This window comes from Tasmannia lanceolata, unplaced genomic scaffold (genome assembly GCF_043159265.1).
Source record: "Tasmannia lanceolata isolate RefF3 unplaced genomic scaffold, GAP_Taslan_0.1 ptg000002l, whole genome shotgun sequence".
Classification (NCBI taxonomy): Eukaryota; Viridiplantae; Streptophyta; class Magnoliopsida; order Canellales; family Winteraceae; genus Tasmannia; species Tasmannia lanceolata.
The window spans coordinates 2,101,466-2,173,554 of record NW_027518679.1 but is presented as its reverse complement, the minus strand read 5'-3'; positions in this window follow the sequence as shown (position 1 = coordinate 2,173,554).

Here is a 72,089-nt window from a genome sequence, read left to right as displayed (position 1 = left end):
ACGTGATCTTGCGCACTTCAGCTTTTGACCAGCATGTCGTCGACATAGAGTTCCATGTTGCGGCCGATCTGGTTCTGGAAGAGCTTGTTAACGAGCCTTTGATACGTGGCCCTGACGTTTTTCAGGCCGAAGGGCATGACACGGTAGCAGTAGGTTCCTTGGTCTGTTACAAAGGAAGTCTTCGGTATGTCTGACTCATACATTATGATCTGATTGTATCCGAAGAAGGCATCCATGAAGCTCAGTAGCTCATGACCTGCAGTGGCATCAATGAGCTGATCGATCTTTGGGAGCGGATAGCTGTCCTTGGGGCAGGCTTTGTTCAGATCAGTGAAATCAACGCAGGTCCTCCATTTCCCATTTGTCTTTTTTACCAGGACTACGTTTGCCAACCAGTCCGGGTATTGGATTTCTCGAATGAAGTCAGCTCTCAAGAGCCTCTCCACTTCTTCTTTAATCTCCTGCAGCCTTTCAAGGGCAAAGTGTCTCCTTTTCTGCTTCACCGGCCAGCAGGTTGGGTCAACCCCAAGTCTGTGCGTGCTGACCACTGGGTCGATGCCAGGCATGTCAATAGGAGCCCATGCAAAGACGTCTGCATTGTCCTGAAGAAACTGGGTGAGGCTGTGCCGGGTGCCACTGTCTAGTGAGGAGCCGATCTGAATGACCTTCTCATCATCATTCTTGCACAAGGGGATGGAGATGAGGTCCTCAGCGGGCTGAGTTCCCTGAGCTTCATCCCTCAGATCGAGTAACTCAATCGGCAGCGACTCTACCGTGTTCTTGCCCCTGAGTGCCATTGCATAGCACTCCCTGGATTGCGGCTGGTCCCCCCGAACTTCTCCCACGCCGTTTGGCGTAATAAACTTCATCTTCTGGTGATAAGCTGACGCGATGGCGCGGATCAGGTTCTGGACAGGCCGTCCCAAGATAGCGTTATAGACCGAAGTGGCCCTTACTACCAGGAAGTTGACCATGGTGAAAGCTTGGCAGGGTGGCTCTCCGACGAGGACGGGGATTTCGATCTGTCCCTCCACCTTGACGACCTCTCCTGAGAAACCGAACAGATCTGAATTCGCCGACCTTAAACGGTCGTCGCCTATCATCATTCTCTCGAAAGCGTGATAGTACAAAATGTCTGTCGTGCTCCCATTGTCGACCAGGATTTTCTTCAATTCCCAGTTTGCGACGAGCATGGTTAAGACCAATGTGTCGTCGTGTGGCAGTATCAGATTGTCAAGATCCGCATCTGAAAAGAAGATCTCATTCTCCGTCCTCGCCTTCTTGCTGCATGTGTGCACGGCATTGACTTGGCGTGCATATGCTTTTCTGGCAGCTGATGATGTGCCCCCCGCGGCGGGTCTGCCTATAATTGTGCCAATAACCCCCCTTAGCTGGGGGCGGTGTGTATTTGGTTGTGGACTGGATGGCGGAGGAGACTGACCCCGGGCAGGGGGCGGTGGTGACCGCCGAGGGCTCCGGCCCTGGGGACTTTTCCCTTTGCGCTCACTTCTGTGGCCGTCACTTCGGATGTATTTTTTCAGATAGCCCCGTCCATTCAACTTCTCGATTTCTTCCTTGAGCTGCCAGCATTCGTCCGTGTCGTGACCGTGGTCCTTGTGGAACCGACAGTACTTCGACTTGTCTCTCTTGTTTCCCTTGGAGAGCATTTTGGCCGGCCACCTCACGAACTCTTCTCCACTGATAGCGGCCAGTATGTGTCTCCGGGAGGTGTTGAGAGGGGTGAAGTTCTCCTCCCTCCTCTGGGGAGACTTTCCTCTTCTGACGGCCTTGTCCTCCCTACGCTGTTTAGTAGGTGTAGATACCCCATTTTGATCGTCCCCTAATCCCTCCATTTTTGTGCAAAAACCTATCAAATCAGTGCGCTAGAGTCTCAAATTTCACCCCAAACTAGCTTAGGATCCCATCTAGGTCCCTACAAAATTTCGTCAAAATCCGAGCGCGTTTGCCTGGCGAACAAGATGGGAGAGTGTCCGTAGTGTAAACCTCAGGAGGGGGATGAATCACCTAAAATAGGCTGTTCATGGAAGATATAAAGGGGAAGATTATATGTCATTTCTTTTTGGAACCCCTGTTCTTGCTCAGACTACCTTAAGAGAAAAATTGACTACCAAATACATTACAAGGTGGCTGTCCAGAGGGAAAAGTGAAGTGAAAATTTTCATTTTCTATAAAAAGGGGGGAGAATCTCTCGTTGAAAAATCAGGGGAGTGCATTGTTGAGTGGGAGGTGTGACCATACCAATAACAAGGCAAAAATCCATCTAAAAGGAAAAAATAGCAAGGGGTGCAATTACCAAGCTCAAGGGTTGTTTATATCATCCTCGTTTTCACCTATAAAAGGCAGAGAGGGAGAGATCGAAAAAAAAAAAAAAAAAAATATTCGTTGGAGAGGCAGAGAGGAGGAAATCCCTTTTGCAGAAACCCTAACCTACCGGTCTTCTTCTCCGGCAATTCCACCTCCTCCGGTGAGTTTGAGCTCCTGTCGATCATCTTTTCCCTCAAGTTTACTAGATCATTGTGTATTCTCCTCAAGATATGCGATTTGATTCGATCTTCCCTCATAGTAAGAGAGAATTTTCCGATCACGTTCTTCGAAGGATCTCACCGGAATCCTGAGCGTCGGCCGGCCAAGTTTCATTTCCTTTAACCTAAAGCTTGTTGTTAAGCTCCAGATTTGAAGAATTCTTCCACCGAAACCCTATTCTCCTCCATAAACCCTAAATATTAGATCTAAACCTCCGAACCCTAGATCTGCATTGTCAAAACCCTAGATCCAGATCTATTGCCACTTGATATAGTTATTTCGGTTTCAATCAAACTCCAGCCGGTGGAAATCTCATTTTCTGATCATCTTCATCTTCTTCGGTAGCCTCACCGAAGTTCCGGCTGCACATCCTAACAGAGAGAGAAATAGGGAGAGAAAGATTTCAGAGAGAAGATCTGAGAGAGAGATCTGAGAGAGAAATGATCCAAACCCTAACTCTCATCTCCACTTCTTCTTCTCCGGCGAGCTCGCTTGAGCTCTGCCTCCGGTAAAACTCTGTCGTTTACATTCTCTGGCAAGAACAAGCCATGATCGGTATGTTTTTTTTTTCATTTTTTTCATTTCGAAATTCTTCTATTTCCTTGTTCCTTTGTGTAAAACCCTACCCCGAGGTTCTTGTTCTCCGGCAAAGCTCCGGTCAGCTCTGATCAATTCTGGCTGGGCTTTATCTTTCTGTGATCTCAAATGAAGCAAGTGTAAGCATTTCCTCTGCAATTTTAAAGCAATTTTCAGAGAAGAAGAAAGGAATTGCCTATATTTTGCATCTTGTGCAAGCAATTACTTCAATTACAAGTAAGTATCTTTGATTCATGATATTCTCATTATAAAATTCTAATTAATGTGTGAAATTAGCTTGTTCATATTGATTTGTCAGATGATGACATTTGAAAGAGACAATAATTTTGAGGCTTATCCTTCTAATATATTGGATCTTCTTTTGTATTTCTGTTATTTGGTGTATTTCTTACGCTTTTATCTGACTGTTGGTTTGAGAAGTTCATATATGTCTGGATTTTTATTTTATTTTTTTGAATGCTTTTGTTAACTAAAATTTTCATAATTTTCGTATGATATGTGTACAAATATTCATAGAAATTGTATAGTTATAGTCAGGGATTTGTGTTCTATAATATTCCATTTAAAAAAAAACATTTAGAAATTTTGATTGTTCTTGTGATAATCCGTGAAAATGATGAAATATTGCTTGAAGTTTTGTTATATCAGGAAGCTTTTATAGAATATGTATATATATTAGAATTTAGTGCTTTATTAATACAATTTATAAAGGTATTTATTCTTGTCTCTACTATGAATTTGTATTTGATCATCATGATATGAGATAGTTTCATTCTGAGTTTACAAGTTGAGTCATTCATTTCCATAAAAATATTAGTCTTGGGAGCTAATTAATGGAGTAAGGAAGGGAAGTATTCCTTTCATGTATGCAATTCCAGCTGATTTTTAGTGTTAATGCCTTGTGCCTGCAAGTTGAATTTTTTTAGGGACATCTGTCTCAACTAAGATTTCACGTATGTTTAGCGATGGTTTATCCTTATTACAGGTTAAATAGTTTTTAGCTTATTTTTGTATTCCCTTTAGACATGTATGTAGGTGTAAATACGTGTGTGTGTGTGTGTGTGTGTGTGTGTGTGTGTGTGTGTGTGTGTGCACATATGAATGTGAATGTTGAGTAAGTAAAAAAGGAGATTTCATAATGATTGATGAGTTGGGCATCATATGATGTTAATGCTGTCGTGAGCTCTCATTTTCGTGATGACAATAGTCCTCAGGGTAATGACCATAACAATCCCTCATTTTCAAAACCCTTCTTCCCTCTTCCTCTTCTTTAGATAGAGGCTTGCCAGTTCTTTAGGCATATACCCTTGCACATCAGTAGCCTATTCATTGCAAGGGCGATAAAGGCGTTAGCCTAAGCCCATCCTTTAGAGAAATCTACCTAGACATGGTAGTGTTATTTTCCCTTCTTCTTTTCTTTAGATAAAGACCCTTTTATCCTCTTAAATGCCTCAGATTATAAGAGCCCAGTCATCGCAAGGGTAATGATAGTGCTAGCTGGAGCCTACCCCTTTTAGGGAGACAAGATATGTCCCAACATGAATGTCAAACCGGTTTAGAGACAGGCTTTGTCTCATTAGAGCGCCAACCCTTTTAGGGAGACAAGCTATGTCTCACGAAAATATAATCAAATCATTTGGAGACAAACTTTGTCTCATTAGCGAGTCATACATAGGAGACTATCCAAGTCTCAAATAGAACACCTCCTTTAGGTTAAGGACCGACTTGGTCAGTTAAAAACCGTACCCTTCTTATCATTGCAAGGGCAACGGAGCTCATCTCTGTGTTTAGGAGACTTGCCTAGTCTCACTAGCACCATTTTTATCTCTTCTTCTTTTAGGAGACTAGCCTAGTCTCATTGGCACCCCCCTCTTAGGGTTGTGCACCAAGAGTCAGTTCTTTTGTTTATGAGTTTTTCCCATTAGCATAGGAGTCTGTCCTTAGATAGAGAGTCAATCCTAGTTTCTGGAATCAGTCCTATCATCATAGGGGTTAGGACCCTTTCCAACCTCTCGTCAAGTCATATGATTTTATCCAGTTCCTTGCAAGGTATAGGATGCTGTCCAACCTTTGCAGAGCTGTGATTCTGTTCTTTTCCCCCGCAAAACATAGGATGATGTCCAACCTTTGCGGGATATCAAGAGTCTGTCCTCCCCTATGATGATAGGATTCTGTCCTCTTGTGTCAAAAATAACAAAAACATTTCCAAAACCAAAAATCTCAAAAATCAAGAGTCTTTAGGAGTAGTTAGGAAAATCTGTTCCGAACTACGTTGGCTTGATCCCTTTCAACAGGGTACGTAGTGCAGCTTGCGATCCACATCCCAGGTCCAGCCAAACCTTTTAAAAATAAGCATTTCAACCCTTTCAAAATTACAAAAATCTTCAAAACCTTTTAAAAAAAAAAGATCTTCCCCTAGAGTTAGGAGTCTGTCCTAGTTGTTTGGTGTGTTTTAGAGTTAAGAGGTTGTCCTGATTTGTATTGATGTGGTGTGTCCTGTCGTGTGAGTGTCCCTAGAGTTAGGAGGCCTCGAGTCGATCGGTTAGACATTTAATCGAACCGGTGGCTAGACTAGGAAGCATATAGTCAGCCCATGGTTTTCATTAGGATGCACAGCCTAGATACACATATGATGTAGGGCCCACCTGCATTAGCATAAGGTTGATCAACTCGCATTAGTTAAGGCATATAGAGAGTCCTAAAACTTATAATTCACCTGAACTTAAGCAATCGTGCAAAAAGCTTTAAAAATCAGTCGAGACTAGTGGATCGAGTCTAGGTTAGCGGTTCTAGATGGTTAGGCATTGTAGTTAGAATAGGTCATCGAACTACGTTGACTCCGATTCTTCTCGAGGCCGGGATACGTAGAGCAGCTGGGATGGACGGCCATCTTGGTCCGAGTCAGGTCGCATTAGAGTTTTAGGATTCATCTTGTCCAGTCATGTATAGAGTTGATATGTTTTGCTGTGTTTTCTTACTTTCATGTACAGATCCTATACCTTTAGCTGTAGCATGCATGTGTTTGCACACCAGAATTCAGACACCAATTAGGTATGTCACTCATAACCTAGCTATTCTTAGGAGACACTTCTTTCATTTCTTTTATGTGTGCTTATTAATCATCTCCGAGACATGCATGATTAGATAGACGTCTTCTCGGAGATATTCGTTCTCATTTCATATGACTTTCGCCCAAAACTCTTCAAAATCAATAAGTAAATGGCATAAGAGACCAGGTGCTTGCACTTGGGCGGACGAGGTGCTCTTCGGACCTTCCAAATTCGTAACCAGGCACGAACCTGCTTTTTATATCTCTGGTTATCCATTGCAACAGAGAATAGTATGGGATCCTTGGCCCACTTCCTTGGATGACGACTCTTCTTTATTTAAGGTACGCCTCAAATCTGGGCTAGTCCCCGAATCGAGTGGTATCTCACCCTTTGTATCGCCACTCATGCTGTGAGGGGCACATTCTTTCGAGAGTTCCTTGGTAGAGCTCTCCATTCACGTGGATGATCTTGAGACTGTTCGTGGGGGCTCGTCCCCCGCCTCTCTCGGATCGAGGTCCACAGTAGGGTTCTTGTCTTCAGAGGTTCTCCTCCGATTTGACTCCAGGGCAGCCATCGTTTCTTCCACTGATATATATTCCTCTGCCCCGGCCATTAGATCTGCTAGAGAATGCGGATTCCGGCGGGCCACTGCTCGGCGGAAATCATTAGATCTAGCACCCGCGAGAAGTGCATTTGTAGTGGCTGAGGGATCTAAATTCGGCACCTGGAGTGCCTCCCTGTTGAAGCGGCTGACGAAGGCTTTCAGAGGCTCATTATCCTCCTGCCATAAGGCCATTAAGGATGCTGTTGTTTTTCTTGGCCTACGGCTGCTCATGAAGTGGCGGACCAGATCTTATCCGAAGTCATCGAAGTTGCTGATGGAGTTCGGTCTGATCCTTGAGTACCAGTCCCTGGCCGCACTAGTCAGTGTGGTCGGGAATGCTCTGCAGAGGAAGCCGTCTGACGCGCCGTGGAGGAGCATCATTGTCCTAAACGTCTCCAAGTGGTCCACAGGGTCAGAGGTCCCGTCATACTGCGGGATTGTTGGCATTTTAAATCCTCTGGGTGCTGGGGCACCCATGACGTCGTCGGTGAATGGTGTTCTGCTTGAAAACGCCCTGAAAGCGGGCCGGCTCTGATCCTTTGCCGGCTCTTCTATTCGGTGGTCCATCTCTTCCATCCTCCGTAGGATCGGATCAACTCTACGGTCTGGTCGCTCCAATGACCTATTTCTCTCCACGGATTTGCTCGCTGCGGAGCCGGACTAGCTTTCCGGACTCCTACGATGAGGTCGGAGTTTTTCCTGTGGCGCACGGTCTTCTTGGGCTCGATGCTTTCGTGCAGGGCGGGACCGTGATCTCCGGCGGCGGTGAGGTTCTGTGTGGACGAGCCGGGCTCTGGAGTGCTGGACTTGTCTCGTGGAGTGGTGAGTTCGGTCCTCACCATGGCGCGCCGACTCTCCCCTGTGGATATTCGACCTTTCCTGGGCAGGTCGTGAAGCTTCTGGAGGGGGTTGGGGAGGGGGTTGGGGAGGCGCTTGAATCAGCTGCTGGTACTGACCGACGAGAGCGGTCATCTGCTGAAAAAGAGCTTGAACTTGATCCGGAGTAGGAGTAGGATTGAGGTGGTCCGAGCGAGCGGGGCTCTGCTCGGCTGTGGCAGAGGGAGCAACCACCTGTGAGGCGATTCGTTCACTCCGGGTCCTGCGAGGCAGCACGGCTCGAGTAGTCCGTGCAGTTGGTACCCGAGCATTCCTCCGTCCTGCCATTTTGTAAGGGGATCTGAACAGCTTTTAGTTCGTGATCCCACGGATGGTGCCAATCTGTTAGGCCTAAAATCGGTAACAGATATGACAGTGACGTAAGAGCCGAGCTGGAGGACCCGAGAAACCGAGGTGAGGGAGCTGAGTAGCTGAGCCCTGCACAAGGAGCAAACGAGGTCAGAATGACCAACCCGGAGTGTTACTCCGGACAGGCCCTTCGACACTCAAGTCAGTATGAGCAGGAGTGCAGAGCGAGTTTAAGAGTGGTGGGTTAGAAGTTATTACCCATTTTATGAGCTTTGGAAGCCTTTTTATAGAGGGAAAATTGGGGTAGTTGGGGAGTTATTACTCCAAGACAGGTGTCAGCCAGCTATAAGTTGGAGCTCACCTACTCTACTGTAATTACCAAACTACCCCTGCCAATTACCAAACTACCCCCGCTGACGTGGGATCTGCGGTGGGCCACCCTTGGGCCACGTGTCGACAGCTAATAAGTTGCTGTTTTTATACCCCATCAGTTAGGATCATCTAATGAGAAGATTTTCTTGCTACACCCAATCTACGCCAGGGCCCAACAAATGAACGGTTTAGAGAACCGAAATAATGTGGGCCTCACTGTATTTTTGGGCTGCACATGCATGCACCCCCTTGCACCATATAATTTCTCAATTAGACATTTTATAGGGTGACCCTATAAAATCTCTAATTTATTTTTTTGGATTAGTAAATGGGGTTAGGCAGACCGAAATAGAGAACAAAGAAAAGGAAAATCTCTAATTCGAATAAAAGAAAAAGTCATAAGAGACATTTTAAGCCAAAAACACTTCCAAAACGGGATTTCATTCAGAAAATAAAGATGAAAGTGGAATTGGCGGACGATTTGGTGAATTCCGCAGGCTTTTTATGCGTTTCTGTAGACACCCCATTTTGACCGAACCCTAAACTTCCTGTGTTTGTGCGAAACCCCATCAAATCAGCTAGGTAGGATCCCAAACTTCACCCTAAGCTAGATTAGAGTCCCACCAAAGTCTCTGCGAAATTTTGTTGAAGTCCGAGCAGGTTTGCCTAGCGAACGAGCCAGGAGAGGACCGTAGTGTAAACATGAAAGAAGGGGGTTGAATTAATCAGGATAGGGGCTGTCCATGGGGAAAAAGAGATAAAAGTATCATTTTCATATAAGAGAGGGGTGCATAATCCCGTCTGGGGCCGCGTTTGATTCGCGCGCTTATCAAATATTGGCGCCCACCATTTCTGTGCGCCCATTAATTTAGGGTGTGCCAATATCAACAGCTTTCATTTTAAATATATAAGAAAAATTAACAAGAGAAAAAGGGTTCGGTTCATTTTTCAGAGAGAAATCGGAGAGAGAGAAATCGGAGAGAGAGAAAAAAAAAAAACCCCAAATCCCTCATTTTTTCCGATCGTTTTCCTCGGCAAGCTCGCCGGAGCTCCGATCAAACTCCGAACATTATACTCTTCTTATTCTTTTCCTTATTTCTCGTTGTTCTTCCTTTCCTTTGCACAAACCCTAACATCTTCATCTCTTTCTCTTCTCTAGCCTATCTTTTCTTTTCTCCGATCGGATCTTTCTTACTCCGGCCAGATCTGGTTGTTCTCCGATCATCTCTTACCTGTATCACCTCTTTAATCACTTGTTAAAAATTTGATCTATTGTTTTACTCATTTTCTCAAACCCTAACTCTGTATTCCATTTCTGATCTTCTTTTTCCGGCGAATTTACCTGAGCTCAGTTTTCGAGAAGAATTCTTTTTTCTTCGGTATTCTGATAAATCTAATTTCGTTCTCGAACCATTTGATCTGTGCTTAAGAGACAAAAATGACAAGTTTTCCTTCGATCTGGTTGTTTATTCTCCGGATCTAAACAATTTCAACCAGATTTGGTGATTTCTGCAATTTTAAAGTGTGAGCATTCCTCTGCAAATAAAAGAAAAGAAGGAAAAAGGAAGCTAAACCAAAGGTATTTTTTATTTGTCTAAATGTGTGAGACTATATTCATGATTATATGCTATTTTATGAGCTTAGGTTTCCTATAAATTCTATTTTCAATTGAATTTTATGACATTTAGCTGTAAATTGTGATGTTGATTTAATTATCATTATACTCTGTTTTGATATGATTTGTAAAAAGAAGATCCAAAGCATGATTCTTCAGATTTACTTTATTCTAGGGCATAAGTTTCAGATTCAATTGTTTTGATCGAGTTTCTCTCTAGCAAGCAAGCTTCAGATTTTAATCATTATTATTGCTGTTATTTCTTCAAGCTTTAATCGAAATTTCAGAGGTATTTTAGAGGTTGAAATTGTTCAGATAGTTGTTTCTACTCTTGATTTTTTTTTACTGAAAATATGCATATAAAAAATAAAAAAAAAAAAAAAACTTTAGATTTTTTAGAGAAATATTCTTGCAGGAAATTTGTAGATATTAAATGTTGATTTCCTTGTATAGAGATAGCATGTTTTGCTATTACTGTATCTTCTTTACATAGAGTTTCTTCAGTTAATGAAAAAGGATTGAAATCCTTTCCATGAGTTGTAGTGTAAGCATAATCAATTTGGTTTTAGTTTGGTCTCTGTTTTGAGCTATATGTTTTGCTTATAATAATAAGAGAGCTATATACTATGCTTTGATGTTTATGATTGTAAAAGGTTTGGATGTCCCTTTGAGTCATAAATTGATTTTATTGTGATCCTAGTTGAGCTGGTAATGTATTATAATTATAAATGGATTTTAATGGTTCAAGATTTCAATTTACCTTGTCTGTTTAAAAGATTTTGATTAGGTTCCAAAAACCTTATTGTAATGAGAATATAGTCAAAACTGTATCATTAGCCTCAGCAGTTCAGCTGAGAAAGATACCTCCTATGATCGCATTTTTAACGTTTTGGTCTAAACAGTTGGATTTTATTTTCTATTATGATGAACATGTATAGTGATAAACTAAGAATTATTATGGCTTATTTTTATTGTGTTGAGTTGTTGATGGAAAAATATTGCAATTTATTATTATGAATTTTACATATGAGCACTTTTAGATATGTAAGTCTGTTGGATTCTAATTAAATGATTATATTGTTGCCATATTCTAAAGGGAATGGAAATTTGATGTTCAAAAGAAATAAAGATGTTGTGATGGTATCCATCTAATGTAACTCTTCATAATAAGATGCTGAACAGAATAGTTTAAGTGGCTATAGTAGGGCCTGTGATGCAGGAACAATTCCTGTCACAAGCTTCTGGACGGTTTTTAGACCATGTTTTTGAGCAAGTAAATGGAAGAATTAGGGAAAATGGTAAACTATGAAGTTCTAGGTCTTTTCGATATCTTTCCAACAAGTACTCGTGGTCGAAATTTGGAGCAGTGATTAAAAATTTATGACTGTTTTGGTAGACTGTGTCTGTTAGTCCTAGGAATTTTCACTTGTGACCGAAATTTGTTCTCCTTATTTCCTTTAGATAATTGTAGCTTTCGATGGCAGTTAGCGTTAATCTCTTTTATTGTAACTAACATAAAGCATGCTAGAATGATTAGTATAAAAGTTAATGGACATGTTGGCCTTGTAAGAATAGTTTTGAAGAGTAAATCTTTATGCATTTATGCTCTCAGTTGTTGGTATACCATTCTCTATTGCTTTAGATTGTTTAATTGAATGTGCCAAAGGATAGGATTAATATTTTGAAATATTATGGGATATTTGGTCAGCCTTGAAAAGAGAGTTTCACTTGTTATATGCGGGCATATATTTTAATTTTAGATGCTTAATGTCAAATGGTTTAAACAATCCATTTAGTATTATATACTAAAGAGTACAATAGCTGCTAATGCTTACATTACCTTATGGTGAAGTGTGTGTGTGTGTGTGTGTGTGTGTGTGTGTGTATGTGTGTGTGTGTGTTTGTGTTGTATCCATACAAGTGTGTGGTTAATATGTGTATATTTATATGTTTCTTTGTGACCCAATTCAGCTCATGTTGTGTGTTCATAAATCAGTCTATTCACTCACTGTTTCAGCCCCCTATTTGAATCAGCCCTTGTGTCCCTGTTTGAGCCCAGTTTTTAACCCCACTTCAGCCTGTTTGAGTATAGATTTCACTCACTTTAGCCCCAGTTTTTGCACACAGTCTGTCCCAATTTTTGCCCAGTTCAGTCCATGAAATCTGTCCCAATTCCTGTACAGATTTTGTCCATAAAAATCTGCCCTGTTTGGTCCCAAGTTCTGTCCCCAAAATTTGTCCCTGTTTTGGATTAAAACCAGCCCCTGTTTCAGCAGCTACACAAACTCAGTCATATAACAGCCCTACATATGCTCCTTTCAATCATGTTTGCTGAGTTGAAATATAAGCACAATCAAATGTAAATTTCTCACATTGAGCTTGGGGGCTTATGAGTCATTGTTCTGAAAATATTGAACTCAAATGTTTGTTTTGGAAAATGAAGTTTTTAATAACTTTGATTTCAGCCACTGTTCTATTTCAGCCCTTGTTTTGGATATGGTATTGGAGGGAGTCCAGACATTGGTCCTGGAGTCATTGGTTAATGTTGCACAGGCGTTTTTCTTATATAAAAAAATGTGGCGAGAGGTGATTGGAACCATGTTGTGTCATGTATATCTGGTTTTAGGGGAGAAGCTAATAGGAGGCTTTTAGCCTTAAGGTTGATAATTCCCTGGATCATGTTGTTGATTTAAATGGTTTGAAGAGATGTGTGATGTTGAAATACTAGGAACAGTTATATCTTAATATATTAAAAGACAAAATGGGATGGGGCAGGTTGGAACACATGATCAGGTTATGTCTTTCTTATAAGTAGTTTAATTTCAAAACAGTTTTTTAAGGTACTATCATTTAAGGAAAAATGCTCTTATATGCATATGATTTCTTATTTTACTTTGAAGGAATCATAGTTAGAGGCCTTTGTTCTAGCAATTATGTTTGTACGTTTTTTTTTTTATTTCTATAAAAAATTAATATCCCAAGACCTCATTCTATGTCTGATTTTGAACTGTGTTTATATGAATAGAATGAGGCTAAATAGGTCTATTTAGACATATATATCTTACTAATTTTCTACTTTGTCGATAAGCTCATAAAGATAAATATACTGACTAAAGTAAGAATTTAATTTGTTCTCATATCAGTAAGGTTCGATGAGTACACATGCTCATATCAGTATTTTTTTTCTCCTTGCACCTGAAGTGTAAAATTCCCAATTTCTTGCCATTGACAGAGGACGTGCTATATTGCAACTAGTGTTAGGACCTATTAAATTTTGTCAATTCATCAGTGTTCATTCATGTTTTGAAATATCAAAGGATTTTAGTGTTTATCTATAGCTTAAAGCCAATGAAAAATCTCAATTCCTAGAAAGGTAAGTTCATGCATTTAATGGTTATGCTCATGCTGTCTCAAGTTTGTGGACAACTTTTATGTTGTATGAGAATTTCTTGGTTGTATGTCCACTGGTTATAATCTCGCTTATGTCCATAATTTTATACATGTATTCTATGGTCTTGACAATAATTGGAGTCAGTTATTTTTATTCCTTCTTCCCCTGTTTTCTTTCAATGTTGGCTCATAAATTTGAGGGTGTTTCTATTACTTCCAAGTGTATTTTGTAATTAATTTTTTTTTTATTTTTTTTTATGGTGTTACTGTTTTGTGTCCTAATACATATTATTATACAATAGGATTTGTGAAGGAATGTGGTTACAACCATTATCCATACCCATACATAGTATAGAGTAAAATACTAGAGGGCCCGATAGGTGTTGTTCTCATGAAATGAGAATAATATCCTTCATTTTTTATTTTTGAATTTGGTCTATTTGTCTAAGATATTAAATGGTAGAAGCTTAATTGTTTGAATTACCTATATTAAACCTTGGTCTGTCTTTTCTTCTCTAGATTTTCTATAAATCTTTGGAATTGTCATCACTTTCCGGCATTATTTTTTATATATTGGAAACAGAGAGATGCATGTAAATAGTATAAGGTGGAACGTGTTCTGATGTGTGCATAACGAATTAGTCTAGTCACTGAATGGCTCATGAATAATGATGTCATTTTAGTCTGTTAAAATAAGCTTGTTGCATGATTCTAATTTTCTTTTCTTGTTGAAAGATTTGGAAGGATTTCCTTTTGAATCATGATACTGTTTACCATTGTGAGTTGAATACGTTTTTCTCCCTGCACATATTTCAGTTGCTATTAAGAAATGATGATCCTATATGTTTCTAAGAATAGATAATTGTATTAGTATTTAATAGTGGTAGTGTTGTTTCTCACCTTTGTATTGATTATTGTTAAGAATTGTCTCCATCTTGAGTTATTTTAAATTTATAGGATTTTATTTTTTTAGTGTACCTTATTGTGAAAGTATACATTAATAGTATACAAGGTTGTTATTGAAATATGTCATCATTTTTCGTATATATATATATATATATATATATATATATATATACATCATATTTTAGTATAAATTTTTATGTTTTCTTCTATGAGTAACAAAATAGTTTTGGAAGAAATTGGACAAACTAAGATTTGAATGTCCGACAAGATTGTGCAAAAGATTGCTTTCATTTTCTTCATTATGTAGTGTTCACCTGATGATTATATATATCCCATCCTTAGGGGACCTGCTTAGTCCTTGTAGCACTCCCCTCTTTTATTTTAGTAGGCTAGCCCAGCCTTTTGGATTTCTTTAGACATTAGTTTTTTTTTTTTTTTCCCCATTGCAAGGGCGATGAAGGCGCTAGCCCAAGCCCATCCTTAGGGGACTTGCTCAGTCCGAGTAGCATACCCCTCCTTTGTATATAGGAGACTTGCCCAGTCTCATTCTCTTGCTAAACCTCCTCTTTGTGCGTCGTTTGGTTTTGGGAGAACACCCTACTCGGCTTGGCAGCATACCCCTACCCTTATGGGTATTGGGTTGCACATTTGTTGCACCCTAGGGTAGGCAGCTTTCCGGCCCGGGCTGGGTGTTTTACCTTTGCCAAATATGCACAGGGTCTCTTATTCCTTTTTACGTCATTTGTGTCTCGGAGACAAGCCTTGTCTCATGTAGAGAGTTTCCCCTTTAGGAGGCTTACCTAGCCTCATGTTAGAGTGGCCTCCTCTTTTAGAGTGAGTCTTTGGCTCGGTAGTGTTATTAGAGAGTCTCTGACTCATTTGTTCCCCCCCTTTAGTGTTGTTAGTTCGGAGTTTCTCCTTTAGAGTTGTTGATTAGTTCGTTTTGATTAGAGGCTAACTCAGTCTTATTAGAGCTTTGCTTGCTTGGGATCTTGGATCGTTTTCTCTCTTCTTGGGACGCTATCTTTCTTGTTGTGGTTCGTCTCTTTGAGGCGTTAGTTGCTTGTTCGGGGTTTCCCCTTTTGGATTTAGGGCTTTGCCCTAGTTTGTGGTTGTTCTTGCGTGTTCCCTTTAAGATTGAAAACATTTAAAGGTTTAGAGCATTGGAAAAGCTTTAAAATCCAAAAAAATCAGAAATTCGAAACTAAAAAAAAACATTTGAAAACTTTAAAAATATCAAAAATATTTGAAAAACATAAAAAACCTTTAAAAAAAATCTAAAGTGTTGAGTGTTTCTTTTAGAAGCGTGGTTTGAGAGTTCCTTTCGAACTACGTTGGCTTGATCCTCTCTCACGAGGTACGTAGTGCAGCTTGGGATCCACATCCCAAGTCCAGCCAAACCTTTAAAAATAAATTTGTCAAACCTTCCAAAAAAATACAAAAGCTTCTAAAAAACCTTTTCAAAAAGATCTTCCTCTAGAGTTAGGAGTCTGTCCTAGTTGTTTGATGTGTTCTAGAGTTAGGAGTTTGTCTTGATTTGTATTGATATGGTGTGTCCTGTCGTGTGAGTGTCCCTAGAGTTAGGAGGCCTCGAGTCGATCGGTTAGACATTTAGTCGAACCGATGGCTAGACTAGGCATATAGTCAGCCTATGGTTTTCATTAGGTTGCACAGCCTAGTTACACATAGGATGTAGGACCCACCTGCATTAGCTTAAGGCTAAACAACTTGCATTAGTTAGGGCATATAGAGTCCTAAAAATTACAATTCACTTGAACTTAAGTGATCGTACAAAAAGCTTTAAAAATTAGTCGAGTCTAGTGGAATCGAGTCTAGGATAGCGGTTCTAGATGGTTAGGCATCGTAGTTTAGAATAGGGCATCGAACTACGTGGACTCCGATTCTTCCCGAGGCCGGGATACGTAGCGCAGCTAGGATGGATGGCCATTCTGGTCCGAGTCCAGTCCTGCATTAGAGTTTTAGGATTTGTCTGTTTCAGTCATATATAGCATTGATTTGTGTTTTATGTTTTGATGTGTTTTCTTACTTTCTTGTACTGATACTATACCTTTAGTTGTAGCTTGCATGTGTATGCCCACCAGAACTTAGACACCCATTAGGTATGTCACTCATAACCTAGCTTTGCTTAGGTAACACATTTTTCATTTCATTTTGTATGTTTATTTCTTCATCCTCAGGAAATGCATGCTTAGGTAGACGATTCCTGAGAATTGTTCCTATTTCATATGATTTTCGCCCGAAACTCTTCGAAGTTAATAATAAATGGCATAAGAGACCAAGTGTTCGCACTCGGACGAATTGGGGGTGCTCTTAAGACCTTCTCCATTCGTAATCAGACACGAACCCATATATATTTCTGGTTATCCATGGTATACGGAGCCTATTTTGTTTAAGGATCCATGGCCGTATACCATGGATGGCGACTCTGAGTTTGTTTAGGTACGTTTCGAATCCGGACTTGTTCCCGAATCGAAAGGTATCTCTTTTATATTGCCACTCGTGCTATGCTATGAGGGTGGCATCCGTTTCGAGAGTTCCTTGGTAGAGCTCTCCTTCACACGTGGATGATCCAAGAGGCCGTTGGGGGCTCGTCCCCCACCTCTCTCCCGGATCGGGGTCCACAGTTTCATACGAGCTCACATTCTTGTCTTTTGTGCATGTGTCCCAACATGGGATTTCGTCTTTTATCACCCAAACAAATTCCCGTTTTGCTAGCAGCCCTCTTTTAAAAAAAGAGTTCAGTTTTGAAAATATATTACTTGAAATGACCGGAATATCCTTCCATAAAGGTTAAATTTTGAAATAATTCAATGATCACACAATTCTTGAGTCTTGACCCTCCATGAATTCATAAGTATGTTACTAAAATTTAGGGAAAATTACATATACACCCCCTATGGTTTGGACATTTTTCACTTTAAACCCTGTGGTTTGGAAGTTACCAATGACACCCCCATCGACTTTCAAAGGTAGATTTATCCCTGAATGGGTAATTTGGTCATTTTCAAAGGTAAATTTAGCCCTTCATAATTCTTGTTGTCTCGTGTCAGCATTACAAATCCCGTTCTTTTTAGGCTATGCTCACTTGTTTTTCTGGGAAAGGAAAAGAAAATGCTTCCCGTGAATCTGACGTGGCATTAGGAAAAGAAATCCAGGGAATCTGTGCAGGAAAAGGTTTCCCTAGACTGTTTTTGGACTGTTCACTTGCGCAGGAAAAGGTTTCCAGGGAAACTGCTTGCCCTTCTTTTTGCACTAGTTTTCCAGGGAAACGAAATCCGTGTGTTTTTGGTAGGAAATGAAATACCTAAACGCTCCGTTCACTTGTTTTCCCGGGAAAGGAAAAGAAATCCCGAGAAAATGATGCTTGAGAAACTGACGTGGCAAAAGGAAAAGAAATCCCGAGAAGCTGTGCAAGAAAAGGTTTTGTTGGTATATTTTTAAAATAGTTAAAAGGAGTACTTTTTAGAGTGAAGAAAAAGTAACTTTGACTATTGCTAAAACCAAATAATAAAAAATTATACACTTGAGACTTTTTAGTCCCACATCGACTTGGTGAAAGTTTTGAGAGAGAATGAGGGTTATAAATATTGGCCATTACCTCTCTTCCCTTCACACAAGTCCTCACATGAGAGGCCCCATGGCTAGGCCTACAAGGCTAGCCTAGGGAATAGTATATATATATATATATATATATATATATATATATAAGAAAGAAATAAATAAATAAATCAATCAAAAGATTAAGGGAAGAGACGAGGTGACCGTTGTGGTTGTGTCTCTTCAAATTAAACTTAAACTTTACGGGTTTTTTTCAATGGGTTTTCCCGTTGGTTCCCAACGGTCAGAACTCGTTTAAAACAAAGGGGTGTCAACGGTCATAACCCAACGGTCGATGACGTTGTACCAACCGCCCAAGGGGTGTCTCAAGGGACACTTGAGGGGTTGCATTTAGTGTCTTTTAGAGTTCTATAAAAGACGCTTAATGACCCAAGTTTTAAACACTTCACCCATAGCAATTTTCGAATTTAAGATTTGATATTTCCACTCTTGTGTTTTACTGTTCTTTTACACTCTTCTTCTGTTTTTTCACTAAGTACGGGCATACTGGTTGCCTTGAACTAAGGGTGCAGTCCATTGTTCTTGGCGTAGGCATTGTATCCTCGGGACTTATTTCCTTGTAGCCACCTGCATAAGTGGGGAAATAAAGTCTATAAGAGAAAGCTTCGGCTTGCCTTGCCTACTTCTCTTTCTCTTCTATCATTTGATTTCTTTGTTCACAACAGTACCCTGTTCCGTTATATCCTACCTATTTTTCCAACAATTTATAGACTTTATACTTCACTTAATAATGGCATCCTTGTAAGCCCAATGGTTTCCACCTTGGCATTCCCATCTTATTTTGATGATTCCAATACACAAGTGATTAATGATCACTAATGTGTTTGATTGTCTAAGTTGTAGATCACATTGGTGCTAAGACAACATTGCTTGGATTGAGGCTAAGAAACACTCATTGGACCACTTCATAAAGGCCAAAGACATCAAAATCCAAGACAAATGAAGACTTGAAGAATCCATTGAAGATCAAGTTATATTAGATTGTATTGATCCAATCATAGTTTTAGATTTGAAAGGCATAATTAATAAACACACACCCTAAAAATATAAGTGATTGTATTTGTGGAGTTCCAACACCTTGGAACCCTCATAGCAATCCCATCTTGGTGTTAAGTTGGAAGCCCATAAACAGAAATGAAAATCTGCTCAGATATAGGCTTCTCGGAACTCCGAGAGTTTTTCTCGGAACTCCGAGAATTCTCGGAACTCCAAAAATTATTCTCGGAACTCCGAGAAATGGTCCAGTAACATTTTTTCATCTTCTGTTTGAATTCCCGGAACTCCGAGATTTTTTCTCAAAACTCCGAGAAATATTCTCGGAACTCCGAGAACACTACAACGGTCGGAAAAATGGCCGTTGGGAATTTTGCTGGAATTACCACAATGCCATTGAACGGTCATATTTTGGTTTTCCTATATATATGGGCATTCCAAACATTACCTTAATCAATCCTAACACTCTAAAAACCTTCTTGAACATCCATAGAGTGAATCAAACTTGATTATGCCTCTCATCATCTAAAGATTAGGATTTGGATCATAGGCTCAATTTGTACATCTTCTACCATCTTGTAAACCCTTGTGAGGGATTGTTTTTGTTCTTTCTTTCTTTTCAAGAACTTGTATTGGGCGAGTGTTAGGAGAAGCGTAGCCCACTCTCCGTGGTGAAGATCGCCACCAAGGTTAAAGGCGGTTGGAATTTGTAATCGGCACCGATCTTCGCCGAAGTTAAGAAGATCACATAGTGAAGCCATCAACGGGTTTGGTTGGTGGAGTGGAGTAGGCCTCACGTCTGGAGGACCGAACCACTTTAAATCTGGGGTGCAATCTCTCTTACTCTTGCTCTTTATTTTGCATTTGCACTTTAGATTTAACTTGCGTACTTGAATTTAATTGTTGATCTCTTAATTTCTAAAATTGGGTTTGAGTTTTCAAAAGAATTAAAACTTGTTATCAACCTAATTTCGCACTCCTCATAAGTTGCCGTACTCGGGACCACCCTTGGATTTTCACTTGGTATGAGAGCAAAGGCTCTTAAAAGATTTTCTTTTCTATAAATCTTTGGAAAATTTTTCTTTATAAAATTTCAACAAGGGAAAGATCATAAGATCTTTGGCAACTTTCTAATTGTGAAATGGCGGATAGAAATGGAACCGGACTTCCGGAGGGCCATTCCACAACTAGACCTCCCTTCTTTAATGGGTCCAACTATGGACATTGGAAGACAAGGATGCGCATCTATCTTCTTTCGATAGATGTGGAACTTTGGCATATTGTTGAAAATGGATACATTTTGCCTTCCACACCATTCGAAGAATGGAATACGGTAGAAAAAAGGCATGCAAATTTAAATTACAAAGCTATAAATTCTTTGTTTTGCGCCTTATCTACGGAGGAGTTTAATAGAGTTGCTCTTTTTTATTCCGCCAAGATTATTTGGGATACACTTGCCGTTACCCATGAGGGAACATCACAAGTCAAGGATTCCAAAATAAACTTGTTAAAGAGCAAATATGAAATGTTTAGAATGGATCAAAACGAAAGCATTTCCGAAATGTATACCCGTTTTTCTAAAATTTCTAATGAATTAGCAAATCTTGGTAAATCTTATCCTACTGATGAGCTTGTGAGTAAGTTGCTTAGGTCTCTTCCTCCACATTGGGATCCAAAGGTAACCGCCATACACGAATCAAAGAATCTCAAGACGCTAACCATGGAGGAGCTTGTAGGATCTCTCATCACCCATGAGATGCTCCTCACTAGCCGACAAGAGGAGAAGAAAACGAAGAAGAAAGAAGAAAGTGAAGTAGAAGGAGGAATAAGGTGCTACAATTGCAAGAAGACCGGACACAAAAGACCGGATTGTCCTCTTCTCAAGACATCTTCCTCTAAATACAAGGGAAAGAAGGAATGGAAGAAACATAAAGCTCTTGCCGCCGGATGGGATGCTACTAGCACCTCGGGAAAGAGTTCAAGCAAAGGGAAAGAAAAGAAAGACGATCTTTGCTTCATGGCACTCACCCATGAAGACGAGGTAAACTCTAATCCTTCATGTTATTCATCTAGTAGTGATAGTGAAAAAATGTCATATGATGAATTGTGCTCAACCTTGCACTCTCAAATTTCTAAAAATAAAGTTCAAAAGAAATCCATTTCAAAATTAGAAAATGAACTTAATTTTTTGAAAAATGAATTTTCTTCCAAATCTCAAGCACAACTTGAAAATTTTAAACTTGAGATTAAAACCCTTAAGGGCTGTTTGGATGAGAAAACTTGCCAAATTCAAAATATGGCAAGCTCTTCCAAATCTTATGAAGATGAATTTAATGATTCCTTAAATCAAATAACACATTTTCAAAATGAAAATGAAAGATTAAGATTATGTCTCCATGGTTTCCTAAATGGTGATAAAATTATTGACATAATCTTGAGGAAGACTTGTCAAAGACCTAAACATGCATATGATAGGACTAGCTTGTCTAACCCTCATGTTAGATGCCATTTTTGTGGAATAAATGGTCATTACCAATTCCAATGTGCATCTAAGATTAGGGATTATGGTGGAATCAAGAAATCTTGGGTTCCCAAAGCCCCCATATGATCATCTTCATATGTGCTTAGATTAGGGGTTTTTGCTTAAAATTGAATATCCTTTTATAGTTATCCCCTCTTGTATTGAAATTGTTTTTTCAATAGGGGGAGTTCTAGGTTTGTCTTTTTCCTTAAAAAAAAGGGGGAGCTTTTAAATTGAATATTTCATCCCTTTGTTTCTCTTTTACCCCAATCTTTTTGATTGATGCCAAAGGGGGAGAGAATTCTAGTGTAAGGAAAATATGATTGCTTTTATTGGAAAATCTCTTGTGCTTGTCATCATAAAAAATGGAGAGATTGTAAGCCCAATGGTTTCCACCTTGGCATTCCCATCTTATTTTGATGATTCCAATACACAAGTGATTAATGATCACTAATGTGTTTGATTGTCTAAGTTGTAGATCACATTGGTGCTAAGACAACATTGCTTGGATTGAGGCCAAGAAACACTCATTGGACCACTTCATGAAGGCCAAAGACATCAAAATCCAAGACAAATGAAGACTTGAAGAATCCATTGAAGATCAAGTTATATTAGATTGTATTAAGATCCAATCATAGTTTTAGATTTGAAAGGCATAATTAATAAACACACACCCTAAAAATATAAGTGATTGTATTTGTGGAGTTCCAACACCTTGGAACCCTCATAGCAATCCCATCTTGGTGTTAAGTTGGAAGCCCATAAACAGAAATGAAAATCTGCTCATATATAGGCTTCTCGGAACTCTGAGAGTTTTTCTCGGAACTCCGAGAATTATTCTCGGAACTCCGAGAAATGGTCCAGTAACATTTTTTCATCTTCTGTTTGAATTTCCGGAACTCCGAGATTTTTTCTCGGAACTCCGAGAACACTACAACGGTCGAAAAAATGGCCGTTGGGAATTTTGCTGGAATTACCACAATGCCATTGAACGGTCATATTTTGGTTTTCCTATATATATGGGCATTCCAAACATTACCTTAATCAATCCTAACACTCTAAAAACCTTCTTGAACATCCATAGAGTGAATCAAACTTGATTATGCCTCTCATCATCTAAAGATTAGGATTTGGATCATAGGCTCAATTTGTACATCTTCTACCATCTTGTAAACCCTTGTGAGGGATTGTTTTTGTTCTTTCTTTCTTTTCAAGAACTTGTACTGGGCGAGTGTTCGGAGAAGCGTAGCCCACTCTCCGTGGTGAAGATCGCCACCAAGGTTAAAGGTGGTTGGAATTTGTAATCGGCACCGATCTTCGCCGAAGTTAAGAAGATCACATAGTGAAGCCATCAACGGGTTTGGTTGGTGGAGTGGAGTAGGCCTCACGTCTGGAGGACCGGACCACTTTAAATCTCGGGTGCAATCTCTCTTACTCTTGCTCTTTATTTTGCATTTGCACTTTAGATTTAACTTGCGTACTTGAATTTAATTGTTGATCTCTTAATTTCTAAAATTGGGTTTGAGTTTTCAAAAGAATTAAAACTTGTTATCAACCTAATTTCGCACTCCTCATAAGTTGCCGTACTCGGGACCACCCTTGGATTTTCAATCCTCAATTGGAAAAATCCTTACTTCTGAAATTGAAAAACTCCAACGATTTGACGAACCAAGTTTCAAACGATGGCAATTAAAGATCCACTTCTATCTTTCTTTACAACGAGTGGCATATGTTCTCCAAACTCCATATCCAGAGGGAACAAATAATGGAGGAACAACTGCCAGTGATGGATCAAATGGCGGTGATGGAACAAATGGTGCTGATGGAACAAATAGCGAAGGAACAAATAGTAATGTGACGAGTGGAGGATACACTAAAGAACAACACAAGTGGTTGCAAGATGACTACTTATGCCGAGGTATGATTTGAAATGCAATGAGTGATGGGCTATTTGATCTATTCACGAAGTATAAAACTGCTCTAGAATTATGGAATGCACTTCAGGCTAGATATGACACTGAAGATGCAGGGAATAGATCATTTCTCATCAATAAATTCATCGACTTCAAAATGGTAGATGGAAAACCAATTCTTCAGCAAGTTCAAGAATTACTTCAAATTGCTCAAGATATTGAAGCTATTGGAGAACCAATTTCTGAAACATTTCAAGTTTCTACAATAATTGGTAAACTTCCTCCTTCTTGGAAAGATTACCGAAAATTGTTGAAACATAAATCAAGTTTACAGACATTGGAACAACTTCTCCAACATCTACAAATTGAAGAACAGGCAAGAGAAAGGGATATGCTAGAAGAAAATCAAAATAAAGTGGATAAAGTGAACTTAGTAGATACATCTGTTCCTACTAAGAAGAATAAGAGAAATTATTCTAAGGGTGGGAACTTTAAGAGCAATAAGAAGAGCTTTAAATCAAAAAACAAGAAGAATGGGAAAGGTCCTTGCTATGTTTGTGGCAAACCAGGACACTATGCAAGAGTGTGCCGACACCGTAAAGGCCAAAACAATGAAACAAACATTGTTGAAGATAATCATGTGGCTGCGGTGATTTCAGAAGAAGCCTTCACTGTTGATGTAGATGATGGATGGTGGGTCGACTCCGGTTGCACTTGCCATGTGACTCCTAATAGGAGTGCTTTTAAATCCTACAAGACCGTTGAAGATGATGTAAAAATTTACATGGGGAACTCCGCTTCAAGCAATGTGATCGGCATGGGAACGGTGGACCTTGCACTTACTTCTGGAAAGACGATTTCTCTCAATAATGTTCTTCATGTTCCAACTCTTCAAAAGAGTCTTATTTCTGTATTCTTACTTAGTCATCATGGATGTCGTGTTGTATTTGAAGCCGATAAAATGATCATTACTAAAAATGGATCATTTATCGGAAATGGATATGCTAAGAACAAGATGTATCTGTTAAGCACTATTAATAAAGTTACTGATGATTCCTTTTACTTGTGTGACTTAAGTAATGTTTGGCATTATAGACTTGGACATATTAATGTTAATACATTAAATGATATGGTTAAGTTAGAACTACTTCCTAAAGTTAACCATACCATGCCAACATACAAATGTGAATGTTGCATACAAGCAAAATTAAGTAAGAAACCTGTTAAAAGGGTAAAAGGGAATACTAATTTATTAGAATTAGTACACACATATATTTGTAATAATAAATCTATTGAAACAAGAGGTGGTAAAAGATATTTTCTTACTTTTATAGATGATTATAGTAGATATACCTATGTATATTTAATTAGAAATAAAGATGAAGCCTTTGAAAAATTTAAGATATATAAATCAGAAGTAGAAAACCAACTAGGAAGGAAAATTAAGATTCTTAGAAGTGACAGGGGAGGAGAATATTTATCAAATGAATTTAAAACCTTTTGTGAAATTCATGGAATAATACATCAAGTAACCTCGCCTTATAGCCCTCATCAAAATGGAGTGGCTGAGCGGAAAAATAGAACTTTACTTGAGATGGTTAGTGCCATGTTAATAAGTTCAAAGTTACCATCTAATTTATGGGGTGAGGCAATGCTTACCGCTTGTCATATTGGTAACAAAGTTTTGCACAAAGGTTTTAAAGAAACACCATATGAATTATGGAAAAATAGAAAACCAAATTTAAATTATTTGAAAGTGTGGGGGTGTATTGCTTATGTTTTAGATCCTTCTCAAAAAAGATCTAAAGTTGGTTCTAAAGGAATAAAATCAGTATTCTTAGGCTATGCTCAAAATAGCAAAGCCCATAGATTCCTAAATTTAGAATCTAATTCTATACTAGAAGCTATAAATGCCGAGTTCTTAGAACATTTAACAATTAAAGATGTTATTACTTTAGAGATTAAATCAGATTTGAGGAATTCATTACAAGATGATAATGTTGAACAACAAATTGAAAATCCTCTACCTCAAGACAATATAGAACAAAATAATCCACAAGAAGTAGTACAACTTAGAAGAAGTAAGAGACAAAGAGTTGAAAAAGACTTGGGACCGGGTATGTTTACATATATTTTAGAAGAACCTAAAAGCTTCCAAGAAGCCATGTCTTTTCTCGACTCAAAATTGTAAAAAATTGCAATGGATGATGAAATCAAATCTATAAAAGAAAAAGGTACTTGGACACTAAAAGATTTACCACCCAATTCAAAAACCTTAGGAAGTAAATGAGTTTTAAAAAGGAAACTCAATCCTGATGGTAGTATAGATAAATACAAGGCTAGATTGGTTGCTAAAGGATTTAAACAAAAAGAAGGCTTTGATTACTTTGAAACGTTTTCACCCGTTACAAAAATGACAACTATAAGAACTATGTTAGCTTTAGCCTCTATATACAATCTAGAAATATATCAAATGGATGTAAAAACAGCTTTTTTAAATGGAGAACTAGAAGAAGAAATCTATATTGATCAACCTGAGGGTTATGTTGAAATTGGACAACAGAATAAGGTTTGTAAATTGAACAAATCATTATACGGTTTAAAACAAGCACCTAGACAATGGAATAAGAAATTCAAACAAGAAATTAAGAAGTTTGGTTTTAAGAGTAATAAAGTAGAAAGTTGCATGTTTAGTAAAGGTATTGGTAGTTCATGTATTGTTATAATTCTTTATGTTGATGATTTATTAATCTTTGCTTCAAATATTGAATTAATAAATGAAACCAAACAGTACCTTTCCCAAGTATTTGAGATTAATGACTTGGGTCCTATAAATGTGATCTTGGGAATTAAGGTAATGAGAGAAAGTAGAAAATTTATTTTAACACAATCTCATTACATAGATAAAGTGTTAAGAAAATTTAATTGTTTTGATTATGAACCAAGTGGTATACCTTTTGACTTTAATAAAAAGTTAGAGAAGAATAATGGTAAACCTGTTAATCAACCTGAATATGCTAAAGTTATTGGAAGTCTAATGTATGCAATGACTTGTCTTAGACCCGATATAGCATATGCTGTAAGTAATTTAAGTAGATTTACTAGTAATCCTAACTCTGAGCATTGGAATGAAATATTTAGAGTATTAAGATATCTGAAGGGTACAATAAATTATAGATTACAGTATTGTGGTACTCCTATTCTTGAATGTTATAGTGATGCAAATTAGATATCTGGTAAGGATTATAAATCTACTAGTGGATGGTTGTTTACTTTGGGTGGTGGAGTTGTTTCTTGATCATCAAAGAAACAAAAGTGTATTGCAATGTCTTCCATGGAATCAGATTACATTTCTATGTCTCTAGCAAGTAAAGATATTATATGGATGAGACGATTGTTAAGGAATATACCATTCCTTGAAAAATCAATACAACCAGTTACATTATATTGTGATAATAAGTCAGCAATATATTTTGCGACTAATAAACGCTTTACAAGCGAATCAAGACATATCTCAATGAGATATCATCATATTCAAAAATTAGTAAAGAATGGAAAGGTGTTGTTGGAATATCTTCCAACAAATCAAATACTAGTAGACCCTCTTACTAAAGCATTACATAGAGATCGAATATGTCAAACATCGAGGGGAATGGGGTTATTACCAGTAAGTGGGACATCTGAGTGAGAGCCTACTCTCTAATGGTGAAATTTTTTTCAAATACAGAATGATATGCGATCACTCTTCACATTAGGAGTTCAAAGGATTTCAACTAAGTGGTGTCTCTTGAGAAATTTAGCAAGAGGCTATATTTTCGGTGCATTAAACTCTATAAGAGTATTAGAGATGACTCTTATTAAAAGTCCCATTCCTGAGGTAAATGCACTGATTACTTTCGCAACATTCGGTGAGGCTGAATTTTTAAAGTTCTTAACAGGCTTATAGATCTAGTGGGGGTGAATAAGTTGTTGCGAAAGCACCCTTGATTAGTCTGCCTATTCAAGTGAGGAAGTCAGGGTCGCTTCCTATGGACTAATCTGGTATAGTCCTAGAGCACTTGCGAAACGAGGTAAGAGCATGACCTAAGTAAATAGAAAGCGCGACCGCCGCGTGAACCAGTGCCCACAGTATATTGAATATCGTAACTGTCCTACAAAACTCCAACTGAGAAGATGTTCTCTTCTTAGTTGCAGTGGCAAGTTCAGTTCTACTTGATATATTGACTTAGAATTTTTATTTTTATTTTATTTTATTTTCTTTCAAAAAAATAGTGGGGGATTGTTGGTATATTTTTAAAATAATTAAAAGAAGTACTTTTTAGAGTGAAGAAAAAGTAACTTTGACTATTGTTAAAACCAAATAATAAAAAATTATACACTTGGGACTTTTTAGTCCCACATCGACTTGGTGAAAGTTTTGAGAGAGAATGAGGGTTATAAATATTGGCCATTACCTCTCTTCCCTTCACACAAGTCCTCACATGAGAGGCCCCATGGCTAGGCCTACAAGGCTAGCCTAGGGAATAGTTTATATATATATATATATATATATATATAAGAAAGAAAGAAATAAATAAATCAATCAAAAGATTAAGGGAGGAGACGAGATGACCGTTGTGGTCGTATCTCTTCAAATTAAACTTAAACTTTATGGGTTTTTTGCAATAGGTTTTACCGTTGGTTCCCAACGGTCAGAACTCGTTTAAAACAAAGGGGTGCCAACGGTCATAACCCAACGGTCGATGACGTTGCACCAACCGCCCAAGGGGTGTCTCAAGGAACACTTGGGGGGTTGCATTTAGTGTCTTTTAGAGTTCTATAAAAGACGCTTAATGACCCAGGTTTTAAACACTTCACCCATAGTAATTTTCGAATTTAAGATTTGATATTTCCACTCTTGTGTTTTACTGTTCTTTTACACTCTTCTTCTGTTTTTTCACTAAGTATGGGCATACTGGTTGCCTTGAACTAGGGGTGCAGCCCATTGTTCTTGGCGTAGGCATTGTATCCTCGGGACTTATTTCCTTGTAGCCACCTGCATAAGTGGGGAAATAAAGTCTATAAGAGAAAGCTTCGGCTTGCCTTGCCTACTTCTCTTTCTCTTCTATCATTTGATTTCTTTGTTCACAACAGTACCCTGTTCCGTTATATCCTACCTATTTTTCCAACAGGTTTCCCGTGCCTGTTCACGGGTGCAGGAACTGTACATGAAAAGGTTTCCCGAGAAACTGCTTGCCCATCTTTTTCCACTTGTTTTCCCAGGAAAACAAATCTCATCAAAATGGTGGCAAATGGTTTCTCACACTTGTGAGAAAAGACTCATTCCCATGTCATTTTTGCCAATTTCCATGTCAGATGTGACATTTTCCACCTGGGCACTCTTATTTTCTCGGGAAAATAAGTGAACACCACTATTTTAGCTTTCTCGGGAAAAAAAGAGTTGTTTTCCTGGGATTCGATTTCCCGAGAACGCAAGTGAACAGAGCCAAAAGGGAGGAAAATGGGGTTTTCCATGTCATTTTTTGACTTATTGCAGAAATTCCACATGTGTAATTCTATTTTCCCTGGAAAGCAAGTGAAAACCATAATTCTGTCTTGTCAAGGAAAAAAGAGGTTACGGTGAGCTCCTCAATAGACGCGCAAATTTTTTATTTTCATTTTTGTAAGAAGCGTAGGCAAATTGATATAAAGAATCTATTAAAATTTTGGGAAAATTACATTTACACCCCCTCTAGTTTGACACATCCACTTATACCCATATAGTTTAAACATGACAACTACACCCCTGTAGTTTCAATTTGTATAAGGTAGGCCCCTCAGTTCACGGTTCGTCCACAGATTGAAGGGTTAGGATGATCCAATGGAGCTGATTTTTTGGACACACCTTATCTATGTCAGGGCCCATCAAATGAACGCTTTGGATCATCCAAACAATGTGGCCCCATACCCGAATCCAAACACTACCAAAAACACAGTGTGCCCACATTGTTTGGATGATCCAAAAGTGTTCATTTGATGGGCCATAACATAGATAGGGTGTGCTAAAAAAACCAGCTCCATCGGATCATCGTAACCCTTCAATCTGTGGACGAACCGTCAACTGAGGGGGCCTACCTTATACAAATTGAAACTACAGGGGGTGTAGTTGTCACGTTTTAAACTATAGGGGTAGAAGTGGATGTGTCATAAACTAGAGGGGGTGTAAATGTAATTTTCCCTAAAAATTTCAAACGATCGGGATTGTTTAATCAGTTGTAAAATTTGGACCTTGACTCAGTCGAATACATAATATATGGGATTGATATTCCCCGACACGAATTTAGATATTTCCACCTCCACCGGTTTCTTCAATAGTCAGCAAAAGTTCGTTTTAAACGGCATTTTTTAAAGGAAAAAAAACATGTTTTATTGGTTTCCCATTTTATACGGCATTTAAAACTTTGAGGCCGTGTCTGAAATCAAGGAAATTTCTTCATGATAAATCGGTGTCTCCAAGTGGGTGGGGAGCGAGGGGTAGGGCCAAGTTGCCACCCTAAAAATCTGAATTTTTCCAAATTAGTAGGTAAAATTTTCTTAAAACTTGTCCCTTCAAATTAGGGATTTTTTTCCAAGTACATTAGCAATTTGTTTAGGGAAATGATATGTTTGCCCACCTTTTTTACTACGGACAACTCCAAAAATACACTTGACAAAGCTGTGCCAAGTAAATAAAGAGGGCGGATATATCTCTACGTTGCCCCTAAAAATCAGGATTTTTTCCTTCGTACATTTAGTTATTTTTTTCGCATAAAGTTCCTATATTATAGGCTTTTCTTAGTGACACTCACATTGGCAACCAAAATCTCTCGCTCTCTGTGCGTGTGGCTAAAAAACACCATGCGAACTCTAAGTTATGAGATTTTATATGTTAGTGCACATAAATTTTTTTCTCAAAAAATACTGCGGGCCCACTTCATAGGATGATCCAAAGTGTTCATTTGTTGGGCCACAACATAAATAGGTTACTCCATGTAAATCATCTCCATAGGATGATCCTAACCCTCCGATCTACAATGAGATTGCCCGTTAGATTGAGGGCTTAGTATCATCCCATAGAGATCATTTAAGTTGTATAGAACATGAGATGTATAGAGTGGGTAATTACTGGGCCCCACTATATCAAAATATAAGGTGTAAAATGTGGGCTCGACGTTATGCATGTGTTACGGGGAGATGGTAGGCCCCACCTAACAAAATTTGCAGTCCAAAATGGTGGGCCCCAACATGCTATAACCATTTTCTGCCCCCCCCTAAAAGTATATTCTTGGATCCACCCCTGACCATAGAGGGGAAGGAGAGATATTTGAGAGCGCGCAATTTGTGATGAACCTGAAAAGTGATTAAAAATTAGGAAAAATCCAATCCTATTTTGGGTAGAGTTTTTTGTTTATTGATTTTTAGCCACTTATTAACACTTGGAGATGCTAGTTTCCTGTGTTTTGTTTTCTTATTTTTAGCCACTTCGCCCTCATCTCCGCTTGGAGAACAATTTATCATGAAAAAAAAAACCCACTCTAAAAAACCATTTTAAACGTATTAAACACGTTCTTTTGGCCATTTTTCCAACTTTACCCCTACTAATTTTTTTAAGAGAATGAGAGATGCAAGGGAACCCTTCTATAAGAGCCGGAAAATGGACTCTTGATTGGATCCACATCATTTTCAGTAAACTTTTAGAATCGATCGAAAAAGTAAATTCGATTGCACTTAATGACATGGAGCCATCAAGTGCCATTTCTGGCTTTTTATGCACGTGTGCCCTTGCATCTATCATTCCTCACTTCTTAGATGACAAAATTTTAAACGTTTTTTTTTTTTTTTTCCGTGTTTCTGTTCCTTTTCACCCCTATTTTGATCCAACACCGTATTGCTCGAATTTCTCGAATCATTTTTTGCCAACTATAGTTTAATCACACTCCCTCTAAACGCACGGGTACACGAGTTGTAATTTCTCCTCGCCGATGAATTCCCAGAGTTTTATTCGTTGATACACGTGTCGTGTGTGGTCCACGAAATTCTCGCCCACGACCAGACCTTTTCCTTTATTCCCAGTCCCATAATAAATAAAGAAAGGAAGATATTTAAAAAAGGGAGACTATAAATTCGCACCCCCCCTGTATGATAATTCGCACCCCTTATAATCTCTTGTTATGGGATGACAACTGGCAAAGGCTCGCATGTGCATTGATAACCCCACGTCCCTTTCGCTCCCCCAAAACAACGTGCTTTTGCCCTTTGCCCGATATTTGACCGATTGAGTAATCTGCTTTCGACACGTGGCTTTATAGACGGTGGAGATCTTCCACCTCTAATCACGTGGATTTTTCACTAGCCAATGACAAGTCGAAACGTGGCGGAAGATGGTTGGGTTTGAGTTGGAGGAGATACTATTTTGAAGGATCTTTTGCAATTACGTCTGGGAGATGATATTTCTTCTTCTTTTTTTATTACCTTTTAAGGAAATGAGAAATGGGTCTCAATACCGTTCACATCGTGACGTCTATTTTAGGCTTTTCTACGCCCTCTAGTCTATTAATGACCATGGTTTTAAATTTCAACCGAAATAGGGTCTACCCGAAACATTACAAAATTTCAAATCAAATTTCATAATTTCGGTCCAAATTTGGTTTTTCCCAAAATTTCGTCCCAAATCTAAAGAATTTCACCCAAAAATCTCAATTTTTTCATTATTTATGATTTTCCTGAAATTTAGGCCGAAATTACCAAAATTTCGGTCGGTAATTTTGGCATGAAATCAAATATTATTTAATAAGATTTCGGCCGAAATTTCAGTTTCGGTGAGGTCCGAAACGCATTCCATTCCAAAACCGAAGACCATGTCTATGACTGCTCTTTTACACTAGACGAGATTGTTCCAAGTTTAAAAGAGGGGGCGAACATATCATTTCCCTCATCCAAGAAGTCGCCCCTACTAGACTTTTTCTAGTCATCCTATATCTGTGGAAATACACCGAATAAATCTCACATAACATATGCCCAATAAAGAACAGCGGGTCCCATCTTTGATTGATCTGAAACGTCCACTAGATGGATCGGCTTGCTTTGGATCTCTAGTAACCCAAAAATATACTGATTATCATATACTAACTCCAAATATGTAGTTTGTGTCAATTGATCATAGAGTGTGGGAAACTAAACACAATACTTGTTGGATATATGTTCAAATATAAGCCCATAGATAATGGACCAGGTGTTTGGGCCCATATGGGCTGAAGCCCATAACCTCCTCTCTTATTTCTCATCCTTATCCCTTTAATATATATACAGAGTATAAATAGGGGCTGGAGGCAACGTGTCTGGCATTCCACTTTGAGGCCTTAGGCGTAATGCTTCAAGCATAAACCACCGCCGCATCAACAATTCTTGAAGCATTATGGCACCGCCTCTTGATTTGCTTGTGCTGCTGTCTCCAAACCCACTTTGTGGATTTTCTCCCGTGGATTGCTCTCGCCGATTGGGTTTCGGTTGAAGATCTCTACTCTGTTTTGTGCGCCTATAATTTAGAGGGTTTTGACGCCATCTTTGTAGGGATTCTGAACGATTTTCTTTGTGCGATATCTGTGTGATATCCAAAAGGGTTTTGCGAGATCTGTTGGCCCCAGTTTGCTGCTGCCAGTACCGATTTACCTGGTTTGGCTGAATGGATTTAGGACCAGTTCTAGTGCCGGGTTTTATGTTTCTTGAAACCGGTTTTGTACCAGTTCTGTCTGATTTATGCGATAACATCACTGTGTGTGATATTCATCGATTGAGGCAAATCAGCGGCATAATAAAGGGTGAGAAATTTGGAGAATTATTTCTCACCAACTCATCTGGTCTGAGACAGAAAGGTGAGAAAATTGCTGCTAATCTCACCTTGTCTGGTTCTTGCAATCTGGCAACAACGTTCAAGATAGTTTGACACTGGTTTTTAGAACCGGTTTTAGCGATTGCTAAACAGCTTGGCTGAGAGTTGGGTTTTTTTAAACTGATATTCATGTTTCGGTTCTTGGTACGCATCTGAAAAACGTAGCCCCGGTCTTTGCCTTGGCTGATTTTCTGCTGGTTGACCCGTAAACCCCAATAGCTGTTTGGGTTTGGGCTTGGGTTATTACCTTGGTGGTAATCTCTTGCTAGGGGTTTCATCTTAGCTATCTCGGATTCGGGTCTTCGATTTGATTCGCGGTTTCTTGGCTTTGGGTTCTCGCGATTCACTAATCAGGTGCACTCTTTCTAATTTATTTTTATTTTGTGATTATAAAATGGAAAAGACTGCTATTCCCTTTGAGATGATCAAGCTTCAATCCTTTGGAGGATCTGAGTTCAGTTCCTGGAAGCGAAAGACTCAGTTCGGTTTGAAATATGTGAATGTTTTCTATACTGTTCTGAGTACCTTTGCTGATACGGGAGAAGATGTTGATGAATCTCAATGGAAAAAGGATGAGGATTTCTGCAAAGACTTCTTATTAAATTGTTTATCAGATCGTCTTGCAGAAACCTACAGCAAATTTGACACTGCTAAAGAAATCTGGGATCATTTAGATGCTCAATTCAAGAAAGAGGAAGAATTGTCCAAGACTCACCTTGTGGACAAATTCATGGATTTCAAGTTCCAAGAGAACCTGGAAATCACTCCTCAAGTATCTAATTTAGAAATTTTGAGATCTAAATTGGCCAATGAAAACATTCCTTTACCTGATGCTTTTCTGGTAGGTGCAATTATATACAAGTTACCATATGCATGGCACTCTTTCAAAACAGAAATGTACAGAAAGAAAGTGCAAGTGGGACTGGATGATCTCAAACGGTTCATTCGAGTCGAAGATGAGAATAAAGCTAGGTATAACTTGAAAATTGTTAGACAGCAACAGTCAGCTGCTAACACTGTGATATATCCTAAGAAATTTCCTAAGTCATCCAAGTCAACCAAAAGTGATACCCCTAAGTTGGAGGCCAAAAAGCCTAGCTTTAAGAAGAAGAAGGGCAAGTGCCACAACTGTGGAAAGTGGGGTCACTTTGCTGCAGATTGTAGGCAACCTAAAAAGGTTAAATCTGACACACCACAGAAGCAAGCTACTATGATGGTAGATAAGGCTGAGCCTAAAAGTTTTGTTGCCATGTTGGACAAAGGGAAGGCTAATACTTCTTCTGAGTGGTGGTTAGATACAGGTGCCACTTGTCATGTTTGCAACTCAAAGAAACTTCTCACTGATATTACCCAAGTAAAGGAGACTGTTACAGTGGCTAGTGGAGCAGATGTAGAGGTCACTCACACTGGTACTGCGAACCTGGCCGTTTCTTCAGGTAAAATATTAACTTTAAAAGCTGTTAAAGTAGTTCCTACTATTCAAAAGAATTTGATTTCCATTGGTTTGCTTGACAATGCTGGCATGTGTACATCCTTCTTGGGTGGTAGAGTAACTTTAACAGTTAACTCTTATTATTTTGGATGTGCTTTCTTGATAGATGGTATGTATAGATTGAGTTTAGCAAATGAGACTGTTAGTCAAGTGAGTTCACCTTTGATTGCTCCTAAGTTGTTACATAACAGACTGGGACATGTGAACTATAAGAAAATGGTCCAACTTGCTAAAACTAATGGTATACCTTTAGATATGTCAAATGATTTTGACAAGTGTGAGGTTTGTGCTCAAACTAAGATCACTAGAAAACCTTTTCGTCAGGTTTCTAGGAGCACACAACTTCTTGAATTGATACATTCTGACCTCTGTGACTTTAAAAGTTTTACTACTAGAGGTGGTCGGAAGTATTTGATTACATTTATAGACGATATGTCAAGATATTGTCATATTTATTTGTTAAAATCAAAGGATGAAGCTTTTGCCAAGTTTAAAGTTTTCAAGAATCGAGTTAAATTGTAACTGAACCTGAAAATTAAGAGAGTTAGGAGTGATAGAGGAGGAGAATACACTTCGACAGAGTTCAAGGAATTTTGTGCCTCTCAGGGCATAATTCTTGAAACTACTGCTCCTTACTCGCCTCAATCTAATGGTGTAGCTGAGCGTAAGAACATGACGTTAACAGAAATGTTAAACTCCATGTTATTGACAGCCGGCATGCCTAATTGCTATTGGGGAGAAGCAGCTTTGACTGCAAATCACATCCTGAATAGATTGCCGCACTCAAAATGTTCCTCCACTCCTTATGAGTTATGGCATGGACATCCTTGTAGATATGATACTCTTAAGACTTGGGGCTGTATTGCTTATGTAAGGATACCAGATCCTAGGAGACCTAAAGTGGGACCTAAAATAAATACTTGTGTTTATCTAGGAGGTGCAGAAGATAGTGCTGCTGATCGGTTTTTGGATCTATCAACCAATATGGTTATAGAATCTCGAGATGCAGTTTTCTTTGAGAATAAATTTCTCAGAGATCAGGGTTTGACCATACCAGGCGATATAGAGGTGGTTACAGAATTGCCGGTTGAGTCTGAACCAGTTACTTCTGACACTTGTCCCAAATTGATATCTGAGTCAGTTCCTGTAAGAGTTTCTACAAGAGATAGAGTACCCAAAAATTTTGGTGAGGACTTTGTGACCTACCATTTAGAGAATGATCCATCATCCTATAAGGAAGGGATGAGATCTAGGGACTCTTTATTGTGGGCAGAAGCCATTGATGATGAAATGAGCTATCTGTTACAAAATCTAACTTGGCAGCTAGTCGATTTGCCAAAAGGGGCCAAGATTGTAGGCTGTAGATGGATATTGAAGAAGAAACTTAATCCTTACGGATCTATAGCTCGAAATAAAGCACGTTTAGTTGCTAAGGGCTATACTCAAGTGAGTGAGATATAATACTTTGATGTCTACTCACCGGTTTGTCATTTGGCAACGATAATAATTCTTCTTACTTTGACATCTATTGAGCATTTTGTTGTGCATCAAATGGATGTAAATACAGCTTTTCTCAATGGAGAACTGTCAGAGGAAATCTACATGAATCAACCTGAAGAGTTTGTCATGAAAGGTTTTGAGAATAAAGTTTGTAAATTAAACAAATCTTTATATGGTCTTAAACAAGCACCTAAATTGTGGCATCAGAAATTTGACAAAGTAGTAAAGAGCCTTGGGTTTCTGTCAAGTTACTCAGATAAATGCCTTTATTATCATTCTGTGTTAAATAAGGTCGCAATTATTTGCTTGTATGTAGATGACTTGTTGATTCTTGGTTCCGATCTCTCTGTAGTGAGTGACGTGAAACTAACATTGGGTAAAGAATTCGACATGAAAGACCTGGGTATTGTTGACACCATTCTTGGTATGAAAGTAAGTTTTGAAAGGCAATGAATTTCCCTTAGCCAAGCCCATTATATTGAAAAACTACTTTCTATATGGGGATGCAGTGCATGCAAACCGATTGAGACACCATTTGATTATACCAAGAAGCTGATCTCTAATGAAGGAGACAGTGTGAATCAGTTAGATTATTCTAGACTGATTGGTAGTCTCATGTGTGCTATGAGTTGCACTAGGCCAGACATAGCCTTTACAGTTGGCATGCTGAGTCGTTTTACTAGTAATCCTGGCCATGAGCATTGGGATGCCCTTATGAGGCTTATGAGATACCTTAAGGGTACTCAAAATTATGCTCTTTATTATGGTGGCCATCCTCCTATTTTGGAAGGATATTCTGATGCATCATGGGGCTCAGAATCAAGAGACAGTAAGTCTACCAGTGGTTATGTATTTACCCTGGGTGGAGCTGCTGTTGCGTGGAAGTCAAAGTGACAGACTTGCATTGCCTTGTCGTCTATGGAATCAGAACTTTATGCTCTAGCTTCAGCTGCAGATGAAGCATAGTGGATAAAGAATCTGATTATGGACATTCCACTTACTAGATTAAGGATTCATTCCTTAAGTGTCTTCTGTGATAATCAAGCTACAATTACGATTGTGAAGAACTCACTCTTTAATGGTAAGATGGGACATCTTAGGCTGAAACATGCCATGCTGAATTATCTCATTGAACACGGGATTATTACTTTGATTGATGTGAGATCGAAGGATAATATGACCGATGCTCTCACAAAAGGATTGAATAAAGCTCGAACATTCAAAATTGTAAAGGAAATGAGATTAAAATCTGTAAAGATGGAGGAAAATTAAGTTAAAGCCTTTATAGAAAAGACGAAACTTATATTATCCCGGTTATGGACTTAATCTCCATTCTCCATGTTCATTTGAATTTTTCGAATATTCCTTGTATGGCCCTAGATAAGCACTTGATATGTTTTCTTTATGTTTAAAGTTGTTGTATATCATTCCACACTTGATGATATACCCTCTTTTGAGATACGTAATACATTCCACATTTGATGATACAATTTAACTCAAACTTTGTTATCCTGTTTGGGAAGGGTTGGACATTCCACACTTGATGATTCAACTTGACTCAAATATGGATAAGATGACTTAACATTTTATGAAAACATGAAATGGTTGTTTGCAAAAGAAACCAGCTTTTTGGTCTTGATCTTTATTGAAACTTGACAATTATGGTGTAATGGTTCTTTGCAAAACAAGCTATTTTGGTCTTGTTCTTTATTGAAACTTGATAATGATGCTTATGGTGAGAGTGATACTGATACTTTTTCAGCCATTCATGTGTGTAATTTATGTTTTACACAAATGGTTGGATTCATTCTCATGAAATCCTTATTGTGGTAATTCACAGGGATTGGCAAAAAAGGAGGAGCGCATCTTGATTTTGACTTTGATGAAGATGACTTACTTGATGAGTAAATCTTCTAAAGTTGTAAAGAATGAGTGCCTTCTTTCAGTATGTGTATAGAGTTCACTTATATGTGAAACTTTATTTTGGATCTTGATGAGAATCATACCCCATGAATGAATTTTTCTGAGATCAGTGAGGTTCATGTATATATGAAACTTCATTTTGGTTGAGTTTATTGTATATAAAACTCTTGTTTGTTCGTAAAAGTATGTGTTTTTTCAGTTGGATTATAGATCTTTTATGATAATATGATGTGGATAGTTCAATATATGGTTTGAACATCACACTTTCTATCTATGGATCGTGCTATATGTAGAACATAAGGAGGAGATTGTTGGATATATGTTCAAATATAAGCCCATAGATAATGGACCAAGTGTTTGGGCCCATATGGGCTGAAGCCCATAACCTCCTGTGGACCCCGATCCGAGAGAGGCGGTGAGGGATGATCCCCACACGCTAACAGTCTCAGGATCATCCACGTGAATGGAGAGCTCTACCAAGGAACTCTCGAAAGAAATGTGCCTCTCACAGCATGAGTGGCGATACAAAGGGAGATACCTCTCGATTCGGGGACTAGCCCAGATTCAAGGCTACCTTAAACAGAGAAGAGTCGTCATCCAAGGAAGTGGGCCAAGGATCCCATACTATGCTCTGTTGCAACGGATAACCAGAGATATAAAAAGAAGGTTCGTGCCTGGTTACGAATTTGGAAGGTCCGAAGAGCACCTCGTCCGCCCAAGTGCAAGCACCTGGTCTCTTATGCCATTTGTTATTGATTTTGAAGAGTTTTGAGCGAAAGTCATATGAAATGGGAACATATATCTCCGAGAAGACGTCTACCTAATCATGCATGTCTCAGAGATGAATAATAAACGCACACAAAATAAATGAAAGAAGTGTCGCCTAAAAATATCTAGGTTATGAGTGTCATACCTAATTGGTGTCTGAGTTCTGGTGTGCAAACACATGCATGCTACAGCTAAAGGTATAGGATCTGTACGTAAAAGTAAGAAAACACAGCAAAACACACAACACAAATCAATTATATACATGACTAGACAAGACAAATCCTAAAACTCTAATGCGACTTGACTCGGACCAAGATGGCCGTCCATCCCAGCTGCTCTACGTATCCCGGCCTCGGGAAGAATCGGAGTCAACGTAGTTCGATGACCTATTCTAAGACTACGATGCCTAACCATCTAGAACCGCTATCATAAACTCGATTTCACTAGACTCGACTGATTTTTAAAGCTTTTTGTACGATTACTTAAGTTCAAGTGAATTGTAATTTTTAGGACTCTCTATATGCCCTAACTAATGCAAGTTGTTTAGCCTTAAGCTAATGCAGGTGGGCCCTACATCCTATCTGTATCTAGACTGTGCAACTTAATGAAAACCATGGGCTGACTATATGCTTCCTAGTCTAGCCATCGGTTCGACTAAATGTCTAACCGATCGACTTGAGGCCTCCTAACTCTAGGGACACTCACACGACAGGACACATCATATCAATACAAATCAGGACCGACTCCTAACTCTAAAACACCCTAAATATCTAAGACAGACTCCTAACTCTAGGGGAAGACCTTTTTGAAAAGGTTTTGAAGTTTTTTGTATTTTTGGGAATGTTTGAAATGTTTATTTTTAAAGGTTTGGCTGGACCTGGGATGTGGATCCCAAGCTGCACTACGTACCCTGTTGAAAGTGATCAAGCCAACGTAGTTCGAAACAGAATTTCCTAACTACTCCTAATGACTTAAGATTTTTGAGATTTTTGGTTTTTCAGATATTTTTAGTATTTTTGTTGTTTTCAAGTGTTTTTGAATTTTTGCACAAGAGGACAGAATCCTATCATTATAAGGGGAGGACAGACTCCAAATATCCCGCAAAGGTTGGACAGCATCCGATGCTTTGCGAGGGAAAAAGAACAGAATCACAGCTCTGCAAGGGTTAGACAGCATCCTATACCTTGCAAGGAACTGGATAAAATCATATGACTTGACGAGAGGTTGGATAGAATCCTAACTCCTATGATGATAGGACTGACTCCTAAAAGAAGGACTCTCTAGCTAAGGACAGACATCCTATGCTAAAGGACTGACTCTTATACGAAAGGACCGACTCTTAGTGCACAACCCTAAGAGGGGAGTGCCAATGAGACTAGTCTAGTCTTCTAAAAGAAGAACAGATAAAGAAGGGTGCTAGTGAGACTGGACAAGTCTCCTAAACACAGAGATGGGCTCCAAGTAACCTTATCATTGCCCTTGCAATGATGAATAAGGGAAATGGTTTTTAACAGACCAAGTCGGTCCTTAACCTAAAGGAGGTGTTCCATTTGAGACTTGGATAGTCTCCTATGAGTGACTCACTAATGAGACAAAGCTTGTCTCTAAAGAGATAAGACATTTCTGCACGAGACATAGCTTTTCTCCTAATAGGGCTCTAGATAACTCTTTCATTACCCTTGCAATAAACGGGTTTCTAATGTCTAGGGGATACACACATAAAAGATTGTTCAAGTCTTTTGAAAAGAAGAGGGGAGTGCTACTTGGACTGAGCAAGTCCCCTAAGGATGGGCTTGGGCTAGCGCCTTCATCGCCCTGGTGTCACTCAGTCACCCTGAATTTGTAAACAAGATTAAAAGGGCCAAGAGATGCAAGACATTGGGCTGAAGCTTACGAACTTCAAGATATTAATAAGATGGGAATCCAGTAAAGCCATTGGATGCCACAAGCAACATCAAATTATAAGTTCAATTAAATGACAAAAAATGAGCTCCTGATTGAGTCAGCATCCTCACAAAATAAGATTGAATAGCTACTATTTGAAAATGAGTCAGCTTAGAAGATTCTTGATTAGCTCAAACAATATCTAAGACACTATGTAGTGTGATTACCTAAAATTCCTAACGACCCTGTTTCAATGACCATATCAACATCGCAAACACAATTATCAATTTGAACCAAAATTATTCTAAAATTACACAGAATATACAGGCCTGATAACAATAACTCATGTAAAACTACCAATTTTAAAAGGAAATCAACATATTTAAACATTAAAAGCTTCGATCAAAGGCTATATAACAAAATCAGAAAAAGAAATAACTAATCTGTGAACTTTTAAGTAAAATTTTTGACCTAATGAATCAAATTGGTGAAATGATGAAGAACAAGAGAAAAAAATATTTACACTTACAGAAGTGAAGATGACCGAAGTTGCAGAAATCACCGGAATTTGCAGAAATTGCCGGAACTTGCGATTCTGATTGATTTCATGCTAAACTAGCAGCGCTTCTCAATCTAAGCTTCAATGAAAAAAATCAAAACTCGAGCTCCAACTTTCTAATTCTGAGCTGATCTTTCCTCTCTTCTCCTTCACCTTTTTACTCTTCTCTCATCTTCCCAAATCACATTGACTTGCAATATCGGAACAACAAGAGCAGCTCCAAGAATCCTCAAAATGACTACAGCATCAACGATCTGATTTCTCTGCTGACTCAATCCTCCACAAACCACAACCATCAGATACTTGGTCCTCTCCCTCGCCACCAAATCACTAAATCTCTTATAATCTTTACTAAATTATAGACACGGCCGATAACCTAATCCGTTCGGTTGCTTCCAAAACTCAATCTCGTTCAAATCTCCTTCAATCTTTGATTTTCTCAGATCTAACAATAGAACAGAGCTTCTGATCCAAGCTATTTGGCCTTCGTGAGTCGTGCACGGATAAGGAGAGAACGGGAGTATAAGATCGAGATTTAAGGTGATTTTTGTTATTTCTATGAAAGTGAAGATGAAGAGGAAGAAGAACCAGAACTTAGGGTTTTTGGTACTGGTGAAGAATCTGCTCTTGCTTGAAATTTTTTTCGATTTTCCTTTCTAAAAATTTAGATCTGCACAGAGAGAGACTCGATCGGAGCTCCGATCATCTCGCCGAAAGAAAAAAAATAAAAAAAATAAAAATGAGAGAAGAAGATCTGAAATTTGAGGATCGGAGGTTAGGGATTAGCAATAGAAATGATGGAAGCCCGAAGTGGATCGTCAGAGCTATGAAAAACTCATCGAAATCTGAGGAATTCCGATCGGAAAATGGGTTAGGGTTTGCAGGTTTTTTTAAAAAAAAAAAAAAAAAAAATGAGGTTCGAGGTTGAAGAAGGTGTAAATGGTGAACGGATCTTGTAGTGGTGATGATGGAGGTGCTGATGATGATGATGAGCGGTCGGAAAAACTGAAACTCCGGTGAGATCGTCGGAGAAGAAAACTTTTGGCTAGAATGCAAGATCCAGACGAAGATGTGCTCGCCGAAGAAGATGAGCTCCCCAGGAATGGAGGATCGACCGGAGAAATAGCGGAGCTCTGGCGAGATCACCGGAATGATTGACCGGAGAAGAAACCCTACTCTCTCTCTCTCTCTAACAAATTTTTTCTCTCCCCCTTTCCTTTTACAGATTTTTTTCACTTTTATAAAAAAATATGGGGCTGATAATGGCACTACCATTTGATAGGTGCGCGGTTTTTTTGATAAAGCGCGCGCGCAATCCGTGCCTTATTCAGATTTGTATCGCACTGTTCCATGATTAATTCGCCCCCTCTCAGGATAAACTCATCCCCCTTTCTGGTTTACACTACGCACACTATCTCGGCTCGTTCGCTAGGCAAACGCGCTCGGATTTTAATGAAATTTTACAGGAACCTTGGTGAGATCCTAAGCTAGCCTAGAGTGGAGTTTGGGGTCCTACCTCACTGATTTGATGGGGTTTTGCATAAAAATGGAATGTTAAGGGCACGGTCAAAATGGGGTGTCTACAGATGCCCCTCTTTGGCAGAACGTGCTTGTCGCGCGAATGTCAAAGCTGAACATACAACACATTTTGACTGGCCCAAAATTGATTGAAGAGAAAGAAGAATGAAGAAGATGATTTTGTGAATATTGGAGTTTTGGAAGGATCAGATACCTCAGGGGTTGTGATATGGAATGGATGTTTCAGGGGTTTTAAATGGAAGAGATGCCTCAGGGGTCTTCATTTGGAAAGGTTGCCTCAGGGGTCTTGAAATGGAAGGGATGCCTCAGGGGTCTTCAAATGGAAGGGATGCCTTAGGGGTCTTCAGATGGAAAGGTTGCCTCAGGGGTCTTGAAATGGAAGGGTTGCCTCAGGGGTCTTCAGATGGAATGGTTGCCTCAGGGGTCTTGAAATGGAAGGGTTGCCTCAGGGGTCTTCATTTGGAAAGGTTGCCTCAGGGGTCTTAAAATGGAAGGGTTGCCTCAGGGGTCTTCAGAAGGAATGGTTGCCTCAGGGGTCTTGAAATGGAAGGGTTGCCTCATGGGTCTTCATTTGGAAAGGTTGCCTCAGGGGTCTTGAAATGGAAGGGTTGCCTCAGGGGTCTTCAGATGGAATGGTTGCCTCAGGGGTCTTGAAATGGAAGGGTTGCCTCAGGGGTATTCAGATGGAATGGTTGCTTCAGGGGTCTTGAAATGGAAGGGTTGCCTCAGGGGTCTTCATTTGGAAATGTTGCTTCAGGGGTCTTGGTTCTTTCTACGCTCGGGGCGAACACTATTCAAGGAAAATTTAGATTTTACGTTCATGACGAAAAACTCTCAGGAGAAATTGGGTTCCACGCTTGGAGCGAATGCTTTCAAAGAGAATTCGGATATTTTGCTCAGTGCTGATGTTTTCTGGGATAATTCGGTTTCTTCACTCGGGGTGGATGCTCTGAGGGAGAATACGGTTTCTTCACTCGGGGTGGATACTCTCAGGGAGAAAATTGTTTCTTCGCTCAAGGTGGATAGTCTCAGGGAGAAAATTTGGTATTTTCACTCGGGGTGGGTGCTCTCAGGGAGAAAATTTGGTATTTTCATTCGGGGTGGATGCTCTCAGGGAGAATTTTTGGTATTTTCACTCGGGGTGGATGCTCTCAGGGAGAATATGGTTTCTTCACTCGGGGTGGATACTCTCAGGGAGAAAATTATTTCTTCACTCGGGGTGGATACTCTCAGGGAGAAAATTATTTCTTCACTCGGGGTGGATACTCTCAGGGAGACAATTTGGTATTTTCACTCGGGGTGAATGCTCTCAGGGAGAAAATGGTTTCTTCACTCGGGGCGGATGCTCTCAGGGAGAATTTGGTACTTCACTCGGGGTGGATGCTCTCAGGGAGAATTTGGTAAACGGGAATCGAGGGTCCATGGTAATAAACCACGAAGAGCCTCACGAGAAAGATATTGTTGTTGTTTTCTCTTAGAAAGACGGAAATCGGGGTCCATAGCTATGAGCTACGAAGAGCCAAGAAATATTCAAGGGTCCACGGCGACAAACCGTGAAGAGTCACACAATGAATCTAGGGTCCATGGTAATAAACCATGAAGAGCCCAGCAGAAAAGAATCAAGGGTCCACTGCAATACTCCGTGAAGAGCCAAGCATTGAATCTGGGGTCCATGACAATAAGCCACGAAGAGCCCAGCATACAGAAACAATGGCATGTAAAAGATATGAATGGAATGACCATGAATAGTGGGTCCATAATATATCTGAAAGGATATATCATAAAGAGCCACTCGGGGAGCAAGGGTCCATGGTGTACGTGAATGGTAGACCATGAAGAGCCAAGAAAGGACAAGGATAGTGGGTCCGTGATACAGCATAAAAGACAGATCACGAAGAGCCACTCAGGAAGCAAGGGTCCATGGTATACCTGAATAGTAGACCATGAAGAGCCTTGGGAACCAATGGGTAATGCTGAGAATTGATTGATTTTGAATGATTTTTTTTTTAGACTGATTGCCTCTTGCCGAGGAAATTGGGAGTATGAGTTCCTTGCTGAGGATCAAACTCAAGTAACTGGACAAGGGTTTTCGAGTTTTGGCCATTCTTTGACAGGTGAAAAGCATTCTGCTGAGGTTTTGAAGGTTGTGGGAGCAAATTCTAGACTCCGTTGGGGAAATTGATTTTCTTTGAAAGTTGACTCTTTTAGAAAGAGGGCTTATTTGAGGAGTTTAGAGATTTGGCTTTAGATGTGCTCGCATCTCTCTTATCTCAACTTGTTGTAAATATTGGCACTGATTGCCTTTGCTGCTTGATATCTTTTATGACACAAGTCATAAAAGATGCTCCTAGTGTATTATACTTTCATGACAAGAGTTCCAAGGAAAGTAGAACCAGGATAGGTAGGAAAATTTGGGTTTGCATAGGTTCTTTCTTTGGAATAAAGATGGGATAATGGCTAAGCTCAAAGACTTCTCCTTTCATTGACCACTATTTGAGGTTCATTCTTTCCACCACCATCTGCTTGAAACTTGACATATTCAATCTGTCTGAACAGGATACCTAAACCAGGATCTTTCATTTTTTTTTCGGAAGGTATACACCCATTCTTCCAGTGCCAAACAACTTGGACTTTGAAGGAAAACGAATATGAATGAGGAACAAACTTTCAAAGAGTCTATCAAAGAAGACGTACATTATTCGAGAGACTCGACTCACTTTTGATTCACCCTTAAACCTGATGTGTTTGTTTTTATAGTAAGGTTAGCCACTCTTAAAATAATTTCGAAAACCATGTCAAGAGGCACTAATTTCCTCCATCAGGATTTCCGTCATGGTTATTATCTCCCTTTGGATTGCTCAGTTTTAATGCCCCTAGTTTAGAAAGGAGTCAAAGTAAGTCTCACTGACACTACTCGGATTCCAAGATCCTGCCCTGTGTAGTGATTGTTTCTTTATCTCTTCGAGTCTCCTCTGGTAGGAACTCATGATTATTGCATTCTAGGTTTCTGGTCTAGCAAACTATTTGCCTCAGCTTTTGCCTGGAATTCTCACACTATTCAAACGTCAAAGTTCTTCATAACCGATGAACTCCTTCCATGTCTTATCAGCTCACTTTTTTGTGGGAAGTCTTCGCCTCTGACTGGATTGCCTCTTCAATTTTCAACCCATCAGACCGCTACCCTCACTTTCGCATAAGCCAACCCTTTTGGTTGTTGACTTAGCAAACGCATGACTCTAGGCCGCCCTTTCAGGTTTTGAACCTAGTGGGTCTTCAAACTCTCGTTCTTTTCATTTCTTTCTGTTTTTATTTTTCAATTGCCTTAAACATTTGCTCGTTTCACCAGAAGAACTTTATAGGTACGCTCGGGTTCAAAAGGGTTAGATATCAAAAGTTCAAACGATTTGGACCGAATCTGGTCTTGCCAGAGTACCTACGTACCCAAAAAATGGAGGATCAGATCCACGTAGTTCGCTTTGGGTTTAACAAAGAATGGTTTAGCTTTTTAGCTTCAAAATTTTGAAAGGGGGATGATTTAGCATTTATCCCCAAGGTTGTGACTGAACCTGAGTTAATCAAGTTGCCTATGTACCCCTGAAGAGGTGGGGATCAGGTCCGCGTAGTTCGGGTGCATAAAATGCCCCTGGTTTATAATATTGTTGAAAGAATTGTTTGGTTTTAAAACGTTGGCTCAAAGGGCTCACAAAATGATTTTTTTTTAAACGTTGGGATTTTGGCTATAAAGGCTCAAACGTCCAAATATGGCCTCCTGGTGTTTTGATGTACCACCTTTTCAGGAATAAGGTTCAACAGCTTTGAATATTTTTGTCGAGGAGTCTGGCGGTATTTGCAAGCAAGACTTCAACCACGGTGCTCCATTTGAACTTGTGCGCTTCTCAAATATCTTGAATTTATACTCAAGGTTATACAGCTCTCGATAATCTCCAAATGTTAGAGACAATTCTGATATTCAATCTATCTCATAGACTCCATCACTTGGGTCTTTGATTTTTCTAAGATGTTGTCTTGGGGACACATTCCCTTTTCTTTTTGTCTTTCTCTCGTGCTTTTCTTTCTCTTGAATATTTCCTTTCTTTGGATATAAGAACTGTCCCACTCTCTGAATACAATGACTTCAAATCCCACCAAGATGTACAACACAAATGCTCTTCTTGGGGATCAAGTATATGGCTTTCTTTTTTGAAAGTCATCTCTCAATGTCTTTGTGGACCCCGATCCGTGAGAGGCGGGGGGACAGGCCCCCACACGAGTCTCAGGATCATCCACGTGAAGGAGAGCTCCACCAAGGAACTCTCGAAAGAGTGCCCCTCACAGCATGAGCGGCGATGTAAAGTGAGATACCTCTTGATTCGGGGACCAGCCCGGATTCGAGACGCACCTTAAACAAAGAAAGAGTCGCCATCCAAGGAAGTGGGCCCTGGATCCCATGCTGTGCTCTGTCGCAATAGATAACCAGAGATACAAAAGGTCCGTGCCTGATGACGAATGGGGAAGGGGTTAAGCGCCCCCAATTCACCCAAGTGCAAGCACCTGGTCTCTTATGCCATTTATTATTAACTTTGAAGAGTTTTGGGCAAAAATATGTGAAATGGGAACAATCATCCCCGAGAAAACGTCTATCTAAGCATGCATGACCCGGGGATGGGCAAAGAAAATGAACATCCAAATCCTAACTCATCGCATCTAATCCTAACTCATCACATCTAAGAAAGCAATAAACAATCGCATGCATAGCTACAGCTAAGCAAATAATGATAGATATAATGAGATAAGAAAAGCAAATATCTAAGTTTTAGACAGATAATCAAGCTAAGAGGAATGAAAAATCGCTATAGCTAAGCAATCAAAGCAATGAAGTAAATACACTAGCATGCGAGCCTATGCAAGAGATAAGACTAAGAAAATGGCAATCGATCGCACGCTAGAAGAACAAACGAACTAGAATGCATGAGAAATCTAAGATAAGCACACAGCAAGCTAAAAGGTGTAACAAAAGAAAGAAATCGAAAAATCAACGGCATGTGAGAACCAAAAATGCTAGGGGAAAGAAGATGGAACACACGATAGGCTCAGAGGGCGATTCAAAAGGAATCAAGCCCAACGATCCTAATCTGCTAAAGATCGGACAAGTCTCGCGATCGTCATGACCTATCGTGGGGCTCACCGAGGACAATCCCTGTAAAGGGGCCACGCTACGTCATCGCCCGTCCCAAAACTCGATAAAACGTTAGAAAACCGATGTAAACTGGAAAATCACGATGAAAACCGGAAATGGAATGAAAAGAGGGCTCCGAATGACCTGGCAATCACCATCCTTGCCCATTTTTGCTTTTGTTTTAAAATGTTTGAAAATATTTATTAAAAAGGTTTTGACTGAACTTGGGTGGACCCAAGCCACCTACGTACCCTGCGGAGAGGGATCAAGCCAACGTAGTTCGGACGAAAAGGTGAGAATATTTGTAAAATGGTGATGAAAAAAGGTGAAAGGGTGTAAATATGGTGACTGGACTCAGGATGCCAGCTGCACGCCTGAGCTGCCTACGTACCCCTCAGCTAGGGATCAAGCCATCCGTAGTTCGGACTAAATTCCTAACTACTCTCCTAATGACTCAAGATTTTTGAGATTTTTGGTTTTTAGATGTTTTTGAAGTGTTTTTTTTGAATTTTTGACACAACAGGACAGAATCCTATCATCATAAGCGTAGGATAGACTCCTGATATCCCGCAAAGGTTGGACATCATCCTATACTTTGCGGGGGGAAATGAACAGAATCACGACTCTGCAAGGGTTGGACAACATCCTATACCTTGCAGGAGCGGATAAAAATCACATGACTTGATGAGAGGATGGACAGAATCCTAACCCCTATGATGATAGGACAGACTCCTGAAAGACTGAAGGACTGACTCCTATGCTGAAGACTGACTCTGAAAGATGGAAGGACGGAATCCTAAACTTTACGAAGGGATAGGACAGAATCCTAAACTCTACAAGGGTAGGACAGACTCCTAAACCCTATGATGGTAGGACTGACTCCTAAACTCTCTAGGACTGACTCTAAAGAGGAAAAAATCCCTTAACCTGCGAAGACTCTAAGGCAGGAAGGGAAGGGGTTGGCTCAAGATACATTCCGTCATAGCCCACCCAATGGGATGTGTTCCCGAATCCTTAAGGACTAATCTAGGCTAAGCTCTCACATAAACAGAACCCTAAAGCCAAGGATAAACTCATGAATTATTTCAAAGCTTTTCGAAAAATCGATGACCAACATGGGGACAAATTGGCAAAATTTTCATCATGTTGAGAGTGATAACAATGGGATAATTTCTAAGTAAGCCTAGATTGCAGATTTGCCTTCGCCGAGATATATTTTGAAAGTAAACAAAATGTTCTACCAGGACATACAAACCAAAGCTTAGAAGAAAATGATATTAAATTGGGATTTCAATCATTGTCCCATCTCTGATTTTTGTCTTGACCATAATCATAAAGCTAATGCAAAAGGGTTAATAACAATGGTTCCAGTAAATAACTTGAAGGTCAAAAGCAAGCCAAAATAAAAATAAGCAGGGGTCAGATCCCATCACTTATGAACATACCTCCCTCATGTCAATTTTTTTATATTTATATAGGAACCCAATATCATTCCAAAATCGAGACAATGAACTCATATTTTTCAAGAGAAATAATGAAGACTGGTGAGCAAGAAGATAACCAATAGATACGTGGCAGCACCAATTTTGAGAAAACTATAGGTACTTTGGAAATATTCAAAGGAAATGAGATCAAGCAATTCACACGATCAAACCCTCGACATGGGGTCTCCTGTGAAATCAGATGATACTCGTGCCCACGACATGGAGCAGAGTAATCATCTGATTTACTACATCAGTTAAACATACACAACTCCACCATCCATTCGTCAGAGAAAATTCGATCGCCATTTGCACTCAAGGATCGAATTAACATCCAAAACCCATGAATTAATTCTATAATCAGGAAGCTAGGCAAATAACCATATGAATTTCAGCAAGATAAGAGTGGTCAGAGATGTTACCCGGAGTTGAAGTTACGGAAGAGGAGACGCTTGGATTTTGTTGAAGAACCTTCTGATCTAGGGCCAAAATGCAAGAAACGCAGTCTTGGTGATGAAACAGAATCGGATCTATAGGAAGCCGGCACCGGGGAAGCGACCGGAGAGGAGAGAAAAAAAAACGAAATGGAGCTGGATTTCTCCCCAAACCTTCCACTATCTCCCTCCTTCTCCGATTTCTTCTTCAAAACCCTCTTTGAAAATAAAATAAGAAAAATGGATAAGAAGAAATGGAAATGGAGGAGGAAGGCTGCGGGTAGAGACGGATGGTGATGGGATTCAAGGGAAGAGAGAAGGGAATTGAGGTAGAGTGGGTTGGATTTAGGGATGAGGAAGAAAAATGGGGGAGGGTTTGGATTTGAGAAGGCAGGTGGCAGATGAAGGTGGGCTGCAAATGGGTTTGAGGTGGGTTTCACGAAAAAAAAAAAAAAAAAGAAGATCCGTTGAGGGAGATTAGAAGAATAATGTGGGATGGGGTTTCAAGGGTTTGAAAAATGGGTTAGATCTAGGATTTAGGGGATGGTGGCTGAAGTAGTGCCGCCGGATTTCGGCAAAAATCCGTCGGGGAAGATGGAGTGGTCGGAGAAACCGAAATGGGTTTGGTAGATATGGGTTTGCAGGTTTTAAGAGATGAGGGCGGCCGGATTTAATGGGGGTCAAGCATGGTGGGAAGAGAAGGGTTTGTGAAGAGGTGGTCTGCCAGAAATGGAGAGGGCCTTACCGGAGGTTGCGGTTGGAGGAAGGAGATGAGAGGGATGGTGGAGGTTGGCTGAGATGGCCGTGGATACCGGAGGTGGCTGTTGGAGGAAGGAGATGAGAGGGGTGGTGGAGGTTGGCTGAGATGGCCATGGAAGATGGGTGTGGCCGTTAATGGTGGAGGCGCAGCCGGAGTTGGGAGAGTTTGGGTTTTCAAACATGGGTTTTGGGGAAAACGACCGAGATGGAGAAGAGGGTTTGGATGGTGTGGGTGGTGGAGATGAGGAAGAAAATGGGGGGTTATGGAGGCTCGGATTCCGGTGGGAATAGCAGAAATCGTGCTGCCGGATTCCGGCCGGTGGATGGTTGGAGGTAGAAGAAGGGAGGTGGTGATGGGGGTTGCCGGTGCCGAGATGATGGTGGTGTGGATGGTGGCTTGCCGACGACAAGGGAGATTGCTGGTGGTTGTAAGATTTGGTTTTTTTTTTTTTAAATGGGTTTTGGGGAAAACCACAGAGGTGGTGGATGGGGATTGGAGATGGAGGTGGCTGGTGGTGGAGAGAGTTTGGGTTTTTTTTAAAAAAAATGAGTTTTGGGGAAAACGGCTGAGATGGAGGTTGAAGATGAGGGTTTGGATGTGGGAGGTGATGGAGATGAATGGAGGAAGAAGATGAAGGTGGCTGGCAATGGTGAGGATGGTGGGTGGCTGTGGAGGAGGCTTGGCCGGAGGAGTGGCCGGAGGAGGAAGAAGGTGGTGGCTGAGGAGGAGGCTCAAGCTCTCTCCCTCTCTCTATTTTTTTTTTTTTTGCAGCTAACAAGGGTCAAACGAAAATTTTTTTTTGCTTCTCTCCCCTCTCATTGTCATATATAGGTAGGGTTTGGGGATGATATTGGCACACCCATATCCTATAAGCACACCAAAACCCACCCTTGATGAGTGCACGAATTTGGGTCGTCTTGTCTGCCATTTCTCACTCGATTTCCGCGAGATTTTGCGGGCGCATTCCTTGGGGTTATGACAATCTTTTGGGAGAATTGTACCTATAAATGTACACAATAAGCTGGTACAATTCAGGTTTTCTCCTCGCTTGGGGTCCACTTCCTCGGGAATTTATTTAACTTCAAAGCTTCGACTCAACTTTGGGACTTTTGGGGCCTGTCAAAATGGGGTGTCTACAGATGCCCCTCTTTGGCAGAGTGCTTGTCGCACGAAAGCCAAAGCCGAACAAACAACACATTTTGACTGGCCCAAGGCTTTAAACAAAAGGGATGCAAGGGGATAACAAGGTTTACTGACGAGACAGATTCTCATCGGATCAACCAAGAAAGAGATGATAAGATGAATTGACGAGATGGCTTCTCGTAAAGAAAACTGAGATGCTGAAATATTGAGACAGACTCTCAATGGGATGGTGAGACAGACTCTTACAAATTGCAGAATGGAATGATTAGACAGCCTCTAATTAAGCCACTCAGGGATTTGGAGATTACAAAGCGGAATGATTAGACAGTTATCATGATCAAACCTAATTTAGGATCTGAGAAGACAGCATCTTGACAGATCAACAAAGCGGAATGATTAGACAGCATCATGATCAAACCTGATTTAGGATCTAAGAAGACAGCATCTTGACAGATCGACAAAGCGGGATGATTAGACAGCATCATGATCAAACCTGAATTAGGATCCGAGAAGACAGCATCTTGACAGATCAACAAAGCGGAATGATTAGATAGCATCATGATCAAACCTAATTTAGGATCTGAGAAGACAGCATCTTGACAGATCGACAAAGCGGAATGATTAGACAGCATCATGATCAAACCTGAATTAGGATCTGAGAAGACAGCATCTTGACAGATGAACAAAGCGGAATGATTAGACAGCATCATGATCAAACCTAAATTAGGATCTGAGAAGACAGCATCTTGACAGATGAATAAAGCGGAATGATTAGACAGCATCATGATCAAACCTAAATTGGGATCTGAGAAGACAACATCTTGACAGATGAACAAAGCGGAATGATTAGACAGCATCATGATCAAACCTGAATTAGGATCTGAGAAGACAGCATCTTGACAGATCAACAAAGCGGAATGATTAGACACTTATCATGATCACACCAAAATTAGGATCTGAGAAGACAGCATTTTGACAGATCAACAAAGCGGAATGATTAGACAATCATCATGATCAAACCACTCTAGGAATCAAGAACACGAAACTCAAGAAGGGACAATTTTGATTCAAGAAATCGAGATTTCGATCGATTCCATTACAGGATTGATTGTCTCTTGCCGAGAACTTTAGGAGTGCACGATCTCTGTTGAGAACCAGACACAGGTAACTTGCTGAGGTTTTGAGTAGACCATTTTTCTGAGAGAACTGAATTCTGCTGGAGATTGAAGGTTGTGGGAGCAAATTCTAGATTCCGCTAGGAAAACTGATTATCTTGGAGAATTGACTCTTCTGAAGAATGGACTCAACTGAGGAGTTTAGAGGTTTGGCTTGAGATGTGCTTGTACCCCTCTTATCTTAACTTGCTGGAGACATTATTACTGATTGCCTTTGTGCTCTTGAGATCTTTTATGACGCAAGTCATAAAAGATGCCCCTAGTATATTGTGTTTCCATGACAAGAGTTTTAAGGAGGCAGGACAATGATGGTTGAAGAAAAGATGCTTCATTTCATGAAGGCTTGAGGTTGCACAGTTTTTTTTTGTATGGAGAGAGTAGGACAATCACCATGATGGCCAAGTCTGAGAATCCCTTATTTCGCATTGCTCACTTTTGGAGGCTTAAGGTCTCTGGTAGGTTTGAACAAGATGTCTCTCGCCCCTTCTGATACCTAAACCAGGATTTACTCTGAATTTTCTTCGCATTTTGGAGGACACGCTCCCATTCTTCCAGCACCCGACAGTTTGGACTTTGCAAGGAAAGGGAACACAAATATGAAGGAGGAACAGATTTCCAAGGACTCAATCAAAGAAGATTCTTATTGTTCGAAGGACTCGACTCGCTTTCGACTCACTCTTGGATCTGATGTGTTATTTTTCAAGGGTATGGCTTAGCCACTCTTAGAGTATTTCGAAGACCGTGTCAAGAGGCACTACTCTCATTTTTCAGTGTTTCTGTCATGGTTATTATCCCTTTCGGATTGCTCGATTTCAATGCCCCTAGTTTAGAGGAATGTTAAAGTAAGCTTGCTGGCACTACTTGGACTCCGAGATTTTACCCTGGTTGAACACTGTTTCTCCATCTCAATGATTCGCTTTTTTGTTGGAAGTCATTGCCATTGACCAGATTGCCTTTTCAGGTTTTCAATTTGACGGACCGCTTGCCCTAACTTTGCCTGGTTCGCCCTTTCGGGTTTTCAATCCAGCGGGCTTGATACCCTAATTTTTGCCTAAGCCGACTTTTCAGTTGTCAACTTAGCGGGTAAATGACCCTAAATTTTGCCTAGACCGCCTTCTCGGGTTTTCAGCCTAGCGGGTCTTCAGACTCCATCGTTTTTTTTTCTTGACTTTGAACCTCTGCTTGTTCACCAGAAGAACTTTCCAGGTGGGCTTGGGTTCAAAAGGGTTGGATATTTCTTTTGGATTTCAAAGTTTCAACCGAACCTGGATTGGTCAGGTTGCCTAAGTACCCCAACAATGGAGGATCAGGTTCGCGTAGTTCGCTGGGATTTGGAACATAATGATTTGGCTTTTAAGCTCAAAGGTTGAAAGGGAATAATTTGACTTTTATTTCAAAGGTTGACCGAACCTGAATTGATCAGGTTGCCTACGTACCCTGTAGAAAGGGATCAGGTCAGACGTAGTTCGGACTGAACTGCCCCTGGTTTGTGGGTGCTTGAAAATAATGTTTGATTTTATTGAGGCTCGAAGGTGTTTGCAAAAGGATTTTTTTTTTTAAACTTGGGATTTTGGCATTTAAGGCTCAGGCGTCCAAGGATGACCTTCTGATGTTTTGGCATACAAGCTTCTTGAATGGCTAAGGTTCAATGGCTTTGAACTTTTTCTCTTTCTCTTTTTTTTTTGAGGAGTCTGACGGCATTTCCTGGCAAGACTTCATCTGCACTGTGCAAGCTAGACTGATTGAATTTCCACTTTGTTTTTGGGATCTTGCACTGATATTCGGGATTCTACGACTCTGGGTCTTCTCTGAATGCTGAAGATTTTGAAATCTTTCAATCTATTTATCGGCTCCGCTTCCTGCGATTCTGACGTTCTTGAGGAGTTGACGTGGGGCATGCTGCCTTCTCCTTTCTTCTCTGGATTCTATCTGTTTTTTCTCTTTTTGTTCATCCTTTTTTTTTTCACTTGAAATGCGGGAATGCCCTTACTCTTTGATTACTTTGACTTGAAATTCCATCGGAAGGTATAGCCCAAGTATTCTTTTTGGGGTTCATGCTCTATGCTCATGACTTTGTTGTCTGAAAGTCTTCTCTCAATTTTTCATTAACTTCACTTGATGTCTGGTATTCTTCATTTGAAATTTTCACTTTTTCGACCTGATGTCTGAAGCTGAGGGTGACTTACGTTGAACAGTGCCAAGGCACGCTTCCGATTTATCCTCATAGGACTAAGCAACACTTCTTCGAACCTTCTAAATAGGTTTATCAATTTTTTTGCGCTCTTCGGGAGATAAAATTTTGCCAATCCTTATTTCCCGAGTTTCGAATTTCGATACCACTATCCACGGTATCGATTTCATCTTCAAGTGGCTTTGCTCGACACTCTTCCTCTCGTTTGATCATCTTTCAAATCTCGATGAGAATTTCATCGGCATCCTCGTCCGAGGAGGGTGTCTTAATTTGTTTATTAACATTAGATCCAAGAGTGAAAATATACAAGAATATTGACGACACTGGAATCAAATGTTCATTGCATTGAATGTTTGAAGTACATGCAATGATTTTTGACGCGCCACGATAGGCTCTCCATCAAATTCAACAAAAGACTAGACATTGGCTCACAATGAGAGAGACCAATAAACACAACATACTTAGAATTGATATTGACATGGTTAGACTTACCAACTTTGACAGGAGGGTTAGTATACACACTTCAAAACAAATTTCAAAGATGAGACACTTCATCGGAGGCAACGGATTGGCGCTGAAAGTTCAAGGGCAATGTGCCTTCCGTAATGATGATAATGATTGGAGAGATCGACCCGGGAGTTAGAATCTCAGAAGGGGCAATCCTATAATGTCCTATTAACTTGGCTCAAACTGATCCATGGCATTGGTGGGATTTTCTATGGCAGTGTGATATCTCCTGAATTTTAAGCTCTGACATCTTTCATTTTCCCTTTGCAATCAATTTACTTCCCAGCCCCAGGGTGGTACAGGTAAAGGTGGTAAGATATATGAAGGGTTGAATGGGTGAAATGGTTCCCGTGGTGGGTTAAAGAAGTGCAACACGGTTAGGTGTAGGGTTCTTGGAAGCACTTGAGTTCAAGAATAATGAGGGGATCTTTGTCTATCAGGTCATGGATATGATCACCATCTCTCTCATTTCTGTCAATACGAGATTTTCAGTATACTCAGCCATCTGGGCAATGTGAGAGGAAATAGGTACAATGGACTAGCTAGACCATTGTACCTATTCAGAGATGAAAGTTCTTTTGGGGTTGATTGTAGACGAGTGACTAAGACTCCTGTCTTGGACACCATAAACACTAGGCTCAATGAGAATTAATCGCATGACAATGTAATGTGCAAGTTGAAACAAAAGGTAGCACAAACACATCCTTCCCTTGGATAAAATCTGACAACATAACAGTTGTACACAAAGATGCGGCACGGTAAGTATATGGTTTGTCAACAAGCCTGCAAGGATAATGATTACGCTCAAGGGTTCTGAAAAAAAAATCGACAGCATGACAGCTACACTAGAAGGGTCTCAGCAACTAAACATGAAGAGTATGCCGTCATGGTCAAGATAAAGCAGGGCTCTAAGCAAGAACGCACACTCCGGTAATGATAATGGCAAGATAGACTCATAATTGACATGCGGAGCACATCTGATCAGGATCAATCAAATGATCAAGCTCATGGGAGATAGATCATGGCTAAAAGAGCCAAGCATCTGATGATAATCCACATAATGGATAGAGAGGAATAATTGATTAGATTATGAAGGAAAACTTAACTAAGAAGTAAACCCTAATCTAATAATAGCTATGCATACATATAAATATATATACATATACACATATATACATATATCCTAACCAGGGGCACCATCCCTAGTCTAACCTAGTAGAGTCAAGGATGTCTTGACTCAAAAATGTCTGTGAGTGTACTAGATAGCGCGGCGGGTAATCACAGTGTGATTTACCTTTCTACACTACAAGGGTAGACTGACTTCTATCCTTGGCTCACACATGCCAGTCGCACATGTTCGTCCTATATGAGTACATATATATAGTGTCCTAGCAAGGGTTCCCTAGTTTTGGTTCTAAAGGGAGCAACTAATATATATATACATAATATAATGAAATAAAAGTAGGGCCCAGGCATTTCTGCAGGGTACTATGCTTATGACCATACCCTTGATGTATAACGCCAGCACACCCAGCATTATACAGAATATGTTCATTGCTCATCGGCTGCTGTAGAACACCAGCACACCCAGTGTCTACAGCTGCAGCTCCGGCGCATAGCTTGGAAATAGATACAACGGTTCCCTCAAGGTCATAATTACCCATCCGGTACGCGTCATATCTATTCCCTGAGGCCAAGAATGAAAATAATGAAAGAAATAAAGACTGACAATGTATGATGTGCAGTGTGTGAATCCCTCGTTTTATTTACGCACCTACTTGGTGCCCCTGGATTTTTAACGTTAAAGTTCCCATTTAACTTGGTTTTGACCCAAATTTTTCAAAATTAATTAAAATGGCATTTTTACAGAGTTAGGCAATATTTCAAGAATTCCCCAGCAGAGTCGCCAATCTGTGGACCCCGATCCGAGAGAGGCGGGGGACGGGTCCCCACGCGAGTCTCAGGATCATCCACGTGAAGGAGAGCTCCACCAAGGAACTCTCGAAAGAGTGCCCCTCACAGCATGAGCGGCGATGTAAAGTGAGATACCTCTCGATTCGGGGACCAGCCCGGATTCGAGACGCACCTTAAACAAAGAAAGAGTCGCCATCCAAGGAAGTGGGCCCTGGATCCCATGCTGTGCTCTGTCACAACAGATAACCAGAGATACAAAAGGTCCGTGCCTGATGACGAATGGGGAAAGGGTTAGGCGCCCCCAATTCGCCCAAGTGCAAGCACCTGGTCTCTTATGCCATTTATTATTAACTTTGAAGAGTTTTGGGCAAAAATCATGTGAAATGGGAACAATCATCCCCGAGAAAACGTCTATCTAAGCATGCATGACCCGGGGATGGGCAAAGAAAATGAACATCCAAATCCTAACTCATCGCATCTAATCCTAACTCATCACATCTAAGAAAGCAATAAACAATCGCATGCATAACTACAGCTAAGCAGATAATGATAGATATAATGAGATAAGAAAAGCAAATATCTAACTTTTAGACAGATAATCAAGCTAAGAGGAATGAAAAATCGCTATAGCTAAGCAATCAAAGCAATGAAGTAAATACACTAGCATGCGAGCCTATGCAAGAGATAAGACTAAGAAAATGGCAATCGATCGCACGCTAGAAGAACAAACGAACTAGAATGTATGAGAAATCTAAGATAAGCACACAGCAAGCTAAAAGGTGTAACAAAAGAAAGAAATCAAAAAATCAACGGCATGTGAGAACCAAAAATGCCAGGGGAAAGAAGATGGAACACACGATAGGCTCAGAGGGCGATTCAAAAGGAATCAAGCCCAGCGATCCTAATCTGCTAAAGATCGGACAAGTCTCGCGATCGTCATGACCTATCGTTGGGCTCAGCGAGGACAATCCCTGTAAAGGGGCCACGCTACGTCATCGCCCGTCCCAAAACCCGATAAAACGTCAGAAAACCGATGGAAACCGGAAAATCACGATGAAAATCGGAAATGGAATGAAAAGAGGGCTCCGAATGACCTGGCAATCACCATCATTGCCCATTTTTGCTTTTGTTTTGAAATGTTTGAAAATATTTATTAAAAAGGTTTTGACTGAACTTGGGTGGACCCAAGCTACCTACGTACCCTGCGGAGAGGGATCAAGCCAACGTAGTTCGGACGAAAAGGTGAGAAATATTTGTAAAATGGTGATGAAAAAAAGGTGAAAGGGTGTAAAAATGGTGACTGGACTCAGGATGCCAGCTGCACGCCTGAGCTGCCTACGTACCCCTCACCTAGGAATCAAGTCATCCGTAGTTCGGACTAAATTCCTAACTACTCTCCTAATGACTCAAGATTTTTGAGATTTTTGGTTTTTAGATGTTTTTGAAGTGTTTTTTTTGACTTTTTGACACAACAGGACAGAATCCTATCATCATAAGCGTAGGATAGACTCCTGATATCCCCCAAAGGTTGGATAGCATCCTATACTTTGCGGGGGGAAATGAACAGAATCACGACTCTGCAAGGGTTGGACAGCATCCTATACCTTGCAGGAGCGGATAAAAATCACATGACTTGATGAGAGGATGGACAGAATCCTAACCCCTATGATGATAGGATAGACTCCTGAAAGACTGAAAGACTGACTCCTATGCTGAAGACTGACTCTGAAAGATGGAAGGACGGAATCCTAAACTTTACGAAGGGATGGGACAGAATCCTAAACTCTACAAGGGTAGGACAGACTCCTAAACCCTATGATGGTAGGACTGACTCCTAAACTCTCTAGGACTGACTCTAAAGAGGAAGAAATCCCTTAACCTGCGAAGACTCTAAGGCAGGAAGGGAAGGGGTTGGCTCAAGATACATTCCGTCATAGCCCACCCAATGGGATGTGTTCCCGAATCCTTAAGGATTAATCTAGGCTAAGCTCTCACATAAACAGAACCCTAAAGCCAAGGATAAACTCATGAATTATTTCAAAGCTTTTAGAAAAATCGATGACCAACATGGGGACAAATTGGCAAAATTTTCATCATGTTGAGACTGATAACAATGGGATAATTTCTAAGTAAGCCTAGATTGCAGATTTGCCTTCGCCGAGATATATTTTGAAAGTAAACAAAATGTTCTACCAAGACATACAAACCAAAGCTTAGAAGAAAATGATATTAAATTGGGATTTCAATCATTGTCCCATCTCTGATTTTTGTCTTGACCATAATCATAAAGCTAATGCAAAAGGGTTAATAACAATGGTTCCAGTACATAACTTGAATGTCAAAGGCAAGCCAAAACCAAAACTAAGCAGGGGTCAGATCCCATCACTTATGAACATACCTCCCTCATCTCAATTTTTATTTATTTATATAGGAACCCAATATCATTCCAAAATCGAGACAATGAACTCATATTTTTCAAGAGAAATAATGAAGACTGGTGAGCAAGAAGATAACCAATAGATACGTGGCAGCACCAATTTTGAGAAAACTATAGGTACTTTGGAAATATTCAAAGGAAATGAGATCAAGCAATTCACACGATCAAACCCTCGACATGGGGTCTCCTGTGAAATCAGATGATACTCGTGCCCACGACATGGAGCAGAGTAATCATCTGATTTCCTACATCAGTTAAACATACACAACTCCACCATCCATTCGTCAGAGAAAATTCGATCGCCATTTGCACTCAAGGATCGAATTAACATCCAAAACCCATGAATTAATTCTATAATCAGGAAGCTAGGCAAATAACCATATGAATTTCAGCAAGATAAGAGTGGTCAGAGATGTTACCCGGAGTTGAAGTTACCGAAGAGGAGACGCTTGGATTTTGTTGAAGAACCTTCTGATCTAGGGCCAAAATGCAAGAAACGCAGTCTTGGTGATGAAACAGAATCAGATCTATAGGAAGCCGGCACCGGGGAAGCGACCGGAGAGGAGAGAAAAAAAAAACGAAATGGAGCTGGATTTCTCCCCAAACCTTCCACTATCTCCCTCCTTCTCTGATTTCTACTTCAAAACCCTCTTTGAAAATAAAATAAGAAAAATGGATAAGAAGAAATGGAAATGGAGGAGGAAGGCTGCGGGTAGAGACGGATGGTGATGGGATTCAAGGGAAGAGAGAAGGGAATTGAGGTAGAGTGGGTTGGATTTAGGGATGAGGAAGAAAAATGGGGGAGGGTTTGGATTTGAGAAGGCAGGTGGCAGATGAAGGTGGCTGCAAATGGGTTTGAGGTGGGTTTCACGAAAAAAAAAAAAAGAAGATCCGTTGAGGGAGATTAGAAGAATAATGTGGGATGGGGTTTCAAGGGTTTGAAAAATAGGTTAGATCTAGGATTTAGGGGATGGTGGTTGAAGTAATGCCGCCGGATTCCGGCAAAAATACGTCGGGGAAGATGGAGTGGTCGGAGAAACCGAAATGGGTTTGGTAGATATGGGTTTGCAGGTTTTAAGAGATGAGGGTGGCCGGATTTAACGGGGGTCAAGCATGGTGGGAAGAGAAGGGTTTGTGAAGAGGTGGTCTGCCAGAAATGGAGAGGGCCTTACCGGAGGTGGCGGTTGGAGGAAGGAGATGAGAGGGATGGTGGAGGTTGGCTGAGATGGCTGTGGATACCGGAGGTGGCGGTTGGAGGAAGGAGGGCGGTTGGAGGAAGGAGATGAGAGGGGTGGTGGAGGTTGGCTGAGATGGCCATGGAAGATGGGTGTGGCCGTTAATGGTGGAGGCGCAGCCGGAGTTGGGAGAGTTTGGGTTTTCAAAAATGGGTTTTGGGGAAAATGACCGAGATGGAGAAGAGGGTTTGGATGGTGTGGGTGGTGGGGATGAGGAAGAAAATGGGGGTTATGGAGGCTCGGATTCCGGTGGGAATAGCAGAAATCGTGCTGCCGGATTCCGGCCGGTGGATGGTTGGAGGTAGAAGAAGGGAGGTGGTGATGGGGGTTGCCGGTGCCGAGATGATGGTGGTGTGGATGGTGGCTTGCCGACGGCAAGGGAGATTGCTGGTGGTGGAGAGAGTTTGGTTTTTTTTTTTTTAAATGGGTTTTGGGGAAAACCACAGAGGTGGTGGATGGGGATCGGAGATGGAGGTGGCTGGTGGTGGAGAGAGTTTGGGTTTTTTTTTTTTAAATGAGTTTCCGGGAAAACGGCTGAGATGGAGGTTGAAGATGAGGGTTTGGATGTGGGAGGTGATGGAGATGAATGGAGGAAGAAGATGAAGGTGGCTGGCAATGGTGAGGATGGTGGGTGGCTGTGGAGGAGGCTTGGCCGGAGGAGGAAGAAGGTGGTGGCTGAGGAGGAGGCTCAAGCTCTCTCCCTCTCTCTCTCTCTCTATATATATATATATATATATATATATATATATATATATATATATATATATATATATTTTTGCAGCTAACAAGGGTCAAACAAATTTTTTTTTTTGCTTCTCTCCCCTCTCTTTGTCATATATAGGTAGGGTTTGGGGATGATATTGGCACACCCATATCCTATAAGCACACCAAAACCCACCCTTGATGAATGCACGGATTTGGCTCGTCTTGTCTGCCATTTCTCACTCGATTTCCGCGAGATTTTGCGGGCGCATTCCTTGGGGTTATGACAATCTTTTGGGAGAATTGTACCTATAAATGTACACAATAAGCTGGTAAAATTCGGGTTTTCTCCTCGCTTGGGGTCCGCTTCCTCGGGAATTTATTTAACTTCAAAGCTTCGACTCAACTTTGGGACTTTTGGGGCCTGTCAAAATGGGGTGTCTACAGTCTTCTCATCAGCTCGACTGGATGTCTGATGCTCATTTCTCTAGCATTTTAGCTTTTGACTTGATGTCTAAAGCGGAAGGAGTCTTGCTTTTCACAACAACAGGGCGTTCACTTGGTTTATCCTTATAGGATCAAGCAAGACTACCTCAAACCCCTATAAACAGGTTTATCAATTCCCCGCTCTCCTCGGAAGATAAAGTTTTGCCAATCCATCTTTCCCGAGTTTCGGATTTCAATACCACTATCAACAGCTTTGATTTCTTCTTTAAGTGGCTATGCTCGACGCTCTTCCTCTCGTTTGATCATGTTTTAGATCTCGAGGGGAATTTCGTCTGCATTCTCATCCGAGAAGGGTGTGTTTAATCATTTAAACATTAGATCTAAGAGTGAATCACAAGAATACTGATAATGCTAGAATCAAATCTTTATTTCAACAGAAATTTCAAGTACATTGATGACTTCTTTTTTTTTTCTTTTTTTTTGACGCACCTCAATGGGTTCTACATTGGATTTGACAAAAGACAACACATTGACTTTGAATGAACAAGACTGACAAACATGACTCTTTTCTCTCTTTTTTATTGACATTGACACAATAAGACTTGCCAACTTTGAGAGAAGAAAGTTTGTGTACACTCAACGAAAAACAAACAACACATGATACTTCTTCGATGATAAATGAACTGGCATTGAAAGGTTATGGGTGGCACTCCTTCCTCCATGATGTCCATAACTAGGGGTTCAATCCTGGTATAGGTTCTGTTGACCTGGCTGGGAGAAATGAAAGGAAACTGGTTCAATAAATGGGTGAAGTCAGTTAGGTCTGACTCCTGTCATGGAAATGACAAACACTAACTTTAGTATGAGACAATCTCGTTGACTGTTATACACAAGTTGAAACAAGAGATAATACAAACACATCTCTCCCTTGGGTAAGAACTAACAGCATAACAATTGGAAGAAGGGTTATGGTAAGATAAACACATGATTTATCAATAACCCTAAACAATAGCAATCACATTGAAAATGTGTTGGGTAAAATTCGGCAGCATGACGGCTACACAAAGGGACCCCACAAGTCATCATAAGGGTATATGGATAAACTTGGTAGTATAAGACTCCCAGCAAGGATACTTGCACTCAAATGATAGCGGCAAGATAGGCTCATAAGTGGTAAACTGAATATGGTTATCAGAGGGATGTAATCAAATGAATGACTGACCATGACATTTAGAGATGGGTTGAATTTGCAACCAAAAGATCAAAAGATAGATCGTGACCATAAGAATGATGATTAGAAGTCATCGATCTGATCATAATCTAAAAGAATGAATAGATAGGGATAATTGATTAGATTAGGAATGAAAACCTAACTAAGAGATAAACCCTAATCTAATAATGTAAATCTACAATGAAAAACATTGATCAATTTTATGAACAATAGATCACGGGATAGATTATTGATAATGAGCCAATAATCTAATGATTATCCACATAATGGATAAATAGAAAGAATTGATTAGATTAAGAAGGAAAACCTAACTAAGAAATAGGCCTTAATCTAAATATGTGGAATACGGATCAATGATACAAGGTATGAATCAGATCTATGATCAAAAGATCAGAAAAAAGACCATGGTCATAACGATGACAAGTAGAAGTCACCGACCAAATCTAAATCTCAAAGAATATGACTGATTAGATTAGATAGGAAACATTACAAAGGAGTAAGCCCTAATCTAATAATCAATATATAGATATATACATATATATCCTAACTAGGGGCACCAGCCCTAAATATAATCTAGTGGAGTCGAAAGAGTCTTGACTCATGACAGACATGTGAGTGTACTAGGACCACGCTGTAGCCACATAGGGTGAGCTACAATAATCTATGGATAGGACATGGCTCCTAAATCTAGGTTTCAACATGTGTCAACAACACATGTTCGTCCTTATATGAATGCAATATATATATATATATATATATATATATATATATATATATATATATATATATAAGCGCATGCAGATCCTAATTGGGGTTTAATAAGCCAGCAAATGTATTCATATACATAATATATGTAAAATGAAAGTAGGGCTCCGGACTCAATATATCGGGTACTATGCTTATGATCCATACTTATAATGTATAACACAAGTACGCCTAGTGTTATACATAGTATGCTTCATTGCTCATCGGCTGATGTAAACACAAATACGCCTAGTGTTTACGGCTGCAGCACCGGCGCATAGCTTGGTAATAGATACAACAATCCCATCCAGGTAATGACTTATCATCTGGCATGTACTGTATCTATTCCATGGAGCCAATAATAATAAAATCAATAAAAGAAAAATAAAAAACAAAATGATGTATGCTGTGCAGTGTGTTAATCCCTTGTTTTAAACACCTATCTTGTGCCCCTGGATCCTAAGCGAAACAATTCCCATTTATAATGATTTTAGCCCAAATTTCTTTAAAATTAGTAAAAAATGGCATTTTAACAGAGTTTGGTAATATCTCGAAAGAATTTCCCCAGCAGAGTCGCCAGCCTGTGGACCCCGATCCGAGAGAGGCGGTGAGGGATGATCCCCACACGCTAACAGTCTCAGGATCATCCATGTGAATGGAGAGCTCTACCAAGGAACTCTCAAAAGAAATGTGCCTCTCACAGCATGAGTGGTGATACAAAGGGAGATACCTCTCGATTTGGGGACTAGCCCAGATTCGAGGCTACCTTAAACAAAGAAGAGTCGCCATCCAAGGAAGTGGGCCAAGGATCCCATATTATGCTCTGTTGCAACGGATAACCAGAGATATAAAAAGAAGGTTCGTGCCTGGTTACGAATTTGGAAGGTCCGAAGAGCACCTCGTCCGCCTAAGTGCAAGCACCTGGTCTCTTATGCCATTTGTTATTGATTTTGAAGAGTTTTGAGCGAAAGTCATATGAAATGGGAACATATATCTCCGAGAAGACGTCTACCTAATCATGCATGTCTCAGAGATGAATAATAAACGCACGCTACCTTAAACAAAGAAGAGTCGCCATCCAAGGAAGTGGGCCAAGGATCCCATATTATGCTCTGTTGCAACGGATAACCAGAGATATAAAAAGAAGGTTCGTGCCTGGTTACGAATTTGGAAGGTCCGAAGAGCACCTCGTCCGCCTAAGTGCAAGCACCTGGTCTCTTATGCCATTTGTTATTGATTTTGAAGAGTTTTGAGCGAAAGTCATATGAAATGGGAACATATATCTCCGAGAAGACGTCTACCTAATCATGCATGTCTCAGAGATGAATAATAAACGCACACAAAATAAATGAAAGAAGTGTCGCCTAAAAATATCTAGGTTATGAGTGTCATACCTAATTGGTGTCTGAGTTCTGGTGTGCAAACACATGCATGCTACAGCTAAAGGTATAGGATCTGTACGTGAAAGTAAGAAAACACAGCAAAACACACAACACAAATCAATTATATACATGACTGGACAAGACAAATCCTAAAACTCTAATGCGACTTGACTCGGACCAAGATGGCCGTCCATCCCAGCTGCTTTACGTATCCCGGCCTCGGGAAGAATCGGAGTCAACGTAGGTCGATGACCTATTCTAAGACTACGATGCCTAACCATCTAGAACCGCTATTCTAAACTCGATTCCACTAGACTCGACTGATTTTTAAAGCTTTTTGTACGATTGCTTAAGTTCAAGTGAATTGTAATTTTTAGGACTCTCTATATGCCCTAACTAATGCAAGTTATTTAGCCTTAAGCTAATGCAGGTGGGCCCTACATCCTATGTGTATCTAGACTGTGCAACCTAATGAAAACCATGGGCTGACTATATGCTTCCTAGTCTAGCCATCGGTTCGACTAAATGTCTAACCGATCGACTTGAGGCCTCCTAACTCTAGGGACACTCACACGACAGGACACACCATATCAATACAAATCAGGACCGACTCCTAACTCTAAAACACCCTAAATATCTAAGACAGACTCCTAACTCTAGGGGAAGACCTTTTTGAAAAGGTTTTGAAGTTTTTTGTATTTTTGGGAATGTTTGAAATGTTTATTTTTAAAGGTTTGGCTGGACCTGGGATGTGGATCCCAAGCTGCACTACGTACCCTGTTGAAAGGGATCAAGCCAACATAGTTCGAAACAGAATTTCCTAACTACTCCTAATGACTTAAGATTTTTGAGATTTTTGGTTTTTCAGATATTTTTAGTATTTTTGTTGTTTTCAAGTGTTTTTGAATTTTTGCACAAGAGGACATAATCCTATCATTATAAGGGGAGGACAGACTCCTAAATCCCGCAAAGGTTGGACAGCATCCGATGCTTTGTGGGGGAAAAAGAACAGAATCACAGCTCTGCAAGGGTTAGACAGCATCCTATACCTTGCAAGGAACTGGATAAAATCATATGACTTGACGAGAGGTTGGATAGATGATAGGACTGACTCCTGAAAGAAGGACTCTCTAGCTAAGGACAGACATCCTATACTAAATGACTGACTCTTATACGAAAGGACTGACTTTTAGTGCACAACCCTAAGAGGGGAGTGCCAATGAGACTAGTCTAGTCTTCTAAAAGAAGAAGAGATAAAGAAGGGTGCTAGTGAGACTGGACAAGTCTCCTAAACACAGAGATGGGCTCCAAGTAACCTTATCATTGCCCTTGCAATGATGAATAAGGGAAATGGTTTTTAACAGACCAAGTCGGTCCTTAACCTAAAGGAGGTGTTCCATTTGAGACTTGGATAGTCTCCTATGAGTGACTCACTAATGAGACAAAGCCTGTCTCTAAAGAGATAAGACATTTCTGCACGAGACATAGCTTGTCTCCTAATAGGGCTCTAGATAACTCTTTCATGACCCTTGCAATGAACGGGTTTCTAATGTCTAGGGGATACACACATAAAAGACTGTTCAAGTCTTTTGAAAAGAAGAGGGGAGTGCTACTTGGACTGAGCAAGTCCCCTAAGGATGGGCTTGGGCTAGCGCCTTCATCGCCCTGGTGTGACTCAGTCACCCTGAATTTGTAAACAATATTAAAAGGGCCAAGAGATGCAAGACATTGGGCTGAAGCTTACGAACTTCAAGATATTAATAAGATGGGAATCTAGTAAAGCCATTGGATGCCACAAGCAACATCAAATTATAAGTTCAATTAAATGACAAAAAATGAGCTCCTGATTGAGTCAGCATCCTCACAAAATAAGATTGAATAGCTACTATTTGAAAATGAGTCAGCTTAGAAGATTCTTGATTAGCTCAAACAATATCTAAGACACTATGTAGTGTGATTACCTAAAATTCCTAACGACCTTGTTTCAATGACCATATCAACATCGCAAACACAATTATCAATTTGAACCCAAATTATTCTAAAATTACACAGAATATACAGGCCTGATAACAATAACTCATGTAAAACTACCAATTTTAAAAGGAAATCAACATATTTAAACATTAAAAGCTTCGATCAAAGGCTATATAACAAAATCAGAAAAAGAAATAACTAATCTGTGAACTTTTAAGTAAAATTTTTGACCTAATGAATCAAATTGGTGAAATGATGAAGAACAAGAGAAAAAAATATTTACACTTACAGAAGTGAAGATGACCGAAGTTGCAGAAATCACCGGAATTTGCAGAAATTGCCGGAACTTGCGATTCTGATTGATTTCATGCTAAACTAGCAGCGCTTCTCAATCTAAGCTTCAATGAAAAAAATCAAAACTCGAGCTCCAACTTTCTAATTCTGAGCTGATCTTTCCTCTCTTCTCCTTCACCTTTTTACTCTTCTCTCATCTTCCCAAATCACATTGACTTGCAAGATCGGAACAACAAGAGCAGCTCCAAGAATCCTCGAAATGACTACAGCATCAACGATCTGATTTCTCTGCTGACTCAATCCTCCACAAACCACAACCATCAGATACTTGGTCCTCTCCCTCGCCACCAAATCACTAAATCTCTTATAATCTTTACTAAATTCTAGACACGGCCGATAACCTAATCCGTTCGGTTGCTTCCAAAACTCAATCTCGTTCATATCTCCTTCAATCTTTGAATTTCTCAGATCTAACAATAGAACAGAGCTTCTGATCCAAGCTATTTGGCCTTCGTGAGTCGTGAACGGATAAGGAGAGAACGGGAGTATAAGATCGAGATTTAAGGTGATTTTTGTTATTTCTATGAAAGTGAAGATGAAGAGGAAGAAGAACCAGAACTTAGTGCTTTTGGTACTGGTGAAGAATCTGCTCTTGCTTGAAAAATTTTTCGATTTTCCTTTCTAAAAATTTAGATCTGCACAGAGAGAGACTCGATCGGAGCTCCGATCATCTCGCCGAAAGAAAAAAATAAAAAAAATAAAAATGAGAGAAGAAGATCTGAAATTTGAGGATCGGAGGTTAGGGATTAGCAATAGAAATGATGGAAGCCCGAAGTGGATCGTCAGAGCTATGAAAAACTCATCGAAATCTAAGGAATTCCGATCGGAAAATGGGTTAGGGTTTGCAGGTTTTTTTTTTATTTTTTTTTTAAAAAAAAATGAGGTTCGAGGTTGAAGAAGGTGTAAATGATGAATGGATCTTGTAGTGGTGATGATGGAGGTGCTGATGATGATGATGAGCGGTCGAAAAAACTGAAACTCCGGTGAGATCGTCGGAGAAGAAAGCTTTTGGCTGGAATGCAAGATCCGGACGAAGATGTGCTCGCCGAAGAAGATGAGCTCCCCGGGAATGGAGGATTGACTAGAGAAATAGCGGAGCTCTGGCGAGACCACCGGAATGATTGACCGGAGAAGAAACCCTACTCTCTCTCTCTCTAACGAATTTTTTCTCTCCCCCTTTCCTTTTACAGATTTTTTTCACTTTTATAAAAAAAATATGGGGCTGATAATGGCACTACCATTTGATAGGCGCGCGGTTTTTTTGATAAAGCGCGCGCGCAATCCGTGCCTTATTCAAATTTGTATCGCACTGTTCCATGATTAATTCGCCCCCTCTTAGGATAAACTCACCCCCCTTTCTGGTTTACACTATGCACACTATCTCGGCTCGTTCGCTAGGCAAACGCGCTCGGATTTCAATGAAATTTTACAGGAACCTTGGTGAGATCCTAAGCTAGCCTAGGGTGGAGTTTGGGGTCCTACCTCACTGATTTGATGGGATTTTGCATAAAAATGGAAGGTTAAGGACATGGTCAAAATGGGGTGTCTACACCTCCTCTCTTATTTCTCATCCTTATCCCTTTAATATATATACAGAGTATAAATAGGGGCTGGAGGCAACATGTCTGGCATTCCACTTTGATGCCTTAGGCGTAATGCTTCAAGCATAAACCGCCACCGCATCAACATAACTAACGCCCAGTTCATTTGAGATTGTGACAACCGATTGTGGACCCCAACCCGATTGTTGGACTCAAGCATGTGTATGAGATCAAAAGCAATGGGTAACAGATGGATGGTTCAGATCAATCAAATGTGGGACCCACTATGCCATAGTGGACCTACTAAAACATTCCTCTCCAAAGAGGGATTTTGAGGCGTGAAGCTTTTACAGTCTTTCCCATCTAAGAAAACTTTCAATACAGATGTGGTTAAGTAGCCATTGCACGGATGGTACAATCCTAACCGTACAAATGATCGACTCTCATATTTCTTTGTTTGTTCTTAACTGCAATGGAACAGATCATCTAATGGTGGTTCAACATAATTTGGCCCTATGTCTCTATTTGGATTGCAGGAAAAATATTTCTTGAGGAAACATTTTTCCTAGAAAAAGTCTTTTGGCCCAAAATTTTAGAAGAAAATGACAAATTTTAGGTGTATCATTACAAATTGAAGGTCCCTGGAAATAAAAATTGAACTGCAGTGGTTTAAATTACATTCTTTCTTTACATGTGATCAAACAATGTAAAAACATGAAATTTTGGAAAAGTAATTTTTTTTTTTTTTTGGAAAAGGATACCCAATTTACTGATAGACGACCGAGATGGTTAATATAGATAGGATCAAAACAAAGAAGAAAAAGTATACATAAGCAAAGATACAGAATTAAGGTGGGAGAGAATCATAAAGAGCTAACGCATCCTTAGAAACACCAATCATTGTAAGACAATCGGCCACTTGATTGGCAGAGCGACGGAAATGAGAGAAAGACCAAGAGAATCGTGCCATCCGATCAAATATGTTCCAAACATTTCCACAAAATTCCTGCATTCCAAAATGAGCATTTACTATCAATGGCAAAAGGCAATGTTTAGGTCCATCCAACTATCTGTGAGATCAAGATCATTGATCTTGTAGAACATTAAATCGTAAATAAGGCTCGATGCATTGATCTAGGGCTTAGGTTTATCCGATCAAAGTTTTCTCAATGCCATTTGGGCGGATTATTGGTTGCCGTTCGGAACTTCGGATCAACTGATTTTATCACATAAACAAAGAGAAAGTGCGACCCAACAAATGTTTTTACGGAACAAGCATAAAAATAACTTTGCAGTGAAATTATATTCACGCAAAGGGAGAAAAATCTATTTCTCTTTATAATTTCTAGACTCTCGCTTTAATTACCTTATTTTATAGACTAAAAAATATATTCAATACCCAGAGAAAATTTATCGTCATGCATGCAAGTAATATGTGAAAAAAAAGGAATTGGAATAATTACTTCTATTAAGAGCATTCCTCTATAATATATTGCTTGAATACGGAAAAGACAAATGTTTTTTTTTTTATACTAACCAAGTTAAATTAGAAATCCTTATTCGTGCTCAAAACATGTCTTTGAATGAAAGTACTTTTTTCTGCATAGGAACATGAGGCAGCTCCTAACCAATTAATGGGGTATAAAAACAGCAGCCTATTAGCTATCGACACGTGGCCCAAGGATGGCCCACCGCAGACCCCGCATCAACAGGGGTAGTTTGGTAATTACAGCAGAGTAGGTGAGCTCGAACCTATCGCTGGCCGACACCTGTCCTGGAGTAATAACTCCTCAACTACCCCCGTTTTCCCTCTATAAAAGGGCTTCCAAAGCTCATAAACAGGGTAATAACTTCTCACCCACCACTCTTAAACTCGCTCTGCACTCCTGCTCATACTGACTTGAGTGTCGAAGGGCCTGTCCGGAGTAACACTCCGGGTTGGTCATTCTGACCTCGTTTGCTCTTTACGCAGGGCTCAGCTACTTAGCTCCCTCACCTCGGTTTCTCGGGCCCCACAGCTCGGCTCTTACGTCACTGTCATATCTGTTACCAATTTTAGGCCTAACAGATTGGCGTCATCCGTGGGACCCCGAACTAAAAGCTGTTCAGATCCCTTACAAACAAAAATGGCAGGACAGAAGAGTGCCCGGGTACCGACTGCGCGGGCTACTCGAGTCACGCTACCGCACAGGACTCGTAGTGAGCGAATCGCCTCACAGGTAGTGGCTCCTTCTACTACGGCCGAACTAAGTCCGGCTCGTTCAGACCACCTCAATCCTACTCCTACTCCGGATCAAGTTCAAGCTCTTTTTCAGCAGATGCCCGCTCTCGTCGGTCAGTACCAACAGCTGATCCAAGCG